The sequence below is a fragment of the Candoia aspera genome, chromosome 8, assembly GCF_035149785.1.
Source record: "Candoia aspera isolate rCanAsp1 chromosome 8, rCanAsp1.hap2, whole genome shotgun sequence".
In the NCBI taxonomy this organism is placed as follows: domain Eukaryota; kingdom Metazoa; phylum Chordata; class Lepidosauria; order Squamata; family Boidae; genus Candoia; species Candoia aspera.
This window is the reverse complement of record NC_086160.1, coordinates 61083858-61155946: the sequence shown is the minus strand read 5'-3', so window position 1 is coordinate 61155946 and position 72089 is coordinate 61083858. Positions and strand designations below refer to the sequence as shown.

General features: G+C 36.9%; 1 protein-coding gene across 3 annotated transcripts; it reads left to right on the top strand.

Moving 5' to 3' along the window:
* The first annotated feature begins 13705 nt into the window (after positions 1-13705).
* On the top strand, positions 13706-63621 carry SMARCAD1 (SWI/SNF-related, matrix-associated actin-dependent regulator of chromatin, subfamily a, containing DEAD/H box 1). Of its 3 annotated transcripts, XM_063309620.1 has the most exons (24): positions 13706-13804; positions 22687-23037; positions 28021-28192; positions 33099-33273; positions 34432-34495; positions 37046-37137; positions 38177-38260; positions 39247-39331; positions 41015-41409; positions 46461-46663; positions 48831-48921; positions 49611-49710; positions 51465-51524; positions 51689-51764; positions 53296-53431; positions 54482-54619; positions 55057-55152; positions 55292-55409; positions 55574-55695; positions 58523-58711; positions 60466-60584; positions 60763-60945; positions 61732-61841; positions 63083-63621. In XM_063309620.1, exons 2-24 carry the CDS (start codon positions 22776-22778, stop codon positions 63142-63144), a joined length of 3132 nt encoding a protein of 1043 aa, XP_063165690.1. In that variant the 5' UTR covers positions 13706-13804; positions 22687-22775; the 3' UTR covers positions 63145-63621. The 3 variants fall into 3 exon arrangements, 2 of the variants coding, with proteins under 2 accessions (XP_063165690.1, XP_063165691.1); XR_010068383.1 differs by lacking the exons at positions 60763-60945; positions 61732-61841; positions 63083-63621 and adding an exon at positions 58962-59047 and having other exon boundaries at positions 60466-60573; XM_063309621.1 differs by lacking the exons at positions 58523-58711; positions 60466-60584; positions 60763-60945; positions 61732-61841; positions 63083-63621 and adding an exon at positions 56978-57217.
* The last annotated feature ends 8468 nt before the right edge of the window (positions 63622-72089 follow it).

Genomic DNA, 72089 nt, shown 5'->3' with positions numbered 1-72089 from the left:
GTCTGAGAATAAAACCTCTATGCCTTTCTTTCTAATAGCTTGGAATGGTTAATATCTAACACCAATTCATATTTTCTGTGACATACAAGTTGTTTCACAGCAACTATGCTTCATTGATCACAGGGCTCTTCGTAAACCCAATACATTGAAAAGGATACCTATGTCTGTCAGTGGTTGACACAAGTCAAGGAGCTGTAGCAATTACTGTTCCACAGCATACATACATCCTGGATCTACATAGGTGTTGTATGAATTGTGCAGAGAAATCCTAAGTGGGGATGGCTGAGTGTAAGAAAGAGGACATACTTACTTATTTGCAGCCCTGAAAACTTACCTGTGTCATTATGACCCTCTTGCATAAATCGTAATTGAAGGAACCTAGCTAATGAGTGTAGACCATGGAGAAATCACCTGTTTCACTCCCTCTATCTTGGTTCACTGGAAACTGACCATTCAAAGCTACCAATAGTCCTAACAGGGCAACTATGTTACTTGGAATGGTCAGCATTTTGTGCTTCCCTTTGTGCTTCAAAAAGTAATTCTTGCTCACAGTAGAAGCAGCCCTATTCCCAAATTATTCTTTAAGGCTTTGGTCCTCAATGCGTATATTTCTTATTTGAATTTTAAGAGGATGCTCCACCATATCCCCAAAACAATTTCTAGTTTTACAACTGCTGTGTGTGTGTGAGTACACATACACATGAATGCAAATATGATACAAAATAACATTAGTGAAATCATTCAATCATTCAGTCCAAAGCCATCCACATAAAACCGATTCATGGATTTGTTCCCGATCTGAAAAGTCTGAAAAAGAAAATGCTCTCAGTTGTTTGCGTCTAGTGTACTGAAGATAAATTCTTCTGCATTTTTCTTATCAATTCTCAATCCAATTGATGAAAGAGAATTTATTTGTTACCTTTCTTTCAAAGGAGAAGAGGATTTAAACAATGGGGGCTGGTGGGTACAGTGCTGAGTTCTTGTACTTTGAAAAGAGAAAGGAACTCAGAACTAGTGGCTACCTGAAAATAAATTCTTTTCATTCTACTCATTTCAGCATAATCTTAAATTTGGGTTGGATTGGATAACACTTCACATGAAGAACTGTCATGTCTTAAGTAGGGCCTATGACCTACTGAAACCAAAAGGATTTACTTCTGCATCAACATGATTGGATTATACTGTACTGTTACTGCATTATCCTGACTGGCCAACAATGAGCCTGAGAACTTAAGCGTGTTCACAGGACTCTAAAGAGATAGTTCTGTATCCCAAAATGTAATGCAATTTCATCAAAATCTCGTGAAAGAGATTTGCAAATGATTTTGTTTGATTTTACTTGCTGATGTGCTGAGATTCTGGCCTCTGCTTCCCCTCTTGGTAGAGCAATCAGGGCCAGAAATGATTGCTGATTATATAGTTTGCTGATAATTTCAGATATGAGCAGGAAATCTTTAATCTTTCAATTACATATTCATATTTGTACACTTGCAATATAATTCTTGCTAAATATAAATATAACTAAGCTACAAACAATGTAATTAACAGAAGGTGTTATGACTCTTACAGTTCCTGTCCAAATAATCTATGTTTTTGTCTGATCTCAGGCAAATCATTCCTCTGAAGGTTCTGGAGGTCAAGACTATGATTTTAGATTATGTTGGAAAATTAAAAGAAAAGCAATCTGAAAACTGTAAATTTGAATTTTGGGTGTGCTAGGCAATTGTATATGTTTCCTTGGATGTAAATCATGCTATTGGGTTTACACGCAGGCATAACTGGGGCTATATCCCCAGGCAAGTGTGGGCAGATTTGCCAAGTTCTACTACATTCACACACACACACACACAAAATGATGTGGGAAAAATGAACACAGAGTAAGAAAGCTGTTAGCTGAAGAACAGCATTATTTTTATATTCTGGTGTTTTCTGAACCGATTTCAAAAAGCTAAGCAGAATTAGACTTGGTCTGTACTTGCATGAGAATTGGCCAGGAAATACAAGGGCAGTCAAAAGTCAAAAAACAGCCCAGAAGAAAATAAACTAATGGCAAACAACTTCCATATTGTTACAAAGAAAGCTACATGGAGATGTCCACGAAGTCATTTGGACTCAAGCACAATTAGAAGAAATGATATTTCACTTTCTATGTAACAAAGGTATTTTACAACAAATAAATAATTTGAGCACAATTATAAGCAGCAGCCCAATAATAGGACTAAAGTGAAACTAGATCCGATGAAACCAGATCTGTTTCCATCTTTGATAAAATTTACCTACATGTCTTAAAGGAAAACTTATGAATGTACTAAATAGTAAATATTCCATTAACCCTCACTGTTCATCTTTTGTTTGTATCTCTTTCTAAGGCCAGACTTCCTGGCTGTACCCCTACACGACTTCTGCTTATTTCTGCAAAGCTTATTCATTGTCACTTTTTTTTTTTTTAACCCATTCCCGATTTTCCTTTTGCTGGCCTGCTCTTTCCCTCCAATAACCATTTTTTTCTCTGGAAAGTTTCTCCTTATAAATTCTTTCCCCACCATCTTGGACTTACTTGTCTCTATTAATGTAGTATTAAAACCATTGGAAATAGAGATGCTGAAGGATTTCATTCAGTCCACATTTTATACTTCCTAGATTAATACATGGTTCAGGAATCAGCTTGTTTTCATACATCTTCATATTTTGGATTTTATCTCAGCTCAAAAATTGTATCGAAATGGATAGAAAATGTTATTTTAAGTTAATGTGTACATACAGTAGAAATGCATTTTATGTTAGGCATACTGGCAAAAATAGCACTGCATGAATTTTCATGAGGCTTTAAAGAAACCCAATTGTTGTGAAAATAGGACAGATGTAACATAAGAAAAAGTGTGTGCATAAGATTAAAGGACTATCTCAGTGGTAGGCAATGTGCCAGCAAATATCCTTCAGCTTATAACCCTCAGTTTCCCTGGCCCACATAGTTTTTAGAATTAATTAATTAATTAATTAATTAAAAGCAATAGTTATTAGTTATTATTACTAGCATAATGCAATACAAAGCTTCCACCTCCATGCCGCTTGTATTTTCAAGAATGTAGATTGGGAAAGGAGTATGGCAGGGCTGTATACTCTCACCCTACCTATTCAACTTGTACGCAGAACACATCATGCGACATGCTGGGCTTGAGGAATCCAAGGCTGGAGTTAAAATTGCTGAAAGAAACATTAACAATCTCAGATATGCAGATGATTCCACTTTGATGGCTGAAAGCGAAGAGGAACTGAGGAGCCTTATGATGAAGGTGAAAGAAGAAAGTGCAAAAGCTGGTTTGCAGCTAAACCTCAAAAAAACCAAGATTATGGCAACCAGCTTGATTGATAACTGGCAAATAGAGGGAGAAAATGTAGAAGCAGTGAAAGACTTTGTATTTCTAGGTTACTGCAGATGCTGACTGCAGTCAGGAAATCAGAAGACGTTTAATCCTTGGGAGAAGAGCAATGACAAATCTCAATAAAATAGTTAAGAGCAGAGACATCACGCTGACAACAGAGGTCTGCATAGTTAAAGCAATGGTGTTCCCTGTAGTAACATATGGCTGCGAGAGCTGGACCATAAGGAAGGCTGAGAGAAGGAAGATCGGTGCTTTTGAACTGTGGTGTTGGAGGAAAATTCTGAGAGTGCCTTGGACTGCAAGAAGATCAAACCAGTCCATCCTCCAGGAAATAAAGCCAGACTGCTCACTTGAGGGAATGATATTAAAGGCAAAACTGAAATACTTTGACCACATAATGAGAAGACAGGACACCCTGGAGAAGAAGATGATGCTAAGGAAAGTGGAAGGCAAATGGAAGAGGGGCCAACCAAGGGCAAGATGGATAGATGATATTCTAGAGGTGACAGACTCGTCCCTGGGAGAGCTGGGGGTGTTGACGACTGACAGGAAGCTCTGGCATGGGCTGGTCCATGAAGTCACGAAGAGTCAGAAGAGACTGAACGAATAAACAACAAAATCTGGCCTCACATTGCCTATATAGATATTCTTAGAAATAAAAATAATGGTTGACTGCATCCACAGCAAGAGATACTGGCTTCACATGTGACAGGACAATCAAAGTTCCGTTTTTCAGACAGGTTGTTGCATGCATTGCACATATATAAAAAGAGGCAAGGCTTCAGTAGCCCAATTGCGCCCACGATTTTGAAGCCAGCACTGTCACTATGGACACCCCTGGGAAGCTGAAGCCCAGTGCTATGTTTACAAGTATACCCACCTGGCCAGAAGGGGGGAAAAAAGTGGAAAAGGAAGCCGGGAGGGTAAAGGGAATGATGGGAGTAATTTCACTACTTCCCCTTTAGAAATTGGTGTACTGTGACAGGCCATGACTATCATGGCTGCCATTTTGTAAGAATGCCCCAGTGTGGTCTCAAAGTTCCACATGTGCTAACCAGCCTAACAGAGTTCATACTGAGGGCTGTATAATTTTCAGTTCTATTGCTACAGTTGCCAGACTCTTTCAGAACACAAATGTTCACATACTTCAACAGCTGGTATTGAGAGCCTTTTTCTGCCTGGATGCAGGAAAACCTCCCCCACCTCCAAAGCATGGAGTTGAAACACAATTCTAGGTATAAAGGCCTGCTTTAAAACCCTCTTGCATCAGTCAAAAGATGCTTTCCCTCCAAGATCTGCATAAAGTTCTCTAAAACCCTTGGGGCTCCCATTCTATGCAAAGGAAGCCTGGCATCTAGTGGACATTTAGCTGCTGTGTCAAACAGAAAATTACAGACAACTTGGACAGAATGAAAGGAAAGCAACATAACAAGGCTTGCAAACAGTTGTTTTCTGGCTACATGCTATACTGCTTCTGCAAAAAGAAGCAGTACATGAATAATGGTAGGCAAATAATGTTATTACACCTGAATGAGCAATTTTATGTATTAAAGTGTTCATGGCATGCTTTACTTACAGTATATAATCATAAGTAAGAGAATAAGCATCTCTGAACACAGTGTTGATAGAGATATCCTCTTTTTTATTTAAAAATATTTTTTAACAAAAGGCCTTTTTAAAACTCATATTAAGAATTCAAGGCTCTAGAGAGGATTGAAAGGTGAAAGGTCCCCTGTGCAAGCACCGAGTCATGTCTGACACTTTGGGGGGACACTGCTTTCGTGACATTTTCTTGGCAGACTATAGCGGGGTGGTTTGCCATTGCCTTCCCCAGTCGTCACCTTCCCCAGTAAGATGATTACCATTGACTAAATATAACTTTTGCATGCAAATCGTATAAACTTCATTGGAAGAAAGCAGTTCAACTAGGTTTAAGTCAGCAGTAGCTCCCAAAAATTAGTTATCTGAGTTATAAAAGACTAAAGTTTGTCACCACCAAATTTTAAAATAAACAAACAAATAAAACCCAATAATTGTTTTTAAGATTATGCAGTATTCCTTCACTTCTTAAATTACTTCATGTCTTGTTTAACTTCTCATATTCTTGAAATTAGTGAACATGATGCAAAAATCTATCTTACAAATTTTCAAGCACTTTCTTCCCCATCCTTTTCATTTTTTAAGCTTCTTTTTGACTGCTTGAGAATTTTTTTTAAATTTCCTGATAGTACTTTTGAGTATTTATCACTGGAGGTGGCAGGTGGCTTGCTTTATGTTAAACATCTTTCCATCATTCTAAAACCATTCTGGCTGTCCACACTTTTCAATCTGAAAAAGACACAGCAGAGGAGTTTTTAATGCTTTGCTTATTATTTACTTATTAGATCTGAATACTGCCTTTCAAGCTTGGAGAGATTTAAGGCTATGATGTCATGGAGTTTTCCCTTCAAATGGGAAGACCACTGATTGCTGGCAACAACTGTACAATGAAAAACCACCCAGAGTCGTTGCTACATGAGAGGGGCAGTGAAGAAATATGATAAATAAAAAAATAAAAACAATTACATTTGCAATTTTTAAAGTTATAACCTAATTCATGTCTTGAACAGACAGAATGTTCAGCATACAGTAATCATCGGTCAAATGGCAGTCTTCTGAGAATGCACATAGTAATTTAAGGAGAACGTCTGAAATAGGACTACATTAAAGTTTCTGCCATCCTGGAGAGCAGCAACTGCATATATTTAACACATCAGATGTAGCAATATGACTAAACAATATGTATTAGTGATTTACATGCCTCTCATTAATCAGTTCTTGTCCTGTTAATAATTCTGTGCCTATAGAAGTGACTAAAAGACTATTTGTGGACATGGTAACTACTGAACAAAGTATTCCTGTTGTGGGTATATTCAAGTAGTTGACATGATGGATTGAATTCCCAACTTCGAAGTACAGAGATGGGAATCAAATTGAAGGCTCATCAACCTGGCATCAGATTGGAGGGGAGCTTTCATGCAGATATATTCTTCAGTCAGGGAGAAAAAGCAGACCAACAATACATGGACTTAGAATAATTTCATTTTTTAAAAAAACTGTCTCAACAGTTGCTGGCCTAATTGCTCTAGAATCTAGGTACACCTAAAATAAAACAGCATTCAGTAGAAAATTGCATTGTATGATTCTAGATAATGAACTTGAACTGCAAACATTTCTCCCCCTAGTGGAGAAAAATGTGTATGGCTGGGGGTTGTTTCTGTTTTCAGTTTTTACATTTTACTGTAAATCCTTTCTATTCCAGAGATTGCACTCAAGAGAAGCCATTAAACCTCAGCAACCGATTATGATAAGGAAAAGCTACCTATTAGTTACTCCATATTTAAAGTGGTGATTTTTTTCAAAGGAGATTTAATGACATAAAACTTGCCAGTAAATAAATGAAAACTTTAACCCAGCAAGTCAAGGCTTTTAAATACTTTGGACCTACTTTTGATTCCTCTGGATCCTGGAGAGAACCAATTAGATCAAACTAATAGGTGTACAAAGGTTATACTTCTCTCTTCTGTTAATTAGGAGGCTATTATATACCAGTAGCTATTAAGTTCTTTGAAGTAGGAACAGCTCCCCAGATGCTATATGGTACTCAGGAGTATGGAAACTATCTAATCAAAATCTTAAGAGCCTTATTTCAAGTGTCTTGCTGTGTCTCTAACACATCTGCAGGAGTTGAATTGGGTTGGTCTCGCTTGCAACAGCTTATATTTGTCAATTTAATTATGGGCTGAAACTAAGCTTTGCTAGTTTTTTTTTTTTTAGCAGCTCTGATTTGTTATAATTTCAACTCAACAAAAAGATCTAGCCCCATAAGGATGTACATCAGTGAGGCTCTTTGATCCAAATTTGCTGGCATCAGGTCTTGTTTGGGCCAAAGCTGAAATTAAACACACATACCTAGGCTCAAGATACAGCCCTCCAAAAATAGCAGGGAGTTTTTATCAGACTTTGTGGGCTGAAGATTAATAGAAAACTATTCTAATCTAGGATTATTTGCCATCTGGATTTTATTCTTACCTATATTTATTGTTTATTTATATACTGTATTTGTATATATTGTAATTATATTGTATATTTATTGTTTTATTGATTATTTTATTATAAACCGCCCAGAGTCCCTCTGGTGGGAAGAGATGGACAGTGACAAATTTGATAGATAAATAAATAAATAAATAAATAAATAATAGATAAAAATAAATATAACCTTTCTTGAAATAATAATAATATAAAATAGTAAAATGAAATATAATCTTTTTCAAATCTCACAACCATATCCTAAATACATACACAGAGAAGCAAAGAGACTTGAATAAAATGTTAAGTTAAAATTGAAATCTTTACAGGTCATATGCTACAGATGTGAGAGTATTAACCAGATGTCAGTTGACTTCACCTAGGCTTCTTAAGTGGACTGCCTAATGGTCTAGATAGAATTTCTGAATTCATCCTATATATTCTTATACAGCATTAATCCTTTTTTTTTTTTTGAGGGTCTTAAGCAAGAGAATGTCCCAGTGGGTTGTGCCTCTCCTAACTGAAGCTCCAACAGATGTTCCATATGCTGGAAAAATTCTTCTGAGGAATAGACCTGGAGATATTTTTATGATAAATATTATTATTAAATCCTTTGGCACATACCACTGACTAAAAGTGGATTTTAAGAAGATAAGCATTTCATCAATCACTTTGGACTAGTTCGGGCTAGTAAACATTTATTTTATAGAAAATTAAGAAATAAAAAGAATGTTATTATCACAAGGTGTGGTTCACTGGGTAGATTAAAAGAAAGCACTGATCTCTGTTGGTACTTAAAACCTCACAAGTATCAACTCTAACTTTAAGTGGAAAGCAGCATTTAGTGCTTTTACTGGGCTAATTCCATTATTTAACAAGCTATTATTTTGCTACAGATTGTAAAATTGGTAAAAGCAGTCTTCTGGAGCAATTTCTTAAAGCACATTTATCTCTGAGAATGGAGAACTATAATATCAGGCAAGAATCTGAGAACTGACCCTGTAAAAACCAGACTTATTTGGCCCACAACACCCAAATATTTAAAAAAAACTGTGAAAACTGCAGTTTGCTTTGATGTTGGCATGATCTAACACTCCAACATGGCATCCTCTAAGTACACTGGGATTGCCAGGTTTGGAAGACTAACAATGTCATTCATAATTTTCTTAGTAGATTGTGGTAAAGTTGTAGCTGTAATGTATCTTGACTATACAAAGCATTGGACAAAGGGTCCATGACATTTTTATAAGCAAACTAAGGGTAGGCTGGGTAGCATGATGAAAAGGTATACAGCTAACCTCAACATTGTACTGAAATTGAGTATCAACTGGGTTGCCACAAGATTCAGTCTTGGGCTCCTCAACATTTTTATTAATGACTTGGATGAGAAAGTAGAGGGAATTCTTATCAAATTGGCAGATGACATAAGATTGGATAGGTCTCTAATACCCTAGAAGTCACAGCTAAAATTCAAAACAATCTTGATATCTATTTAAAATAGGTCAAAACCAAATAAACAAAAATGGAATGACATTTAACAAATAAATATACATTTTTTTAAAACTTAGGACAGAAATGAAAAGCATAGGCATAGTGTGGAAGACAACTAGTTTAGCAATAGGATTTGTGAAAAAGATTTTGAAATTGTAGTTGACTGCAAACTGAATATGAATCAGTAGTCTGATGTGGCTGCAAAAATGGCAAATGAAATTTTAGGCTGCAACCACAGAAAGAGGGTTTCCAAATTGCTGGATACATTAATTCCAGTTTATTTTTGCATTGGTCAGATCCCATCTCAAATATTGTATCAAATTCTGGGCACCATAATTAAGAATATTCAAGCCAATTGGATCAGGTTCAGATAAAGGCAGTGGAGAAGCCCTATGAAAATTAAAGAAATCTGGAATATTTAGTCTTAGGAAGTTTCAGCCCTTCAAGGTAGGCCAGGTCAAGACACAGCCATTACAAGAACCATTGGAGTTCTACTTTATTATTATAGGTTATATTAACAGAACCTTGATTTTTCTAAAGAGAATCAAGATGGGGCCATTTTGAATTTCTTTCTCATCTTAGTTCCAGGGTAACGTACTGTAGAAGCAGAACTACCGGAGTTCTGTCCCTAGCAGAAAACTGCTTTATAAAATTATCCACCATGGGTGCCCATAGAGGGACAAGGGGGACAAGCAGTGTGACAGGTGTCATGAAATCATAGTCCAAATGACACAAATTATGTAATTTGTGTTGATCACATTACACCATGCTATCTGCCAATACAAATTAGATTTACACACTGTTCTAAGCTACAGCTGCCAACTCTGATTATAATTGGCTGGAATCACACATCAAGCTCAACAGTTTACAAACCTGAATGTGTACAGGTGGTCCTCATTTAATGACAACTCATTCAGCCACTGTTCAAACTTATGACCGTGCTGAACAAGTGATAGTTATGACTGGACCTCATACTTACAGTTGTTGCACCATTCCCATGGTCAGGTGATCACAATTTGTGATCACTGGTGGCTTCCCACAAGCAAAGTCAATGGGGAAGCCAGCAGGGAGTTGGAAATCGTGGTCACGAGGTCCTTTCTTAATGATCCGCACTGTCCTCACTTAACAATGGCAACCAGGACAGCCAGACCTGCCATCGCTAAGCGGCACGGTCACGTGGTTTTTGACTTCCAACCATATTGTTTATCAACAGAGTTTCCAGTCCCAATTAGCATTGTTAAACAAGAACTACCTGTACACACAATAGGAAGACCAAACAAACCACCTTGTGGCTTAGCAAAAAGCTAAGCTAATCACAATGTTAACTGGCTAATGCCTTGTAATTGCCCAACACATGATTAAAATGGGCACACTGGGAACAAAATAGAGCATAAAACTCTGGGAAAGTTTCATTCTGAGACACTTGCTCAATGTTACCAGTGTAGTTCCTTCAAAATATGATTGGAATCTAAGTTTGAAGTATGCAGTTGCCACAGCAGCCTTATGTATAAACACAGTACATAGAATAACTTACCACTACACTACTCACAAGACAGCCAGTTTGGTGAAGTGGTTAAGGCATCAGGCTAGAAACCAGGAGACAGTAAGTTCTAGTTCTGCCTTAGACACAAAGCTAGCTGGGTGACCGTGGGCCAGCCATTTTCTCTTAGCCCTAGGAAGGAGGCAATGGCAAATCACTTCTGAAAAACCTTGCCAAGAAAACTGCAGGGACTTGTCCAGGTAGTTTCCAAGAATCAGACACAATTGAATGTGTATATATAACCACCATAGAAAGATGTGTGAGCAAATTTAAACATTTTTTTTAAAAAATTGGCACTCAAGTTCAATTCCATCTGTTGTTGACAGCTTGTCTTGTTGTTTATAATTTCTTACGTTAAAACTATTTCCCAGCAATTTTATGCAAGATTTGGAAGCAGACCTCAATATGTGTGTTGAGATTCAATACTGTAGAATCCTGTGCTGTAATTTCTTATCCTGCACAAGCTGTTTCTAAACCAATTGTAGTTCCTGTGTATCTGGGAGGCTTAAAAACAAATGGTACAATAATAGGGACAACAGAAGCTTTTCTATTTATTACCATGATGCAGGATTTTTAAAAAAAAATATTTTAGGAGCTACAGTTTGCCAATAGATATTTGGCATCACTTTACCAGTACTCCAAAATTGAATGCAGTGTTGTAAGATTCTTTATTAAAATCAGTTATTGATCTAAAGTGAAGAATATCAACTGATTTCCAGAAAGCATCTTATATCTTTAAATTCTATAAGCCTTTGTAGATCTAAAATTATATGAACTTAATAACAAATGTGGGAGAAGCAGTGTTATCCAAGAAAACTGACAGGTATCTTTATTAGCTTTCAGAAAAAAGGAACATTTTTCTAGAGTAGTGTGCAGGACAGTAAAGTACCTGCAGGAATTCCCTCCACTATGCAATATTATGTACAAGAGTGCTACCTTAAAGGCCATCTTCTCCCATATACATCTTTAAGTTCAACCCCTGTTCTAAGGCCTTACTTTATGCAATTTCCTTTCAGTTTGGGTTTTTTTGTTGCAGTTGTTCACTTTAGATTCAAAAGTTAAACGCCTTATAAATTGCCTGCCACAAGATTAAGATGGGAAAACTGGGAACAAAACAGAGCAGAATACAAGCTATTTGTTTTGAATACAAGCCAAATGTAGTCCCATTATAAAACAAAAATAGGCCCATCTGTCTTATCTATCTAATTGAAAAGTAACATGCCAGTTTTGTCTGATATGTTTTCAAATCAAATTAGAAATCTACCTTTACAAAAGACTAGATGACAGGTTGTGTTTTTTTAATAGTGGAATTCAAAATAATTTTTACAGGTGCAGTTTCTTTTGTAATTGTTATATTTTTTCTTCTTTCTTGACTATACTACAAGTTGAACAAATCAGGAACTCTTGTTGTAAGATCCAGCAACCAACCTAACAATTAACAGTTTATTTCCCACATTTTCTCAAGTCTGAACTGTCTTCCCTTGTTTGTTTTTAAATTGTTTCTTTAGTTTTTATTTTCACAATAAAGGACACACTAAAATGTACTTTCTGTTCAGGATATGTCCTAGCTTGCTGTTACTTTTTCCACTATTAGACAGTTTACCTTTAGAACAGAGTGATTCACAATCTCCTCCAATACAGTATTTGTACTTTATTTTTTCCCTTCCTCACTTTATTGTTCTATTTCTCTGCATCTGCTTTGGGTATAAACTTAGGTTTTTCAATAGCTTACAAAAGTACTTTTAATTTTTCAGCTGTCAGTTTTTCACATTTTCTGATTGTTTCCTTGTGCTTCACTGCCATTTTCTGAGGAATATATGCAATCCATACTGTTGATATCACACGGAATTCCTAACATGTGTTTTGTCCTGATCTTTGGAGCTGTAGTTCTGGCAACAGTATATGAATTCCCCTACCCCAGATAAGTGCCCTCAGATATGCCAGAAATCATCATGATCCCTTTGGGGCATGTTGGCTAGGAATCACAGAAGTCAAAGTCTAACACATCTGGAGGTGATCAAAATGGAGAAGGCTATTATTAACAATCTAGCGATGGTAAGAGCAGTAGCTTTTGTCCCAACTTTTCAAGGGTCTCTTTCTGTTCCTGAATCCCCCAAACAATGTAGAGAAGACATGCTAGTAGCTGAAAAATATCCATGAAGTCAACAGGCAGAACACTATAGGAGTATGAAAACATTTTGAACTTAATTTCCAGTTTGTTCCAACTCTACCAGAAATGTTCACATGTGCTTGGCTTGAAAGACCTGTTTCAAAATTGTTAGAGAATATAAAGTTGGTGCCAGTTAAGCTATCGCTAGATTTTTAAAAAAACCCATTAAGTTCATGACAGGGGGAAAATGTTACTTCTGGAGATTTCACCATAGAAACCACGATGCAGTTACACTGGCATGTTCTTCAGCATAGGAGTTTAGGTTTGGGGTGAGGCACATTTGATCGAATGTTTGTTGTTTTGCATTTGCAAAATAAAATACTGGTTGTTTTCCTACCATTATCTGGTTAACTGGGCAACGAACCAATACTTGGGAATTATTATTTCTATAACACAAACTCAAAACGAAGCTCAAACGAGCTGTTTCCAGCTCAAAACACTTCCAGAGTACTCGAACAGTTAGATCGGCTGTTTTGAGCTCGGAAGCACTGAGAACTCGACATGAAGCGCACATTTTGAGTTCAACCTATTTTGTACATAATTACTTGCAGTGGGTAGACAAAAGGTGATGCGCAGCAGTTCCAGCTCAGGAGTTTGCAGATACTGCCACAAACAACGCAAACGTAGTGGGAGGAACATGCTTCTGACTTATACTATCCAGCGCAGACGTCCGGCAACGTTAACTATCACAAAGGATTGCAATCCAAGAAATTACTCAAACCAGACAACTGCACCCAGGCGCGTTTATGAATTATTCTGTTACGTTCACTTGTCAAGGCAAGCGCAGAGAACTGCGCGTGCGCACTCCACTCCTGTTCGGCCGTCCATCACAATCAAATGTAAAGAAAAACCTCGTCAGCTATTGAGGAAAAAAAAACTGGACGAGAGGGATGCTGAGCACGAGGGGGGAAGGACACACCTCAGTGAGGTCATCAATAAGCGTCCTTTTGGGGTGGCAGGTTTTCTGGAAAGTCTAGGGCTACCCGCATCCTGCTTCGGAGCTCGGTGCGTCCTTTTATCGTCATCACCGTCGCCGTTGTTGTCGTCATCGCCGCCGCCGGGTTCCTTTCCCCCCCACGTCTCAGCCCGCAGCTCGTTCTGCCGCTGCTGCATGCGCCCCGAGGGCTCGCGCCTCATTGGAGCGGGCGCGCGGTAAGGAAGACGCGGGACTGGAGGCCGGGGGTGGCGGGGAAGTCGCTCGCTCGCCGGCCGGCCTGGTTGCCCGGCCGGTTTCCTCTCCTTCCCCCTCCCACTTCCCGTCTTTGTCTCCATCTCTTTCTCGCAGTTTGGCTCAGTTTGGGGGAAAGCGGGCCGGGAGGGGATGGCGTCTTCGTGAACGCGTTGCCAAAGAGCTCCCTGGCAGCGTGTGCGTGGTGGGCTTGAAACCCGGGTGGGGGCATGCAAGCAGTGAAGTGGCCCTCCCAAGGGAAGGCGGATGGGGAGGCTCGAGGAGATGCGGAAAGATGGTGGAAAGGAGAGGAAAAACGAAGAAAAGGGAATGGTGGTGGCCGGAAAGGCGGCGACGGGCTTTGAAGCGCTGAGGGGAACCTTAGAGATACGGTGGGGATTAAGGCCTGCTGGATTCTGGAGGGAAATCGCGCTGCAGCGGAGGGAGGGGACCTGTGTATTTACAAACGAGAGTAATGTGAAATACTCTCTTTGTTATGCGCGATTCCGCGGTGTGCGGTAAAAATCGCGTTTCGAGCAAATGATGAGCAGATCGAAATATTCTCTTCTATTGGAGGTCGAAAAAAATCATGCTAAAGGGGAGGGGAACCCGGAACGATCTGCCCAAAGGGGAGAAGGGAGATGCCGTTGATATAGGCTGAATATAACTCGCTCCTTTCCATCAGACAAGCTTGAGGAATTATTAGAATAATCTTTCTAACACCTGTGTATTAATACTACCCTGCAGATGCATTTAAAAAGCAACAGGAAAGTGATGACTCTAGTGAAATAATGGTGCATAGTTGTGGGCCAGAATTACTTATAATTAAATTCACTAACAAGCCTTGTAGCATCTTGATGAATACAAGTAGTCCTCTTTAGCGACTGCCTCATTTAGTGACCATCTGCAGTTATGAGGGTAATGAAAAAGTAACTTTGCAACCATCCCTTGCATTTATGACCTTCACAGGTTTGTAAAGCAAAGGAAAGCTGAATTAAGATCCTAAGCACAGCCAAGGTTTCACTTAGTGACTGCTTCACTTAACAACCAAGTTGCTGATCCCAATTGTGGTCGCTAAATGAAGATTATCTGTACATTTATTATATACAAATTTATGGAATACAGTGAACTTAGTTCTCTGCTGTAGCAGGATGTGCAGTCTTGGTTTAGTCATAGAGGTGATCTTAAATATTTTGATGAAATGTAATGATAAAAATGCACTTAGTACTGTATTTAGATATGGCATATGATAAAGTCAGTAGGTTTGAATTATGGAATGTTTTTGTACAAATACAGAGTTGAAGGTTGGTTGCTGGCTGTGGTAATAGTTGTATGTGGTAGAAACAAAATGTGTGAGAATAAATGCAATGGTTAACAAATGATTGAGCAGCATGTAAGACAATGTCCCCTGGCAAAAATTACAGCAAATAAATGGCTATGTGAATCTTGGTAGATTGTTCACTAAAAACAGAAAAATGGATGGAGGAATTTTAAGAAGTCCAATGTTGATAATATGATTGTGGGTAGTATATGGTCTGTTGCAAGGGATGAAAATTTATCAAAAGAATTGAAAATGGCTGTGTATAAAAGTGTGCTTCTGCCCACTTTGTTATACGAAAATAAGAATTGGTTATGTTGGGTTATATCATGAAAAATAGAAAAGGAACTTGAGTGCAGTGGGAATGTGGTACTAAAGATCTGTGTGATAAAACAAGTAAAGAGAGTCAAGAATGAATGGGTGATGAATGACTAGAATGAATATAAAAGTAAGTGACCAGTACAGAAAAGTACCTTGAAGTTGTTTAGTCATACAGAAAGAATGAATGAGATTCCAAGTGTAAAATAAATATATGAATGAAGAATAAATGGGTCTGCAGGAAGACTGAGAATGGTAATCAGAGGGAGATGATGACATCCTTAAACAAAGAGAGTGAGAAGTTTAAAGAGTGAAAGGCAATGTATAGATGCAGTGGAAGATGGTTTGTAAGGATAGAAACGTATGGAGTAGTACAGTTAATGATGGCATACTGTAAATTAGTTTTAATTAAGTAGCATTTCCATTTCTGCATTTAATTTATTTTGTCCACTATTTCACACTTTCTACATTTTGCATTACATTGTTTACCCTGAAAGGATAACCTAAAGCACCACAACAGTCTGCAAAGACTAATTGTGCAAGCCCAGCCTGCAAAAATTTATATTTGGGATAGGTGACATTCCCAGTCAAAGCAGATTCCTCCACAGAGCTTCTGTAACTAGATATCCTGAATATGGTAATAAATAAATAAGAATATGGGAAAAAAGAAATATCCTGAATATGGGATGAAAGAGCCAGTTGGGTCTAGTCGTGAAGGCAACAGGCTAGAAACCAGGAAACTGTGAGTTCTAGTCCCACCTTAGGCATGAAAGCTGGCTGGGTGACCTTGGGCCAGTCTCTCTCAGCCCAACTCACCTCACAGGGTTGTTGTTATAGGGAAAATAGGAGAAGGAAGGAGTATTAGGTATGTTCCCCACCTTGAGTTATTTATAAAAATCATAAAGGTGGGATAGAAAATGAATGAATGAATGAATAAAGAGTTCATGATGCTATTGAACTGCTGTTCTTGGAATCTCAGGACCTCAGCAAGATGAAAGAAAAAGAGTGACAGAATAAATCAATCTCTTCGCCCTCAAGTTCTCAGGTGTTTTCTAGCCATACAGACAGTCACTGTCATGAAAGTGAAGCTCTTCGTACATCAGCTCTGCTTTTTCTTAGGGCCCTACATGTAGGCTACTCACATTAGAAACATAACAAATCTATTTAAAGAACTTAAAGTGTTGATACTAATAGACAGCTCTATGAAGGGAGACGGTAAATTTACACAAAGACAAAAACTGCTGTGTGTTACGCAAAAGGTGCAGGTCCTTAAAATGTCCAGATGCTGGAACTAAATTATGCCACAACCTTCATAGTCTGTGTGGGAGTTGCAAACAAAAACTTTGTGAGGGCATCTGAATTTTACCGATAGGCAGATGGTTTTGGAGTTAGAACATTTGTTTATATATTTATCTGCTACACAAAGGAAAGATGGTTTATAATGAATTTCATATTTATACAGGAGGTACAAATAAATGGCATTGTCAGGGCTTTGATAGTCTCTAATAGATTTTAGGATTGATTGTGTCTATTGAGTTTGTATGGATTATTGTACTTTTAATAAATTTAAATAGTAAGCAAAACTGTATTTCTCACAAACCAAAGAAATATATAAAGCACAATGACATCCAAGTCATCCAAATTTCATTTAGCTGTCATTAAAAAGGAGAAGTTGTCTTGGCAGGATAATAGTCAACCATTACAGAAAACATAATATTTTATAAAACCAATCTAAACAGAGGAAACAACATTCAATTTATTTCTATATGACATTCATTCTGCTTATTTTATCTGTTATTGGTTTATTCCACAGGACATAAGCTTCGATGAGTATATACCTAGGGTGGCTGTAAGGAAATATGCATATGGAAGGAACAGCTGTGAGGATCATAATTTAGTTGCAGGCTAGATGCAATCTGAATCATGATTGTTTTGTTTAAAAGGTTGATGTAATTCTTCCCAGGAAAATCTATTTGCAATCGATATGATATATCAACATGATAATAATTGTGTCTGAGTTGTACACTTGTTTCTGTGTGATGTCTTTGTCTGGATCCTATTGTACAACTGCTTCTAAAGGGAGTAGGCAGACACATTTGTTCAAATTGAATTTTGAACATCTTCTGTATTCTGTCACAGTAGGTGTATCTCTATCCAACTCCTCCTAGAGCCTGTAGAAGCAGATACATGTAAAAGCAAATGTCTCCAGAGTTTGTTGAGAAATTGCATGCTTAATAAGTGCTAAACATGTAATTTCCCTTCCCAATCCAACAGCTGTGTCTGCATACTTTATACAGCAAAATTCAAATTCTTTTTATTGGATGTTTGGGAGCTAGAGACAGAAATTTATTCAGTGCTTATTTCTCCTATTTATGACAACTCAGATTAGGATAATGTTGGCATTTTCTATAAATTTTCTACAGAATCTATCTCAAAATCTATGGAGTAACTCAACTAGTATCTACAGATAATTATGCTATTTAGGAAGAATAATTACGTTGATATTTCAGATAAGACAATTCTTTTCAGTAGTGAGGGAAAAAGCCAATAGTTGTTTGGTCATCCTTTAACTGTATTGCACTTGTTACATCAACTTAGCCCTTTCCTTGACCACATACGTTTCATGGAGTAACGTATAGTGAAATTCCCCTGTAGTGGTTTCTGGATGTTACTTTCTCTCTTTATTTGCTGACATCCTTCTTTTTACTGATGTAATGTTTTGGCCCCGTAATATTGTTGTCTGAACAGACTGGCATTGGCTCAAGACAATGTAGTACAGTACTGTACATCTATTTGATGATCCATTGTTGCTGCCAGATACCTGTTTGAACTGAATAGCTGTGCAAATCCTTCAAATGAAGTGCTTTGTAATGTGCAGGAACATGTGCTTTCTCTCTGAATCACAAAAGCAGCCAAGACTTTCTCCAGGCTTGCATGGATACTTCATAAGTTTCTCCTGTTAGGGTATGGGAATACGATGGGTATGTATCATATTCTCTTGTCAGAGTATGGGAATATGATGGAGCATGATGGGTGTGTGTATGCAGTGCTATTGGTGGAATGCCTTCCTAGTGACCCAAATACCAGATTTCACAATATTTGTCTCCATTTTATACCTCAAACATTTGCAATGGAAACCTGTAGAATGCATTTGTTGTGTTCATTTGTTTTTCTTTGTTTTAGAGTGAACTCTGAATCATGATTAGGGTTTATAACTGATGGCTAATGGCTTAGTATGGTATGTAAACTAAGTAGATTATACCTTATTCAACGAACAATTAGTTAAACAAATCTTGGCTTACTGTGACATGTGAACTTAAGAATGGCAGAAACTGGAAGAAAAAGGTAATATTGACTCATGGGGACTCAATAGTGGTGTCTGTGTGGTTTTATTTAACAGCATAGAAGTGGTTTGCCATTGCCACTTTTTTTCTGCCCAGACTAACTTGTATCTGTAGGATTGCCTATTGTTTCTCATCCAGTTAGTAACAGTCTACTGTCTGCTTAAGTGTGTGGGTTGTTTTATTTTTTTTTGAGGGGGGAGATTCACCCAGATTAGCTAGATGTTTCAATTAGAAACTACCTAGTAGGGATAATACTGGGATAAGGGATAAGAGACCTACACAGTTTACACCACAATAAATACACTGTGTGTCCAATTATTAAGCAAGTGGGTATTTTGACCATATCATCATTTTTATGCATATTTTCCACCTCCAAGTTGTATAAACCTGAATGCTTATTGGATATAAGCATATCAGGTGATGTGTATTTGTGTAATGAGGGAGGGTGTGGCCTAAGGAGATCAATACCCTATATCAAGGTGTGCATAATTATTAGGCAGCTTCTTTTCCTCAGGCAAAATGGGCTAAAAAAAGAGATTTAACTGACTGAAAAGCCAAAAGTTGTAAAAAGTCTTTCAGAGGGATGCAGCACTCTTGAAATTGCTAAGATATTGGGGCGTGACCACAAAACCATCAAACATTTTGTTGCAAATAGTCAACAGGGTCGCAAGAAACGTGTTGAGAAAAAAAGACGCAAATTAACTGCCAAAGATTTGAGAAGAATCAAACGTGAAGCTACCAGGAACCCATTATCCTCCAGTGCTGTCATTTTCCAGAACTGCAACCTACCCGGAGTGCCCAGAAGTGCAAGGTGTTCAGTGCTCAGAGACATGGCCAAGGTAAGGAAGGCTGAAACTTGACCACCACTGAACAAGACACACAAGTTGAAACGGCAAGACTGGGCCAAGAAATATCTGAAGACAGATTTTTCAAAGGTTTTATGGACTGATGAGATGAGAGTGACTCTTGACGGACCAGATGGATGGGCCCTTGGCTGGATCAGCAAAGGGCTCAGAGCTCCACTTCGACTCAGATGCCAGCAGGGTGGAGGTGGGGTACTGGTATGGGCTGGTATGATTAAAGATGAGCTAGTTGGACCTATTCAGGTTGAAGATGGACTCAAAATCAACTCCCAAACCTACTACCAGTTTTTAGAAGACACTTCCTTCAAGCAGTGGTACAGGAAAAAGTCTGCATCTTTCAAGAAGACCATGATGTTTATGCAGGACAATGCTCCATTGCATGCATCAAAGTACTCCACTGTGTGGTTAGCCAGTAAAGTCCTCAAAGATGAAAGAATAATGACATGGCCCCCTTCCTCACCTGACCTAAAGCCTATTGGGAACTTGTGGACCCTTCTCAAATGGGAGATTTACGGTGAAGGAAGACAGTGCACCTCTCTGAACAGTGTCTAGGAGACTGTGGTTGCTGCTGCACAAAAAGTTGATCGTCAACAGATCAAGAAACTGACAGACTCCATGAATGGAAGGCTTATGACTGTTATTGCAAAGAAGGGTGGCTATATTGGTCACTGATTTTTTGTTTGAAATGTCAGAAATGTTTATTTGTAAATTTTGAGTTGTTTGTTTGTTATTCTCACTTTAACAGATGAAAATAAATGAGTGAGATGGGGGAATTTTCGTTTTTCATTTAGTTGCATAATAATTCTGCACACTAATAGTTGCCCAGTAATTGTGCACACATAGATAAGCTCCTAAGAAAGCCAAAACCTCACTTTGACTTTCTTAAATATCCAGGTTTATTAACGTTTTGGATTGACCAAGAGCACTGTAGTTGTTCAATAATGAAATTCATCCTCAAAAATACAACTTGCCTCATAATTGTGCATGCAGCGTATGTTACTACTTAAAGTTTATCTGGAATCCTAACATTTTTACCATTTGAAAGTTGTTATTCAATTCCTTCTGGCAATCTATAGTATTGCTTTGTTCTCATTGAATTATGAGATCCAGGTAAAGCAAAACCTTGTTTTAATAGATCCCCATTAAACTGGGAATTTTGGATGCAGTGCATATTTTGTTCTAAACTTCCAAATAATGAGCAAGTCCACTGCATCCAAAGTAGTCTGGACGAAGCAGTTAAATTTACATTGATTTTGTGTCAAGGATTTTCATCTTTGTTCACATAACATAAATCACTGCAAATGACATAAATTGCAATTTAATAGACCTTTGGGAGTAATGGACACCACTTCACCCCAATTGGCCCATTAAATCAAAGTTTCACTTTATATTATTATTCCCTTACTATATTCAATTTCAGTCAGATTTTTTCCACATCAACCTATGCCAGGTGAAGTACTGAGACTCAGGAATTTAGATTGCTAAGAATATCATCAGCATGTGATACATGTCTCTAAATTCTCTGTAGCAACCATTCTCAACTTTTTGACCCTGGAGGAACCCTTGGAATATTTTCCAGGTCTTGGGGAACCCCTGCCCATTCAGGCTCCAATATAATCCAGAAATTACAAAATTACTATATTCATTTCATGTATAGGCCTGTTTATATGCACTAACAGTGTTCTTAAACTAAAAATAAATAATGAAACCTGTTTAATGTGAAGTTGCCCAAATTTGAAATAATTTTTTTAAATAAATTGTGATCTCCCAGGGAACCCCTTGTGACCTCTTGCAGAACCCTGGTCGAGAAACCCTGCTCTACAGTCTTGCAAAATGATTTATATATATTTCTAACGGGAGGGGGGTATAATCATAACATAAGTATATAAGCCATGCCTTACTGGATTAGACCCCTGGCCCATCAATTTCTTGCAGTCTGTTCTTATAGTGCACAAGGAAGCCCGCTAGTCTTCCAGCAGATAGCCTTCAGAGGCAGTCACAGTACCATCAAGGCTAATAGTCATTGATCCCCATGACTTCCATGAATAGGTCCAACCTGTTTTTGAAGCCAACCAAGCTGGTAGCCAGCACCACATCTCGTGGTAGCAAATTCCAAAGTTTAATTACGTGTTGTGGTTAAAAAATATTTCCTTTTGTCTGTCTTGATTCTTCCAGGATTCCATTTCATTGGGTGGACTCCAGTTCTAGTATTTTGGAAAATAGCTTCTCCTTATTCATTGTATATACACCAAAGCAAACAGGCATACCTTATATACCAGCTGTTAGAAAGCAAGGAAGGTTGTAAGTTTCCTAAATGCATCTAGTTGGTGCATTGTGACACAAAATGCTTGACACTCTTATTGTGAGACATTATTGTTTTCTTGGATTGTTTTCCTCAAGGGATGAGCAGAGACACTAACGTCAGAGAAAACAATAAAATAGTCAAGTGATAGAGATTCAAATGATCATTATTATACAAAGGCATATGTTAAAATGTTCAAAAAATTATTGGTATATTATTTACGATTTCTAAAATCATTTCTAACTTGGCTTTTGTATCATGAATACTCCAAACGTGTCATGTTTCTTTAGCTGAAATACATCTATGCTGCTTTTTCAGGGCACAAGCTTTAAAGGATCTTATCCTAAAAATAAGATTGCATGGAATAAAAATCATGGATTAATAAAAAGGAAACATTGGTAATGTTTGGAACCCTAGTAGTTAAAGCAATCAGATTAAGAATTAAGATACTGTTGCAGCCTAAATGGTCCCATATAGTATATCCTAGGAATGTCTGAAGAGAAATAAATGTTCAGGGCTTTCCTAAAATCTTGCAGTGATGGGGCTTGTTTTGGAATGTACAATATTAAAACAATTTGGAAATAAACATCTGAAAATGCTAGACATGAATAGAGCAGTGCCGACGGATAACTCTAACTACCGCTTGATAAGATAAGTGCCTTACACTATATTATATATTTGCATCATCTTCATTAATAACCTGCCTTTTTTTTTCCTCCAGTTACTCTTGACTTATGTGGGGCTGTTATCATTCCCAGAGATTTTAAAGTTGAACTTCATAAACTGTGGCAGAAGTAAAGGACAAAGATCATGAGTTTGTTTAATCTGGACCGCTTTCGCTTTGAAAAGAAAACAAAAATTGAAGGACAGAATGCTACAGCTTCAGATTCTCCTGCAGATCCAAAAGCTTCAGATTCTCCTGCAGATCCAAAAGCACCTCCTGCGTTCAATACTGTAAAGAATTCTACACTTCCTTCTCCTTCAGAAGACCATGCTGCAATTGTTGGTGGAGAAGATAATGATCATAGTAGTGGACCAACCTCTCCAGCATCTGATGTATCTGAGAAAACCGGTAAATCCTGTTTGTTTGTTTTTTTACTGTTTTATAATTGAATAGAGAGCCTTTGTACATCATATTACTGCTCTAGAGATCAGCTCAAAATAAATTATTCCAAAACAAAAGTACTGGTATTCTCTAGGAAACACTTTAAGGCCCCAATTAGATGGATGATCAACAGCAGCTTCATCGAGCAGATAAAATACTTTAAATATCCAGGTCTCTATTTTCAATCTTCTAACTGCTGGTATACTCAAACAAGGAAGCTTCTAGTAAAAACCCCCAAAGCACCCCTTGCAATTGCTAAATCTGCAGGTCAGTTTGGTAACAGTTATGCTCTAGCAGCTATTAAACTATTTAAAGCCAAATTTCTGGGAGTGATGCTATTGTGGTGCTTAGTTAAGTATTTATAAGGAGCCTCCTACTTTAGAAGCAATCCAGTCAAAATTCTTGAAAATCTTAGTACAAGTTCCTTATTCAACTTCAGTGCTCTTACATGACTAGGATTAGGGGCCTGATTAAGACTTTATTGTCTTAGATTCTGAATGAAGCACATCTATTGGGGAATTTCCTTAGGAAATTCATCTGACCTTGCTGAATAGGTTCTCTTACAATCTAAGAAGATAAATTAATGACAGTTTGGCATATTGCTGTCTTATCCTGTCAGCACTACCTGCTCTGGGACTTGATAAAACCCTGGCTGAGCTAAAGCAGAGGATTTGCGATCTAGATATCCAAAATGACAGAGCCAAAATCTCCAATCCCTTTTATAGCACAATCATCCCTCCTCCCTGGGCTATCCGTAGATATTTCTTTAACATCTTATATGGTCCACGTAGAAGACCATTTACTTTGCCCCAGATTGGGTTGCTACCTATTAGGGCAACAACTGGTATATATATAAGCCTCCTATATGAAAGCTGAACTTGTTTCTGATTAGACCCAGAGGTAGAATCTATCTCATATGTGCTATTAAAATGTTCATTGTACACCAATGGCGATGAAGCTTATTACTTCCAATTCTTAATAACTAATTGCCATTGCAACCAGGAGGGTATTACTCTTCCCTGGGTGACCACTCTTTAGAAACATCTAAGAAAGTGGCAGAATTCTTCTCTATAGCTATGGCTGTTAGAAACCGTCTGGTTCCTCCCTCATGCTATTAATTAAATAGCTGCTAATTGTTTTACAATTTTCTTGCAATCATTAAAATTTCTTTTTATAGTTATTGTATTGTATGCTGGTCTCTTATTATGTTTGGTCTTGGACCATAAATAGTTTGTTTTGTACATCCACTTTTCTGTAATAAGTAAATCTTAAATTTAATACAGCTTTCATAAAGATATCCATTATTTATTCACCTTTTTAAAATACCAAACTGCTATGTTGTATACACTATATGTAATTTAGAGTCTCCAAACATGTGGAACTAAAATTTCCACAGTTCCTTCCCTCTGGGCCAGACTGGTAGGAACATTCAGTGCAAAATGTCTGATGAACATCTGATTGCCTATCTATGATTTCAGAACTTGTCCAGTGTAACCTGTGGTGTCAATAATATAAATTCTTTAACATGTTTGCTAAGTTGATTTCTTGTGAATGTTTATGCATATGTAAATAACTTAAAGAAAAGGTTAGACAATGTGGCATTATTTAAAGAGGCTACTAATATCATTAACTACTGATACATGTAATACTGCCTCCAGGATCAAACACAGCATATCTCTGAATACCATTTGAGATACAATATACGAGAAGAGCTATGTACTCATTTTTCAAATTTCTATTACTGCCCATCTTTCCCAAAAGGGGGACTCTGGGTGGTTAAAATGTTAAGCTGACATAAAACTTGGTTGATGCTAGTCAAGTCTCATTGACAGAGAGATCCCAACTCAGGATGCCACCACAGAAAAGACCCTTTCCTTTGTAAATCCATGTTCCTGCTGAAGAGCCTCTACAAACTAACTTAAACAACCATGTAAAGTTAGAGGTGCTGTTTCAGACATATTTGGGTTTTATGCTGTTGTGGCAGGGTGTTGTCATCCTTTTTAAAGGAATGTAGAGCTGCCACTTTCTGTCATACTGCAGGATTCATAAAAAGAAACTTGAGTGGGAAACATATTTCTACTTTTTTTCTCTTAAGGTGCCAGCCAGAATCAGATTATTTCCAGCAACAGTACATTGGCTTGCAAGGTAGTCTCTTGATTAGAGATCTCGCATGCAGAGAATAGCATGAGTGCACTTGGATTAAATGGGGGTTGGTTGTGATCGTGGTTGTTGGCCAAACTGTTCAGAATTCCTGATCCTGTCCTTACCATTAGCAGGGGGTGATACAGCTGTGAGTAAGGTTTGTAACCTAGACCACACATTCTTTTACTATATTCTGTGGAAGCCTTTATTGGCCAATGTTATAATGGGTGCCAGTGGGCATCTCTGGTGATAACCTGGATTTGGAGCCCTGGATTGACCACACTATGCATATTTTGGTCCAGATACAGACTGAAATGGGTATCCCAAGCAGAAGGGGTGAGGGTGGAGATGGGGGGAACAGGAAAAAGCCAAGGAAATTGCAACACACAGTGGCTAAAGGGAAGTGGGGAAAGAAAGGCACTGGGAAGCAGCAGCAGAGTAGTCTGGTTGTATATGCTGCACTTGAAATCAAGGACTTATAAGGTATTTATGGGGAGATTGAGAAAGGAAGGCACTGGGAAGATTGTCAGCCAGGCCAGATAAAGGGGAAAGAGAGGCAATGCATCCCAAAAGGGAACAGTGCAAGGAGGATGTATGTGTATTGCGTAACGTTTTGTGTATCAAAATCTGCTTTATCAGATTTTACGTATCAGAATTATGTAGTACTCAAAAAGTTGTTTTATCATATATCTGCCTAGTTTTTAAACCACAATTTCACCAGAATTTTGAGTCGCTGTAGCTGGTTTGTCACAAAGATGCCTTAATGAAATCTTAATAGCACATTTTCCAAAAACCTTTTTGTAAAGAGAAATAGGTAATCTAAAGTCCTTATTAGTAGTTACTGTTAAATCTGACTGCCTGCTATAATCAAGGTGCAGATAGCTTGCAAGTATTGAAGGGTGCTGCAATTATCTATGATGTAAAATACAGTTTTGCTGAGGTGCATTGAAGCGGTCTGATTCTTAAAATGAATTTGTAAGGGGCTTCCATAAACATGTGGGGTAACAAAACCTATGAAATAGTTTGATGGTGATAAGGAAAATAATTTGTGCATCATGAGATTTGTCATCTAAATTGGTTACATCAAACCCTAGATCTTGGAAATGAGCAGTGCTTCCTTGATGAATGACCATTTATCAGTCTCTTTAAAGACTATGAACTTGACTCTGACAAAGTAACAGTTGGCCCCAGAGGTTGTTAATAATAATCGGCTGAGAGAAAGCCACAGGGAATATACTCCTCCTCCTCATTCATTCAACAATTTTCTTTGCTATAGTATCTTTCCAAGGAAGTTGCCTGAGTTGGGAATAGGAGATACAAAGTTTCAAATCTGTGTGCACACCCAGTTCCAGAAGGTGATGCTGGGAGACAGCTATTGTGTCCCATGTATTCTGTTTTGGGATCTTTCATGGCTCTATTCTGACCCCCATAGTTTTTGTTTAAATCTAAATGCTGGAAGAGGTTACTTGAAGGCCTGTGGTAAAGTGGCATTAGTGTAAAGGTGTCACTTTGTCATACAGTTAACCACTTTGTTAACCACTTCTCCCTTGCACTGTATGACAAATTAATGTTTAGTCTTAGTTATTGATTGGATAAGAGACAATAAAATGAGCCTTAATCCAGGTATAATGGAGCTTTTGTTAGTGGGTGATTTTGCCAAATTGAGTGGCATTCAATCTACTCTAAATGGAGTTTGTCTTGTGTATTGATTTCAGAAAATAAGATTTCCATTTCCTTGGGCTCTGCACTTGTAGATTACATTACTATGGTTAAAATAATTAGATTAGTTTTGTTTATAAGTTTTCTTGATCTTAAAAAAATGTTATATTTTTTGTTCTGGTTCGGTGTGATGTCTGTTTATACTGTAGTTCATTCTGGATTTATTGAATGCATCAGTGCAGATCTTCCGAACTTGAGAATATAAAATTCTTTAATCTGTCTTGGTGATGGTTATATAAATCATGAAATACTGGGAAAATGGAGAAGCACATATTTCATTGTCATAATAATGAAACTCTTTTAATAAGTAGAGCAGATATCATCAAGCTCTTTTTCTGAGTCTAATGCACTACAAATTGCAAGGTCTTTCTTGACTTCCATCTTGCTATTTCAGTAAATCTCTCTAGCCTTATGTTCGTATTACAGTTTGGCAAAAAAACTTTGACTACTTCAGGGGGAATGTCAAACTTGCCACTTTCAAAGCTCACACTGTATGTAGCCTGTTTCAAGTGTCAGTAAGTTACTTTGGGTTATAAAAGGTTAAACTTGATTGAAATTTCCATCAGGCATCTCTCAAGGAGTTTTGATTTTTAAATTTCCATCCCATAAACCTTTGTCAGGTGGCAATCCTATTCTGCATCTGTTGTTTCCTTATTTGTATTGCTGTCTTTCCTATTTGGGAATGTCTTGCATGCCTCCGGGGTCAGAATTGTTGTAGTCTTGAAAAGAACCATAGACTGCTCTTGATTTTTGTTTATGGTTTATCATTATTACCATCTCACTGTGTACCATCTAATCTTTTCCCTTTTCTTCTTTTTCCCCTTTCCACTGCTAGCCTTTCAAAGCAGCAGAAAGTCAGGGGACAGGAACTCCTTCCCTCTGACAGAAGATCTGAACGGGCATAGTTCAGTTTATAAGGTTACCTATTTCTGTGTTTCCTCTGCCATCCTTGAGTTTAGAATCCACTATTAAGAACAAATTTTTATTCACCATTGTTGTAGACTGCTTCACAAAATATTAGTTACAGTAAGCATTTTAATTCTGTTTATGAATAATGTATACTTTTTATCCTTCATTCTGCTTCCAAAGATGACTCCAGTATTCCAGAAACTCCTGAATCAAAGAGGACAGTGCAATCAACGTATTTTAAATATCGGAAAGATGTTATTGAATTGTCATCCGAAAGTGAAGGCGAGGAAGTACCCAACAAATACAACGATGCAAAGCAACCCACAGTTTCTAGAAAGGATGTCATTGTGATGTAAGCCCTTATAACTCCTTTCAGATTACCTGCTTATTTTAAAATTAACAATCAGTCTCGAATCTTCAGGATATTATGTTCAGGTTTCTTATGATACAGTACAGAATTTTTAGTATAAAGGCAACAAGGTAGTAAACCAGGAGTCTTGTTGAACTTAATAGATATAGTTCTGAATAAACATACAGACATTCATCATAAAGCTCTTTTTAATAAGTAACGTTGCGAACATTCCATAGAGAATGGAAGTGGCCACTTGCTCAGCCATAAATGCAAATGTAAATGGGGAAATTTAACCCTTAAATTCACAGGAATCTGTTCTTGCCTCTGTAACTTCACAAGGAAGGAAGGAAAATGAAGAACAATTTCCTGGTGTAACTGTCTAGGAGACGTGATATGAAACATTATATAGAGCACTGTCATTAATCCATACCAGATCTTTCTACAAAGTTTCTATTATTAAAGTTCAAATATTCTTTCAATAAGTTAACAATCCACTTTTCTGATATATTGGACTTAGATATTTAATTTTTGATTTCTGCTTGTTTTTCTGAGGAGGTGGGCTTCACATGGCATAGCGAATTAGAAATGATTGGTGGTGGAAGCAAAAAATATTAATTAGAATAAATATTGCCAGGTGTTCATATTTTCATACTTTTTCTCACAAACTATTATAACTACTAGTTTTGTGAAAATTGGAATGTTTAAAGACAGTGAGTAAATAGAAAATGTAGAAAACAGAGATCAACAAATAAATTCAAGTCTGTTTCTAATAATTTTATTTTAGTATGTAGTTTTATATGTTTTATTTATCAGCTCTTTCTCCATTGTTTTGAGAAAAAAAAAGTAAAGGATAGCAAATTACCCTATTTGCTATCCTAAGAGGCAGAAGATTGCCAGGTGTCCAGCAAATGTGTATCTTAATTTTTACATCTCAGCTTGGATCCAATGTCAGCAAAATATGAATTGTATCAGTTACAGACCCTTGTCTTTGGACCTTTTCCTTGCAGATGTTGCAGGGTACATTTGACCAGAATTCTAGAATAGCTGCAGAGTTAGTTGCAGGAAGTTTGTTATGTGTGCTCATATTTTCCTCCATACCCATTATCTCCAGGAAACAAGAAAATAGAACGAAACTTATAACCACCTCTGGGAATTCAGGGTTAGTACATCAGAAGCAAAAATTGCCTTTAACTCCCTACAAATAGGCAAGTACAGTAAACGTTGTCCAGTACTGCCTGCTTGGGATTTGAATCAGCTCAAATCAGAAGTAAGAAAGAAACAGGCACTGTATTCAGACTGGGAAAGAGGTTACAAAGCCTGCAGCATACAATACACACTGGGCTTGTCAAGCCATCAATGGAGAACTCTGAGTATAAATTTCTAGGGCTCCTCTTTTGCATTAATTGCTGGACAAATGTAGCTAGTCTGCCTCTTACAACTGTTAGACTTGTATAGAAGGGCATGATGTAAATATGGTTAAACAAATGCTTCATTTTCACAACATTTCTAATTTTATGGAGTCCTTGGTGCCCTCTGAGCTGGGTTGTTTGCTTGCAGATGTTTCATTACCTGACTAAGTAACATCATCACTGCTAGTGATGTGGGATTTGCTCCCTTTTTATATACAGTGGCTTGCTCTGCCAGTGTTGGGGGGGGGTTCTCCTTGGTAGTTCCTTGATTACGGTATTGTTTTCTGCTTTATTATTTGCCTGTTTCCTTGCTTATCTGGGTGTTGACTTCTGGAGAGGATGTGTTCTGGTCTTTTTGCTTCCTTCTTAGCTTTTTTATTGTCTCTTTTGAATGGTGTTTAAATATGGTTTATTTCTATGTGTCTATTGATGGCTGATTTGTCTGAATACCAAGCTTCCAGGAAGTGCCTTGAGTTTTTGGATTTAGCTTGGTCTAGGATGCTCACAGTTTCACAATTGAAACTGGTTGAGGCTGTCCATGTGTTGTGAGATTAAGGAGTTTTTATCTATCATGTCTTCTGACTACTAGTTGGTGTTTCTGGATGCACTCTGCTAGTCTTCTGACTGTGTGTCCTACATAGTGGCTGTTATAGTCCTTACACTGCATGTTGTAGATGACTCCTGTTTTTTCTTCTTGGGCTACTTGGTCTTTTGGTTTACTTAAGATGTTTTGGAGAGCTTTAGTTGCTTTGTGTGGTTGTTAATAGTCTGTTGATTTCTCAGCTGTTTTTGATGTACTGTATGGTAGTGTTACCCTTTTCATAGCTTGTGTTGGTTGTGCTGTAGTGGGTTGAATGGTCAGGCACACACTCCCACCAACACTGGCAGGGCAAGCTACTGTATATAAACAGGGAGCGAATCCCACACTCGCTCGCACTGATGATGTCACCTAGGTGGGTAATAAAATGGCTGCAAGCAAGCAACCAAGCTCAGAGACTACCAAGGACTCCAGAGTTGAACCCTGAGCTACATATACGCTCTTCTATTGGAATTTCTTAAATTTTTTTAGCCATAGACATTAGAACAAAATGCATTACTATAAATCCATGATTGTTTTGTGATATTTCCACAATACTGTTCTTAATCATAGCCACATTGCCATATATCATGTCTACTGTTGAAAGCAAAATGATAAATTTAAAATATTTAGACTTATTGGAATAATCTTATTCCATTAAAAAAGCTATCCTAATTGCTATTATGTATTTTTATAACCTGATCTAAATTGGTTTTATGAGCTAATTAAAATTATTAGTAAAAGTATAACATTCTTAAATGAGAACTTGATGGACTTATTATTATTTACTATTTTCAGAAAGCTTTGTTTTGTGTGTGCTAATGCTTCTTATGTTCCTTAATTAGACAATATCTCCAAGAAAGATTATAAATGCAAGCTTGATAATTAGATGTATATTTTAACATGCCCTCAGGTTAACATGCCCTCACATTCTGTAAGAGATTTAGATGATAAAGCACAAGTTAATTTTTTTTGAGAAAATGAATTTTCTTATCCAGGCAATTAACACAAGTGTTTAAGCATTTTTTGAAACAAATTTAATACTTTTTAATAAATTTCTGCATTTTACTTTATTCTCCGGTTGCAATGAACAGTCCCTTGATTAAATATGTTAACTATATAGCTTTGGGAATTAAGGATGTTTGGGTGTATTTTGATTTTCGATATTTAACGTGATCATGAGAGAAAGAGGAAAAAAATTTCAATCCATATTTATTCAGCTTTTTAAAAAATTAATAAAAGGAACCTGTAATGGATGCAAGGTTTTCTACTCCTGATAATGTTTAAATGGCACCTCTCACAGAAGATAAAATAATTTATTAAACTTGTATAATCATAGACATCATTTACCATGACAAAGTATATTATTAGAAACTTGTTTTCATTGTTTACAGAATTAGGCTAGGCTTACCTAAAAGTTTTCTTTAGGTCCAGTGTCAATCTCATTCTTGAATAATATTTATTTACATATATTTATACTTCATTTTTTGATCAAAATAGTCTCCACAAATAGTGTACTTTAAAAAACACACAACTGATGGCATAAACCAACTCTTCTTTACAGACAGAAGGACATAAGGAGCTTCAGGCTGGCTCATTAAAAGGCTGTGTTGGGTGGCTGGGGAAGACCACTTACAAGCAGTTCCTCTACTGATTTACCAGTTTTTTTCGCTACATACAGTATAAATAGCTATATCCTATCATTGTACAGCTAATATAGTTTGTATAACTGTGAAGTTTTAGACAAGTGGCTTGTGATCAAATTTGCTCTTAAAGCTAACCTATCTTGAATGTACAATGTGAGCAGAGATGGGGAATGTATAGCCTGCACATTGCTTCAGGTCGCCTTTTAAAGTCCCTGTAGTATGTTCAAATTGTATCATAAAAGCTCTGATTTTCAATAATACAATTTTTGTAGAGATATTTTTTGTGCAAAAAATAAGAGGCAAAAAAAGTATATTACATTTGCATAATTGAGGTATATTTCCCTTTCCTTAAAACCATAAAACAATCACCCCAACATAATCCACCCTAAAATTCAGCATGACCCATTTTGTCCTATCATTACTTAAGTAAGCCTATCACTAATTCAGAATTATTTAGAGTCCAATTTTATGAGTTTTGACATCAGTTTTGAAATTTGAGTTTTAAAATGGGAGGCCATACAAATATTTTAAATAGATAGATAAATAAGTAGAGTAACTTGGCTTTTTAGCAAATAAATGCCTAGATTTTCCCTAAAACAGAGTAATTGGTGAATGGTTGACCTTAGAAATCAATATATAAATAAGATATGTGGCAATTTCAAAGAAGGATTCCTTGCTTTTTTTTTCTACTTTCAGAGTTTTTTTCAAGGAAAAGTACAGAGTAGTACGTGATTTTGCATGAAACAGCTTTGGAACTGAAAACTCTTGATCTTGTAAAGGGATAATTCAAGGAATTAGGTTTCATCTAAAAAACTACTCCATTAGCCAAAACATAGTAAAAAGAATACAAAGAAATTTCCTAGATAGAAAAATAGTAAATAAATTATTCCTGTTTTTAGTAAGATTTTATAATAGGGCTAGAATTGTTGATATCCAGTGAATTTACCATAGGCTTCTAAAAGTAACATTGTTACCTGATGATGCAGTTTTTTAGTTCTACAGTAAAATTATCTTGAGAGCTAGTTTGGTGTAGTGATTAAGGCATCAGGCCAAAAACCGGGAAACCGTGAGTTCTAGTCCTGCCTTAGGCCCAAAGCCAGCTGGGTGACCTTGGGCCAGGCACTTTCTCTCAGCCCTAGGAAGGAGGCAATGGCAAACCACTTCTGAAAAACCTTACCAAGAACACTGCAGGGACTTGACCAGGCAGTTTCCGAGAATCCGGCACAGTTGAACAGATTAAAAAAAATCTTAATATTTTATCTCCATATTTACAGTTCTGAACCTTCTGATGAAGAAAGTGAGAATGAATCATCACAATCTCTCCATAGAAATGGTCCAGCTGAAATGTCAGATGCCACAGAGGAAGAGGAGGAGGAAGATCTGAACTACTGTAAACTCCAAACACTAAAAGAACTTTTTCCACAAAAAAGTGACCAAGAATTATTAGAGGTACAGTACTATAATCTAATAACCAGAGAATATCCATATTTTTCTTGAATGTTTGAAGATAAATCTCTTTCAGAGATTTCTTGTCTTCTCTTTCCCTTGCCTTTCAACAACCTTGATCAGAATATTAGGAAGAGGAGAACAAGGAGAACAGTGATGTTTCACATATGCACGCATATGCACTTTCTCTCTCATTCATTCATATATATAGTATGTATGTGTGTGTGTGTATGTATACACACACACACACACACCTTCAGCAATGCCATTTGGAGATTATTGCGTTTCTGCTGTGAGAATTTGTTGTATGGCTACTAGAAAAGGGTGGGAAACTAAGATAATTTGTTGGGCAACAGATCAGGAAGCCAAGAAATTCCTTCTTCACAGCAGCCCAAAGCAGAATTACTTGCTAGAAGAGGAAAGTGGCAGGGCTCCTTCTCTAGTAAACTTGGTTGCACACTCCTGAAAACCCAGTAGCAGAATCCAATGTTTTGTTATTACTGGGTTTGGGGTAGATAGGAAACCCAGGCTACTCTTCTCAGCAGATCATGCTATAAGGATTGCTGGGTGGAAGAGGGAAACCATAAGGTTCTGGTAAGATCACTAGGAAGCAGGAAAAACCCAGGAGTTTTTCTCTTTCCTTGCAGCATATCATTTCTAATCAAAGCACAACCCACCCCCATAAGATAAACATAGGTTTTCATGAGTCTAGTGACCTCTTGTCTTGCAGCCAATTAATGGGGTCTATGCATTGTTTTCCCAGGGTTATTTAATCCAGTTTAGCTAGGTTAATATACAATGGATTAATGTTACACATAATGCTGTGTCTGACCAAGATAGTTGTAATGTTTCAAAATAAGTCCTGATCAGGTAAATCCCATTTCAGATACTATGTTTAGCTTAAATGGACTAGATGATTATGGGTAAGCTGCCCATATTTGTCCATAGCAGGTTAGGAACTCAAGAAGTTACCCAATCTATTTTTCATGGTTTATGGATTAGTTAAAATATTTATGCCATATTATGTTTTTCCACAAATTCTATTCTATGATGGCTCATTGCACTTCCAAATAAAGATGCATAGGATTTCACAGCAAAATTTTAAAATAATAATAATAATTTAATTTATAAAAGAAATATTTTCTCATTTTCTTCCCGTAGCTGATAGAATCAACGGATACAATGGATGAAGCTATAGCTGCTGGTCTAAAATTGTTTGAGGAAGGTATACAGCTATTCTTTTTTTTTCTCATATTTTTTGTAATTGACATGCTTGATATAACTCCTATTATAAATAATACCATCTTATTTACTATTCTTCAAATATTATTTAAATGTAGGGCTTACATAAAATACTGAAACTTGTATAGAAAGAAATAGAGCTCTGTTGTTGCACACAGATGCATCTGATGTCACGTATTCTTAAAATATTTTTCCAGTGTTGTGAGAATCATGCTGCACATGTTTTACATTTCAAATTAAGTGTCAGTAGTGTTTAAGTGACTTGTTGCTGAACACATACAAATGGGTATTGGTTCCCACTGTAATTTTTTCAGAAACCAAATGAATTAACGTCATTTTATGCATATACTTAGCATTAAACTAAAATACACTGTCATAATACACTGCGTGTTCAGAAATCTATTAAAATTGTTTGATTTTGAGACCTTATAGATTTATAAGGTTTTGATAAAACGCTGTTTCAACTGCACATTGCTTAAATACTTCACAAGGGGTTTTTTGTTTTGTTTTGTTATTCTTCATTTATTTCTGCTTTGACCTCAGCTGCTGCTTTTTTTAGCAATGATTTAACATAACACTAAAATTTCAGGTCTTTTTAATAGCAATTGAAAAAGACATTGTAGTGGGTGTTCTTGTGTGCAAAGAATCAGGCAAGAATAAACAGGCCTGTAAATAATGGGCAAGTTTTAAGATCAATTATTGAACACCTGTTTGTTGGGGGGGAGTTTCTTCATTTTTTTCTAAAAGACTGCAGTTGATTACATAGTGAAAATAAAAAGACAGCTTGTTAAAATTTAATTAATTTGTTTGATTAATTTGAAGTAACAGTACTATTAGTATGCAATATTCCCCATATTAAGTATCAGGTTAACTGATCCTTATAATTTATTATTATTATTATTATTATTATTATTATTGATAACATGAAATCACAGCTCCCAGTTCTTTAGCTGGTGTTGGCCTTCATTCACATCAAGTTCTTCCCAAGAATCTAGGATGTCATAATATACCAGCATAGTATATGTGTGGATCCAAGCAGAGTGGCCTTTTGTAATTGACAGGTGGAAATTTTGTCAATGTGCAGATTTTTTTAAGTGCCGTCCAAGGCTTTTTGGTATGGCGCCCAGGTGCTGATAGCCCCTGGGACCACCACTGCCGATTTATGCCCTAATCTTTCAGCTTCGATTTTCAGATCTTGATACTTTGTGATCTTCTCCAATTCTTTGCCTTCTATTCTACTATCCCCTGATATTGCCACATCAATTATCTATGTACACTTCCTTCTTTTCAACCAAAGTTAAATCTGGTTTGTTATGCACCAAGACTTTATCAGTTTGTATTTGGAAATCCCACAATATTTTAACCTCCTCATTTTGGGCTACTTTTTCAACTATACGTTCCCACTAATTTTTCATTACTGGCAAATGATAAGTGTTACAGATGTTCCAGTCAATTATTTTGGCGACTGTTTTGTTATTGTTTATAGTCAGCTTGTGCAAGATCACACAAACTGAGTATATCATCTACTGTTTCTTCTGCTTCTTTGCACAATCTGCACTTCGAATCATTTGATGATATTTTAATTCTGGCCTTGGTTTGAATAGCTTGCTCTTCTGCAGCTAAAATCAAGCCTTCAGTTCCTTTTTTAAATGTTCCAGTTGTAAGCCATTGCCAGGTTTTTTTTTTAATTATTATTACCATTATTATTGTAATTATTATTTTAATTCACTTACTGTGTGATAAGTATGTGAATGAGACAGCCTAATTTTGTTACTGAGCATTGGGCTGTGGCTGAGTTCCAGCAAGACTATTTATACATACTGGAATTTATACAATTGTAATTTAAACTTATGGGTTAGGATCACCACCAGTATTTTGGGAATGTGTAAATTAATGTTTATGATGAACTGTTAGGAAATGACCAAAAACAATGGGGGGGGGGTTGATGAATTAACACACAACCTTCTATATGCAAGATACTAAGATCATGTAATCATCTGGATTGTAGTTTGTGTTTTACTCTACAATAATAGAAATGATGATATGATGACAGAACAATAGAAATAATAGTATCTGAGGCAAGCAAAATTTCAATATTAGGATAGTATAATGCTTTTTGTGTATTTATATACCATTTTATATATTTATATACCATTAGAGAAGTTATTTTTGTGCATAGATTTACCATTTAATGATATATATCTCTTTACGTATACTGTACAAGTAAAGTATATAATGTGGGAGGATAAACAGAACTCGAAATACTGTCTGGAACATGTATAGGAAATAAATATTACAAAACATGGAGATGGGGCAGCTAATCTTAATCTTTCTAAAGTATTATTCATTTTGATGAGAGAGTTAAGATTGTGAGTATACTTTAATTTCTCAGTAAGACTGCCCTACCTAAGTTTATTATATTAATTAACTATTTTTTGATTTCCTGAAATAATATAAACAACCTGAATCACTCAGATATTGGACTGACACTTCTTTTCAAATATTAATTTAATACCCCTTTTTATTTCAAAAGGAGGCTCTCGAAAGAGAAAGCTTGAAGAAGGTGGGATGGACAGTCCTGAAGATAAGGGTGACCAAAGTGCAAAAAAGAAAAGACTTGATCCTGTGAGTATTTGGTCATATTTTCTATAAACACAAGAACCCAAAGTAAGGGTGAAACTCAGTAGTAAAAGTAGTAGAATGCAAACTTCACTTTTGGTCCCTGATAGCTCTGCACCGAAGTAGAACAATTCCTCACTGAGACTGTAAATCTTTATTGACAATACTGGCTTAATGTATTAAGGATCTCGCTCTGCTTCCTAAATAGATTTTTCATCCATTTCATTTTCTCAGTTAATGGTGATGTGGCAACTTGGGCTATGCCATTAAATGCTAAACATTGTCTTGAGCCAGGATGCACAACTTCTCTGCACCATGTTTTTTATTTGATCCTTTAGTGATAGGCATGGGCTGCAGTGGCTGAATAAAGAAGTAGGTGGAGCCAGGACAAAAAAGTAATTTAAAATTAATTAAATTAAATAACTGCAGGTAATATGATTACTCCATAGCTATTTAAGAATTCCCTCCATCTGTTACATTCTAAAATACAGTTTGGTATCAACTTTTGGAGCTCTCTGGAGGGTTCCAAAAGACCTGGGGCCATGAACTATGCACACCTGTCTTAGACTAAAACCTTTTTTCACTTGAGTCTTTGCTATTTGTAACTTGGAAATTACACCTCCAAGTAGAGAGACAGATGGATATGGATATAGATATTGATGATAAAAAAACACATAGACATACATCTCTGATTAAGCTACAGCTTTTGGGTATGGTCACAGTGCTTTGTGTGCGTGTGTGTGTATGTGAGAGAGTGGGGGGGATCGTGTTAAAGATGGACTTTCACATCATCTGAAATGCTAGTTTCGTTTTGAGGAAGAGAATGTTTAGATCCAACCACAAAAAACTTAAGCAGTGCCAGTTTACTCAACTGTGTTTTCTGTTCATTGATTTTTTTATTAAAGGATGATAAATATGTAATATTTGTAGGACTATTTTAATACTTTTATAAAATGTATAAATTTGTATGTATCTATTTAGTAATTTAATTAGTACAATAAGCTGAACTGAAAAATAAAATCAATCTTTTTTTTTTCAACCATAGTTGCAAAGTCCTGAAAACCAGTGGGAAAAGCGTGAAAATTTAGTAAGCAAACTTCACAAAGAATTTCCTAGTTTGGATAAAGAGGTATGGTTGTACTTGACACTATGTATGTTTTATGCAGATATTATAAATAGATCCATATTAACTGCCACATCTGTTGAATAAGGTTTGGAATTGCATAAAATACATATAATAACTCAGTTCCCTGTGTAAGTTCTTTTGCATTGAAACTCTTCTGTGACACCACTAAAGACCTTGCATGTCTCTCTATCTGTCACTTATAACTATAGGAACTTGGGAGCACTTTAAATGTAATTATGGGCTTTTGGCCCTTCCCCTTGCCTAACCAAGTTTGCAATCTGACATAAAGGCTGGTGAATTGAAAGCCTTACTGAAATTGAACTGAATAAACATCCATAGGAATTAAGACTTTTCTCAAGATATAGTGCTTTTTTACATTATTTTGGCTTTTAGGGCATTTTACATTTTAATGGTAAACAGTGATTAGAAGGCAAATAGTTGCAACAAAATGTGTAGAGTATTCCAAGCTATGTTATTTTCAAGCGTGCTCTTGTTCCATTTTACTCTCACTTTGGATCTGTCTGTCTATCCATCTATCTGCTTTCTGTGTATTTTTGAAGTTCCTCCAAACCTGCGAATAACCTTTTTTCTGTGTGCCACAAGATTGGCACTTGGACTTTGCTTGAATACTAAATATATTAACTGTAATCTAGCAAAATTGGTGACTAATATTTAAAAGTTGAATAAAATGTTATCATTGGAAGGTAGACATGCAAAATTGTTGACAAATTTGAATTAGTTTGTTGTTTTTTTTGTTTTGCCTATAGCAATCTCAGCGTTAATTACTGAGTAAAATATAAAGGTTCTTACAGATTTAGTATTCTGTACATTGCCATTATAGTTCTAAATGCTGAGATTCTTTCTTGAAGTGCTTCTTATACAAGACTATATGTATGTGTGCAATTCTGATAACAGAGTCCCTGTGTGTGTATTATATAGTTTATTAATTCTACGGTCATACAGGATTTGTTTTTTATTTTGTGAATTAGGAACTGAGAGATGTACTTAATGAACACAACTGGATATATCAAGAAGCTCTGGATTCTTTAAAAGCATTTATGGAAGATCAAGAGGGTAAAGATATCTTTCTTTTAATTAGTATATACCATTAACTGAGGAAGCATGCATCTTTCTTACTGCCCAGATATTCAAAGAGTTGCATAACTTATTTTTAATAAAAGGTCTGAAAGAGGTTTAAAGAATGATTCTTTATGGATTTTGTTTAACTTAGTGAATCAGGACTTAATGTAAGAGGCATAAAAAGCAACAGATATCACAATATAATGTAATAAAAATATAAGACATCATAGTAAAAATATCAATACAATATCAAAATAAATGAAGGAAGTAAAATTCTTCTGTGAATAAGTTTTAATCGTACTTAAAACAACAGTACCAAAACCATTTCATGAGACAGTTACTAGTGAGAAAGTAGCTATCAGTGTCATTGTGGAGAAAGTCCTCTGTCTTGTTCTTACAAAATCAGCAAAAGAATTTGGGGCAATGTATATTCTGAAAATCTTTAGAAGTTGTGTAAGAAGAATTGGTATTTTAGGTATTGTGTCCCAAGCCATTTAGGACTTTAAAGGTAAGCTCCAGCATCTTGAAGTGGGCTTGGAAGCAGATACACAGCTATTTTATCACTTTAACATGCTCTCCTGTGGTTTAAGTTTCATTGCCCCTTTCTGATATATTTAAAACAACCAAGCATAGGGTGAACATACATACCGACATTACAGTCAGGAGGTGTGAGTCCCTGTAATGAAACCATCCTTGCCTCAGAAAGCTAAGCTGGGTCTTAATTGAGAAGTTAGGTACTTTGTATGCTTTTTCAGAAGTGTGGTAACCCATCTAGAACGGAATATTCATCTGATTCCTAGATATGATAACCATTTATATTCTTCATCTTTCTGAATTCTGAATTCAGCTTATGTTTGTCATCTAGCCCAGCACTGACTCCAAGCAGTCAGCAGCTTTACAGCTTTGCTTGTATTTGATAACATAGAATAGATACGTTCACTATAATGATAGAATGATATGACATGACCTCACAGCTGTGTATAGATGGTGAAAAGTATGGCAAATGATGCTTTGTGAGTCCCCAACAGGCTGTGTAGTTGAAGATTTTTTATCAGAATAGATAATTGTGACTGGGAGATAATTGAAGAGGACTTCTCAAGAAGAAATAGTCCAGATTCCTCCATGTGTTCTGCCCACATCCTTGGGCCACGATTGAAATTGATTTGTAGACACAGAAGATGCTCTGTACATTCTGCTACCTCAGAAATTGTTCATAGCAGCCTTTTCTAGTGTTCCACAGGGACTATTTTAACAGCTCATTCACCAGTCAGGAAATCTCTACTAAGCAGTTACTTAATGAAGTAATGTGGTGAAGTAAGAATATTTTGACTTTATTGCTGCAGAGCAGATAAGTAACATGTTCTCCCCAGTATCCATTCATTGCCAGTGTGATACTTACAATACAAGAAGTGCCTTCATAAATTAGTGCTGCTTCTTGCAGTGCCTTGTCAAATAACTCATCAATACTGCTCTGAAATGTTCTCTGACTGCTTCAGATCATCTTAACAGGAGTGAAATTGGGAAAGACAGCTGCACTGAGTCTAAAAGGTTGTTACATTTGAACAGAAGGAACTTTATTGTGCTTCTTTAGGCTCCTGCTAGCTTTATAGGGTTTTGTTTGTTTTTGCTTGTCCTCACTTCCCAAATTGTCTGTATCCTCTTATGTTATATATACAGATGCACAATATCCTTCCAAAAGTGAAGTTTCAAATGGAAAGAGAATCTCAGTTAATAATACCCATTGCTACCAGAATGACACTAATGTGAGCCTCAAAGAGAAATGGTCCAAAACTTCTGAGAATGGCTTCAGGAGAAAAGAAAAAAAGAAAAAAATTTGGAGCACTAAAAAGGATTCACAGGAGCTGGAGTATGAATCTGCTTCAGAAGCTGGTAGCTCCCTAGATGAGGACTATAGCAGTGGTGACGAAGTGATGGAGGATGGTTATAGAGCTAAAATTCTTAGTTTTCTTCAAGAAGCTTCTCTTGGTGAACTCACTTTGATTCCACAGTGTTCTCAGAAAAAGGCTCAGAGAATACTGGAACTCCGTCCCTTTAATAGTTGGGAAGCTTTGGTAAGTCTGTATTCTTTTCTTTAAAAAAATACCAACAGCATGTAATATATTCAAGGGATGTCTTCATTCTAAGAAGGCATACATGGGTGGCTTTACCTAACTAGGCTAAAACACTATGCTTGTTCTAAGCCAGTAGCATTTCAAACAGTGTCAGATGACCTAATTTTGAATGTCTTAAGGGATGATTTTCTTGAAAAATACAAGCTGATTGGCTGGCCACACTGTCATTCATTCTTGAGTTCCGAAACTTGGTTCACTTTACAGCAGAAGAAGAATTTAGAGCTTTCATTTGTGAAGCTGCTGTTTGCTAGTCTGTTCTGATCTGCTGCAGCTGAGAAACCATACAGAAATGAAGAATGTGGCAATTTTTTACTGCAATTACCTCAGAGAATCGGCAGCCAATTTGCAGGGTTTCTCCATGATTGAGATGCCAGGATGAGTGTATTAAGCATTACTGTTCGAAGAAATTTTTGTTATTTGTGATTTTTTTTTCTTTTTAAGTCATTATCACTGACTTTTTAATTTTGGTATTATAAATGAAGCAATATAGTAATTTTCTTGAGTACTGTAGGCTTTTTTTTTTAACTTTGAAAAACAAAGTAGAAAAGTCTCAGCATGGAAATGAAAGAAAGAAAACATTCCTGTTGGTGAGTACTTTTTACACAGACCCAAACTTTGTAATCTTTAAAAAAATGTTTTCACTAATTCTGTATTTCATGTTATTCCTCAAAAATGAGCAGTCTCTAGTTTTAGCAGTGTGGCTTTGTGATTGGAATGGATAATTATTCAAAGGAAAAGTTGTGAAATTTTGGTATTTTGTCTCTATGAGTTTTACATTGTTTTAGAGACATTAGTAAGCTATTTCATCTAATTCTTCTGATTTTTGTTCCTTAAAACAGTGTATCTAGGAGGTGAGGCCAAAAATGAGTTATTTTTTTATATCCACTGCATTTAAACATTTTTTTAAAAACCTACTTCTATACATGCTGCATTGTTGTGAATTAGGTATTTAATCTTATTGGACCCTGAATTGTTTGGGTCAGGTTTTTGAATGAAAGAAATAATACTCATGCATATTTTAAAGTGCATACATGAAAAGTACATGCATATTGCTTTATGGCAACGCTGCCTCTGAAGTTGCTTTGCCTGAAGTCTTATACCTTGAATAGAACATCTGTCCCTTTAGAAACATGTTGAGCTTTGCCTAAACAGCTTCTTTGCAAAAGTAATTGCTAAAGGGCTGCCATTCTCTGAAATATTTCCACAGAATTAAGTTGTGTGGGCCTGTTTTAATTCAAAACCTCTTTCATAAAAGATGCATTTATCAGCACCAAAATATTTGCTTAGTTTCTGTAATGACATGCCCTAATATTAATGAAATTCAGCCAATTATATTCTTGGAAGCTTTCAAAAAGAAATAACTTTTTAAAATGCTGGCAGCAGACTATTCAGCAGTCCAGCTTTTCTGTTACTAAATAATAAGGCAATGTTTTTTTGGGGGGGGAAAGCCTTTGAAGCAAAATATAAATTAATAAGGAAAGTATTTCAGTCTCTCTTTAACAAAGACATGCTATACACCTTTAATTTTATATGTGATGTCTAAGAGCTGACACTGACTTGATGGTTCATAATTAATTTTATATGTGGTTTCTTAATTTGGATAATGCATAGCATCTTATAAACTTATAATTTCCATATGCTAGTTTTGCTTTATAAATTGTTCAGTTACCAAGTAAAAGCTGCTTGCAATATTTCCTTTAAAAATATCTGATAAAAGAATCACAGTGTGTTTATGGCACAACAGGAATTTGGATTGTATAGGTTATTGGATTGTTGTTACGGTCAGCAAGCTTAATCAGAGGTAAGCTATAGGTAAGGATTGGATTTAGGGAAAATACCTTTCTATAAAGTTTCTGTATTAGTTATTGTAATTGGCCACACATGTCTTTTCAATAATTAGAATGCCTTAGAATAGTCTAGTAATGAGTAGGCAAGAAATAATTTTTGTAAGTTTGGAATGAATGTTAACATACGCCTTGGAACGAAATGGGTGCCATTTGTAATAGCTCCATTGGGTCATTATTTAAAGTTACATTTGAAATTTGAATGGAACTGATGAGATCTTCAAGAAGAGGTATGTGATAAGTTTGAGGAACAAAAGGCAATGTGTCAAGCAGTATATGGAACTGGAGAAAATGAAGATAGAGAGGTATGGAGGGGTGTAATAAATGGTGTTGATGGAAAGTAGATTTAGTTGTTGTTATTACCTCATGTCTTAATACCTTTCACTTTGTATATCATACTCCTTTTCTGCACTTTGCATAGCATTGCTTACCTTGAAAAGGAATAGCATGATGGATATGTATGTCCATTATAGCCATTGAAATGGTTTTAGTTAATAGTTTAAAACAACATTTAACAAAACAGTTCATAACAAAACAAACATTTCCTTGAGAAATATTAGCTTAAGAAATTTAAGATAATTTGTGCAGTTAAAAAATTAACAGCACTAGAAATGAAAAAGCAGCCTGAAATTTTTAAAGGGTTGATTAAGAGCTTGAATCAAAGTGGGCTATATGTAGGTCTATTAGAAGGTTGTTCATCAGTTGGCACTCTCCACCGAAATGGAGATGGAAGAAATTGGGCCTAACAAAGTTCCCTGGTCCCAGCCTACAAACAGATCCTAAAACACAGGCAAGGATAAATGAATGTGCTCCTTTAGGTAACCAGACCCCAACCATTTGGACATACAAATGCTCTGATTCCAGCTAGGGCCTCTTCATGCTTCAAATGTCTAAATCAATTAAACATCTTTATAGCTATATTGCACTAGTTGGAATTTCAGAAACTTAATTTGTTATAAGACAGCTTCAGGTGCTTGTACTTAGAAACTTTGTATTTACCAATATATGATCACTTTCATTTAAGTCAGTGGAATGTTTGAATGCTTAATGCTTAATTTTAATTTTGACTTGGATTGTGTGCATACTTAACAAATGGAATTGTGTTTAAATCTGACTTAACTATGTACAAGCTGAATGCATTCCATTATTCATAAGATTTATTTGGAAAAATTGCTAAAGGTGTTTCTTGTTTTGACTCAGACTTGGAAACAGATGGTAATAATTCAATGTGAAACAAACTGGGTGGTTTTTATAACAGATGGTTTCACTTTAGGTGTAATATTTAAAGATTACAAGTCTTATTTTCACACTAATCTGACCTTTAGGCATTTAAAATAATTATTTAAAGTGTTAATTATCTTATTAAAATGTCTTTATAGTTAAAATAATTCACTTTTGGTGGTTCAGACCTGCTTAAATTAAACATACTTCATAAAAATTTAATCTTGTCTTCATAAAGGGTTCATCAGAATTGCCAAATAAAAGCCACAGAGTTCTAGGAAGAGCTGAAATGCTGTCCTAACAGCCAGGAACCATGCTGAGACAAGGAATAGGTCTCTAGTGTTTATTACTGCTACATAACAGAAAATCCTAACAAACTGAAGAAGCGTGGGAAAAACCCAGACATATAAGCCCCAAAGGCTAAGGCGGGCCCGATCTGTGTCTCTTTGAATGGTTACCTAATTCCTCAGTACTACGCATGCGCTTTACAGCCTGGATGGGAGCCCCTTGCTCGCCATCCTTACTCATGACAGATGCATTTCACAATGTTACTTAATAATGGATATTATCATTATAAATTAAATAATTAACATTTTACAGGATTAAGTGGTGTAAATCCCATTGTTCTGGTATTTTGTTATAGCAGCCCATAAAATAAGTTGTTTTGCTGTAACTCATACGCTTTGTCTAAGGCAGTGTTTCTCAATCTTGGAAACTAAGATGTGTGGACTTCAACTCCCAGAATTCCCCAGCCAGCTGAAACAAGCTTCAAGTTTGTAAGAAAGTATATGTGTGGTCCCCTAAACTTTCCATAGCACCTGCCAAGCTTCCTGTCCCACCTGATTTTTAACAGATTTTAGAATATTTTAATTTTTAAAAAATAAGGAACAGGCATGCTGAAAACCAGAAACCTTATAGTATCAGCTTTATTTCCAAGAATGCTGTTGGAAACAGATGAACTTGTTAAAGTCTTGATGTTTCAATAAGATGCATTTAAATTGTGTTCTTATTATGAATCTATATAATAAGACAAAAATAAAAGGATTCCTGTTTAGCCTGTACGTTATGAAGGAGATTACATTCTTTAGAAACGAGTAATAGATGCTATTTTTTACTGATTTGCAGTCATGGATTCAACAAAAGATCTTCATAACTTTAGGATTAGGAAAATAACATCTTATTTTTCATTCTGTTGCATATAACAAGTTACTTCCCTGTTTAGACAAGCATGGAGGGTGTTTCTTAGTGCTAGAGGCAATCATAAAACTGCAGATAGATCTCTGACAAGTATTGTCCATGTTGATTATCTTGACTTTAAAAGGTGGGTGGTGAAGAACATGCAGACTTTAGCTGATGTGTCTCTTTTAGACTTTGTATAGAGCAACCTTCTGCCACAGTAGTTTATCATTGTAAGCGGTGGATGTAGCCCTGACAGTTCACAAATAATTCCTGTGAATGCTTTGCTCTTTATTTTTGATGCTCTTTATTTTGTTAACTTTGATTTTGACCGGCAGAATAAATAAAAGCACACAATAAATAAAAGCACATCACTGAACAAAGAAGTACAAGATTATTTATATAGGATCTAACAAATCTTCAGCTTCATATCAATAGTGCCTTCTGTTGTTGAAACATGGTTTTACAGTTTTCATATTATGATCAAATGTAACAGCTAACAATTTGAAAAATACTGGTTTTGGTTCATGATGTGAGCTAATTCATAGTAAAAATACATGAGAACATTAATTACTTTATATGTGTTACTATGGGTAGGCCAGAAAACTCTGATCATATGCTATTCCAATATTTAATGAATAATTAAGCTGGAATAAAACTGATGGATTCTCCATGCTGTTTTATTTTTATTTTGTATTTAAGTTTAGTGATTTCTCTCTCTCTCTCTCTCTCTCTCTCTCTCACACACAGTTCACAAAAATGTGCAGGACCAATGGCTTGTCAGAAGATATTATTTGGAATTGCAAAACGTTGCTAAGAGAAAGAGATGTTGTGTTAAAACTTATGAACAAATGTGAAGAGATCTCAAATAAACTGACCAAACAAGTAACAAGGATCACTGGAGATGGAGGTAGTGGATGGAACATTGACCAACCATCCATCCTGAATCCAAGGTTAGCAAGATTGCTTATTAATAAATGTTACATGTACAGAAAACAACGTCAGTGAGGTATAGTGGTTAAGGTGCTGGACTAGGATCAGGGAAACTCGGATTTTTGTATTCCATTAGCTGAGGAAGCCAGCTTAGTGATCTTGGGCCAGTCTGTTCTGCCAAGTGTCCAGGTGCCCAGACAATTGGTTCCTTTAGATCCAGAGACAATAAGCACACCAGTGAAAAAAGAGATTTTAAGCTGTATTATTAACTTAAGCAAACAGATTTAAACAGAAACATAGTTTAGGCAGATTAAACAGAAGCATAAACAGCATAACAGAAAGAAAAATCATAACCTACCAAGCACGATGGTACCCAATCTCCCAAGGGCTGTCAGGAGCCCCTTAATAATGACAGCAGAGATACCCCAGGGCAGCTCAATTTCCACAGCACCCAGCACTCAGGTCTTTGCAGAAACTCCCAAACTCAAGAGGCAATCCTAAGGTTTTTATCAAAGTATGGCCCTAAAATCTCATGACCCTGTTTCCATGGTACAGAGACTGCAGGATCTGAGCTTGACTGGATAGTTCCCAGGGTCTGGCACCTGTTTATGACATGATCCAAGAGCCTGGGAAGCTATACAGATACGCTAGTGCTGACATAAAAAATCTTGGGGTTTTCTCTTCTCCCACTTTTCAGGCAAGAGTGAAAAACAAGCAGGTTAAACATACTGTAGCTCAGAATGAACTCTAAACTTCTATAATATTAATATGAAGGAGAAATTAAAAAATGTCACATAAACTCCTTGAAATACAATGGTCTTCTGCATTGCTACTACACAGTCACCCCTCTCAGCTATCATCCGCATCAGGCTTTGAGACAATCCACCTGACAAACAAAATCCCTTGTTGCATTGATAGCTTCACAAGAGTAAAGAGGACAAGAATGACAAAACTGTATGGGGGGGATAAAAAACCTACACAGTCTAAAGGAGACTTCAGTCATCCTCACCAAAGGCCTGGGAGAAGAGCCAGGTCTCCAAGCCCCTTTGAAACGCCAGTAGGGTAGGGGCCGTTCGAATCTTGCAGGTGGGAAACCTCATTCCAGAGAGCAGATGCTGCTACAGTGAAGATGCACTTCTGGGGTCCTGATAGATGACATTATTTAACTGAAGGAACCTGGAGTGCGCCAACCCTGCCAGATCAAATTGGCCAGGCTGAGACTATGGGAGACAGGTCCCTCAAGTAACCACGCCCTGTGCTTGTAATATACCTGATTTAAGATGGATACTGTATCAAATAGAAATGCTATATTTTCAAACATGATCAGCTTTTTATTTTGTAAACACATTTCTAAAATATACTGAAGCATTATCAGGAAATAGGGTAATGAGCAAGCGTAGCTCAGACTATTTACAAATAATTGCAGTCATGTTTAAATGTATTCCATTAGAATTAAAAGGACTAGTTTATCAACGGAGCAAGTTGTGAGCTTTGTACACTAAGACTTGTTATAATTACTGTATATTGCTTTGAAGCATTTAAAATCTTTACATGTTCTAAGTCATACAAAAACTATAATGTACATAATTATTATTTCCCATATAACAGTGGGACAGTCAAGGGTAGCACAATTTTGCAGTACAAATTGCATGTTGCGGACCCTGTCCATGAGAGATTGTCGATTGGCAGGGTCCAGAAGGAGGGCCTTTTTGCCGTGGCACCCGGCAAATAAGTTAGCCCCGGAGGTGAAGCAGGCCCCCTCTCTCCTGGCCTTCCGGAAGGGAGTTAAGACCTGGTTATGCCACCTCGCTTGGGGTGGGAGGGAGGATAGCCAATCATGGGAGTGGTTGGCACCTTGATGGGGCCAATGATGAGATCGTTATTCACCATTTTGGACTTTATATTTTATATTTTATATTTTGCATTTTATATTTTTATGTGCATTTATATTTATATTGTATGGTTTTAACTATATTTTAATCTTTTACATTTAATTGTTTGTAAACTGCCCAGAGTTGTCATAATATGAGATGGGTGGTAAAGAAATACAATAAATAAATAAATGCAAGTTTTGAATAAGGAACCTGTGTCTTTTAAGCCACTATATTACGTATTTGGTAAACTGTGCAGGTCAGGAGGTTTGAATTCACACAATAGTAACTTGCGTACTTCTTTTTCTATTGTCAGCATGGAACTTAAACCATATCAGAAGATTGGTTTAAATTGGCTAGCACTTTTGCATAAGCACTCACTGAATGGTATTTTAGCTGATGAAATGGTAAGTTGAAAACATAGTAGCTTTTATTTGTACTGAAATAATTCATAATACATGTAACTGACCCAAAGTCACCAATGAATGTCTGTGGCCTTGAACATGGGTTTTTCCCAGCCTTAGTCCAACCCCTTAACCATCATATCACACTAGCTCTCAAGCTGATATAACCTTAGGCTTTTATGCATGAGACAGGGTGACATATCTGAATGAGCTAGCATGAAGACCTGGGACTAAATCACACTTAGGTGGTATGTGGACTGGGGCATTCCAGACTGTAAATAGAGTTTTGGAGAAGAGTAAAATGGCTGTCTTGCAACTTCAGAAAGGTGGCACTGATAGAATCAGTATCTGCAAAATATCAAAAGCTAAAAAAACTTGAGAGTGAGTTTTATGGACAAAGAAGCAGCACTTGCCAGGAAGGACCTGAGTGTCGAGACATACTGAAAGAGTGAAAGACGGGTTTATTGGTTGTACTGTATAGGTAAGAGATTCCATTATGTCTACAGAAAAGGAAATGCCTTTAAATGTTCAAAAGTACTTAAAGGGTTGCAAATTATTTGAAGGAGGCAATATTATTTGTGACACTAAAAAGTTTATCACTTACTTCTAAATATGCCTCTATATTTTACATTTAATACACAACATCATGCTGTAAAAATAATTGTTTCTATTTTAAATTACTTTTTATCTAGGGTTTAGGAAAAACCATTCAAGCAATTGCTTTTCTGGCATACCTTTATCAAGTGGGTGATGTAGGTCCACATTTGATTGTAGTGCCAGCATCAACATTAGGTAAGTAAAATCTTGGACCAATGTGTTGGAAGAAATACTAAGGGAAGTTAAATGTTTGTTGTTGTTGTTTTATGAATTTTGAAGAATCTGATTTGTTAAAGCTGAGAAGAAGCCTCACAAAGTTAAGAGTGTAATCAACAGATTTCAGAGTAGATAATCTAACATTCAACATCTGCCTTCAATTGTGTTTAACCCTAGGGATCCATTAGCCCTATGGGGTAGATCAGCCTAACAATCCAGTACCATATACTGTATGCATAAAGCTACTTTTATGAGAGCAGATATTGTAATAGAATCTTGCAAGTCAGAATGTACTTCCCTCACTTAGGGAGGGCCCTGAGATGTTTTTCTCAAGTTAGTTTCTTGGAATGGACTTAAGCTATGCTTGTCTAATCATTGCCTTGGTAACAGGTCTTCCCATGGTTCTTCAAGGCCATTATATATTCCCTCTACAGGATGGAAGTCTAGCATAGTCTAGATCCCTTGCATGTTTAGAACACTTGGTATGCTTGTAGCATCGTGCGGTAATCCTGGAAATCACTGGAGTATTCCTCAAAGAGTATTAAAACAGGCATTTCCCAGAGACTGACTCGGAAAGAAGGCCAAAGGCATCCCAATTTTTTAAAAGTGGAAAAGCAACAAGGTGACTTTGGAACACCTAGATTAATTTATGTCCTCATTTATCTTGGAGTCAATATATTGCCTCATTTGAGTATAGGTAGTCCTTGCTTATTGACCACTTATTCAGCAACCATTCAAAGTTGTGATGGCGCTAAACGAGTGGTACTTAACAACCGTTCCTCGAAGGTCCAGCCACTGCACCACCCCGCAGTCATGTGATTGCAGTGCAGGTGCTTCGCAAGCGGCTCTCATGACAGTTGCAGCGCCCTGCAGTCACATGATCGCCATTGGTGACCTTCCCTGCCAACTTCCCACAAGCAAAGTCAATGGGGAAGCCGGCAGGGAAGGTCTCAAGTCACTCCAGTAAATCCCTCCCCGGCCTCCCTGCGCTTACACCAACCGGCACCGTGCTTCCCCCAGCCCCCCTGCGCTTGGCCTGTGTTGAGCATCTCAGGGCCTCCCCCGCCCCTCCGCAGCACACACATGGTCCTTCCCTTGGACTCTTGCTGCTTTCAACTTAACAACCTATGTGTCTTGGGGACGGCAACCAGGACTGCTGAGAATGTTGTTGCTAAACAATGCGGTCACGTGATATCACGCTTTACGACTGCATTGCTTAGTGATGGCGATCCCAGTTCCAATTGCCGTCGTAACCTGAAGACTACCTGTTATATGGACTAAAGTTCCAATTAGGGAGATTCTCTGAAGGGTTTATTTCCAGGGAGGTCCTTTATCTTCTGAGGATAATACAGTAAATAAGAGGTTGCATAAATAATTTTAAGACTGCAGCGGTAAACAACTGAAAAAAAAAAAAAAAGCCCAGTTTCAGTATCTTTTAAAATTATGTCTACGTTTGCCCTTCCTCCAAAAAGTGTAGGGATCTTTCCACTAATAGTGCAATCCTATACATATTCACTCCAAGGAAACCTGAAGAATTCAATGAAATTTACTCTGAGGTAGAAGTGATACAATTGTAGCCTAAATATAAGCTTCGTAATGAACAGAATCAAGCACAGCCAGTTACAACTATTGTGGTTTTGTACTTTAGGGTAAGCAAGTTTAGAATTAATGTTCACTTGTGGGTAGATTGATAAAATGCTTTTTAACAATTTCATGTATTTTTTTAAAAATAGATAACTGGATAAGAGAAGTTAACCTGTGGTGTCCTGAACTCCAGGTCTTATTTTATTATGGTAAGAATGTGTGTTTCAAAGTAGTTAAAATGAAGTAAGTATGCCTTTTTTTTAGGCATAACGTAGTAAATTGAATTTGTGAATTGCAATCAAATTCAGAAGAATGTTTTAAAGAATTATCTAGAGTTACTGAAAAGTCTAACTCATTTTGCATTTTTGCCTAGGATCCCAAGAAGACAGGAGGCATCTCAGAATGGATATCCATAATAAAGTAACAGATTTCAATGTGATTGTGACAACGTAAGTAGAAGTCAATATAAAATGTAGTCATTGGTTATAATCTAAGAAAGTACTTCTTTTCAGATTTTTCACCTGAGCATGACATTTTTGTTATAATAATAATTTCAAAAAGAGATGTACAAACCTCATATGCATTAATATTTCAAAGATTATTTTGTAAAATCCAGAATTAAGCTATACAAAGAAGAGTAAGACTGATTCTCAGTATTTAAACTGAGAGGAGTGAGTACATTTTTTTCTCCCATGATCATTGTTATTCATTGCAACAAAATGAAATTGGAAAGAAAATATGTTTGGGAAGATAACTACAGTGGAAGCAAACACTGATTTTGTAACACACTGTGAATGAAACCCTCCCCTGTCACAAGGATCTCATCGCCTTTCCGGTGTGTCAGTATATTCAGAGCAAACATTTAATTACTAACACCCTTCCCCAAAAAGAGAATTTGTGTAGTATAAAAGATCTTCCACATAATTCAGTCAGCTATAAGTCATAACATTGGGTAATTTGTAGGACTGAATAATTATCAGTACCAGATCTTTTATTGGAGAAGGAAGAAAGTCTATTGATTGTGATATAAATGAATATATCTTTGCAAGCATACCAAATGTAATAATTGCATGCAAAATGCAAGTATGTAATTAAATTTAGAAATTTGTACATAATGCTAATGATTAAATTAGCCTGTTCCCCCAAAACACTAATGTTACAGTTTATTAAAACCTCTAAAAAAATAATAAAACCTCAATAGATGTGTTCAAATCCTCACCTCATTGTAATTTTCAGTAACCTTTGCTCAGAATATTGAGTGTTGCTATAAATATGTGGCATAATCCAAGATTCATTATTGGTTACACTTTTCTAGTAAGAGGTTAGCTTTAGAGATTCTGTTCTGTAGGTTGAATATATAGTATACTGCAGATAGTCCTTATTTAGCAACCCAGTTGGGACCAGCAACTCAGCCTTTAAGTGAAGTGGTTGCTAAGTGAAAAATCATAACTGTGACTGCTTATGATTTTACACAGGACAATGCATACTAATTGACTGTAATGGTGAACACATGACTGAGAGAGACACCACAAAGGTCATAAATGTGGGCATTGGTTGCAAAGTTACTATTTCATCACCATCGTAACTTGAGCAGTTGCTGTCTGAGGCAGTCACTAAGCGAGGACTACCTGTAATGGAAAAGCTGTTGTGCATATTGTGCCACAGTATTACCCCAAAAATGCAACCAAAGGCAAATATGATCTTGAAATCATAACAACTGTTCTAGATCCTAGATATACTTTGTACTTACGCTAGCAATTGCTAAATGCTACTAGCAATTATTTTTCTTCTGGTAATGGTTCTTCAGACTCTAGCCAGGATTAAATAGCTCTTTCATTTAAAGGTCTAAAGTGAAAAATGCATTATTATACTATCAGAGCTGACTTAATGAATGCTAGAAAATATTTATACACACACACACACAATGAATTTATGCATGTTTGTGAAGCAACATATGCTCATAGTTTGTTCTCTTGATAGGTATAACTGCGCAATTAGCAGTCCAGAAGATCGTGGTCTGTTTCGCCGGATGAAACTTAATTATGCAATCTTTGATGAAGGTCATATGCTTAAAAATATGGGTTCTGTACGCTATCAACACCTGATGACAATTAATGTAAGTCACCAATTGTTTCTTTACTCTTGGCCCTTTTTCTCAATTATGACTTACATGTTCAAGGGTTACTAAATGTTAAATCATAAATAAAATGTTTTAATATATACTTTGTTTCTTGTTTTATAACATTAAATTGCAATCCTGTAAACAGTTACTGACTGAACTCTGTTAGTGGCCAGTTCTGTTAATATACAATATAATATTCAATATAATTCTGTTAATATACAGTTCTGAATTCTGTTAATATACAAGAGGATTTAGGACTAAATATATGAACTATAAAGCCATACATGGCACAGGACTGGCTTTCTCGCAGGACCATCTCTTCTTGTCATCTCTTCCTGCCCCACAAGGTTGCATAGAATAGACATACTCCAAGTTCCCTTTTTGAAACAATGCCACCTAATGTGACCTAAGAGGCATGCCTTCTCTGTTGCTGTACCTGCCCTTTGGAACAAACTCTCCCAGTGATGTGCCTGCATGTTTTTATCACCAGCCTCTGTTGTGCATTGATCGTTTTTTTTTTTTATTTTGTTGGGGTTTTGTTTGTTAGTTTTTACAACTTTTATTTAGTAAATGTTACTAAATGGTATTTATTGTTTTTAAACCTGTTTTCTCTTTTGTATGCATCCCAGAGTTACAAACTGTGAGATAGGTGGCTTTATGATATTTTTAAATAAAAAAATAACCATGCATACATAAGATTGTGATTAATTGGATAGTGAACTGTAGTAGCTATTATTTGTCAGATAACCAAAACAGTTGAGAATTTCATTGTATCGTTTTACTTCATTGACAGTTCAGTCAGTTGGTCATTTGTTTGTTTATTTATTTATTTAATTTCTATAGCCACCCATCTCAACAAGTGACTTTTATTTGCAACTTCCTGATCATTGTAAACATTGTAGGCCATTTTTAAAATGTGTAACTCTGTGATAATATTAAATTTCTCAACAGTGAGATGAAGCTCATACTACAATATTTTGGCAAAATGTTGGTGATTTCATTTTTCATCTACTAATCACTGCTTATTTATTTTTATGAAAACAGGCAAAAAATCGTTTGCTGCTAACTGGAACTCCTGTTCAAAATAATCTTTTAGAACTTATGTCCCTGTTGAATTTTGTAATGCCACATATGTTTAGTAGCAGCACCAGTGAAATTCGGAGGATATTTTCTTCTAAAGCAGTAAGCGTATTTTGTGTGTGTTTTTATTGTTCTGAAATGGAGATAAAATTATATGATTTTAATAATTGTATTGTGTTATTTTAATTTTGCATTGTAATTTAAAGATAATTCTAAAACATAATTCAGAAAAAATCATCATGCAATCTGCAAATTTGAAACTCTAGATATTGTTCTGTACATTTGAGTAATTATACTCATAACCACAATGAAGCTTGACATGCACATACTTTGGTTTAACAATGCTTTGTTTAACAAAAGATAATGGCTGGGTTCAAACATTGTATTAAATTTTATTGCTTAGCATGGAATTTGAACCAGGCTTTATTTTGGATCAAGGTATTCACATTAAGAAGAAATATATACCATTTCTGTTCATGTTAAAATAACTTGATTGACAGAATGAAATGCTCTTTAAGTTTTTGATTTTTTTTTCTTAGAAAGCATCTGAGGAGCATAGTGTGTATGAAAAGGAGAGAATTGCACATGCAAAGCAGATAATAAAACCGTTCATCTTGAGAAGAGTAAAAGAAGAGGTATGCCTTTATTCTGCAGTGAAAAATAGTTATTTGATATCAGGTTACCATAAATAAGCGTAACTTGCAGATTTGTATCTGTGGATCTGCATGTAAGCTTATCCTCCTAATACATAGAATTCTGGTCTTGGTCTGCCAGGTGCTGAAACAACTACCTCCCAAAAAGGATATTGTTGAGTGGTGTGAAATGTCTGAGAAACAGGAACAACTATACCAAGATCTTTTTAGCTGCCTGAAGAAATCTATTGATAGTCAAGGTATGAATGTATATAAATACTTCTCAGTTACTTATCTTCTGTAGTACAGAGCAAAACCACTGAGGTCTGTCTTTCTGGTTATCTCTGTAAAAAAGAGAGCACTTTTTACTGAACATGCTTGAAGCATGTGGATATGTTTCCTGATATACTGTTTCTGTTCACAGAAAAAAATTCTGAAATGGGCAATGTCATGATGCAGCTAAGAAAAATGGCTAATCATCCTCTCTTACATCGCCAATATTATACCTCTGAAAAACTTAAAGTTATGTCAAAGCTCATGCTCAAGGTAAGAAGTAGAATGAAATCTTTTTGATGCATTTTAGTTTTGTCATGAGGGGTGCGTGTGTGTGTGTTTTGTGCTTTTGAGTCAGTGTTGACTCCTGGTGACTGCCTGAACAAAACCCTGCAGTTTTTTTGGCAAGATTTCGTAAGGGGTTTTCCATTGCCTCCTTCCTAGGGCTGAGAGAGAGTGACTGGCCCAGGGTCACCCAGTTGCCTTAGGGGGGACTAGAAGTCAGTCTTCCAGTTTCTAACCACTACACCAATCTGGCTCTCTTGTCATGAGTAATTTTATATTTTTAGACAAATTGTCATAATTTCAAAATCAACTGAACAAGATTGGGAATACGTTTTAGAATGGAAGGTGGTTTTATATGATAAAATAAAAGTGTTCTGGTTTTCTAATTTGCCCAAAGTTATGACTGGATGAGAAACTGGAAAATGATCACACAAGATACATTTATCATGTTTGCTCACAATTTTAAGCCTGGCTTCAGTGCAATAGGCAGACACTGGTGGTAATGTCTCTCTCCCTGCATGAGCAAGAGAAATTCAGAAGGTTATTTATTTCGCTTTGCGTGGGCACCAATCTCACCAATGTGACTCTAGGCAGCTAACAAAAATTAAACTATAATATAAATGCAACGTATATTTAAAAAAAAATTAAAACACAATTTCCAGCTGACTGAAATATAGTGGCTGCCAAACACCATTCACCAATGGCATGGGCTCAATTGCTCTTCTGGCCATGATGCTTGTGAAATCAGCCAGATTTTCAAGGCTTTCAGTAAGGTGAGCAGAGCTGAAGCAGGTGATCCTCAGGAGGTAGTCTTCTAGAATGTAGGCACAACTGTGGAAAGGGCATGCTTCCTGGGTCCTGCTAGATGACAATCCCTAATAGATGGTATGGGAGAAAACATGGAGAAGGAAATCCCTCAAATACTCTGGTCTCATGCCACGCAGGGCTTTGTAGGTAATTACAAGCACCTTGAACTGCACCCATAAACAAACTGGAAGCCAGTGAAGCTCACAGAGCAAAGATGTAATGTGGGCAAAGTGAGACATCCATAATTGTCTGCACTGCTGCATTCTGGACCAATTGAAGCTTCCAAATGTTCTTCAAGGGCAGCACCATATAGAGCACATTACAGTAATCTACTCATTAGTTGACAAAAGCATGAGTAAACCCAGCACGGTGCCTCCTGATCCAGGAACGGGCTTAATTGGTACACAACACAAAGCAGTGCAAAGGCCCCCCTGGTCACAGCTGCCATCTGCTCTTCAAACAGGAGCCGTGAGTCCAGGAGGATCCCCAAATTGCATACCTGTTCTGTCTGGAGTAGTGGAACCCCATCCAGAACTAAGGATGGAAAATCACCAGATTCAGAAGGCCCAAACATCCAAAGCCACTCCATCTTGCTAGAGTTGAGCCGAAGCCTGTTCATCCCCATCCAGACCCCTGCTGCTTCCAGGCACTGAGACAGAGCCTCCACAGCATCACTTGGCCAGGCCATGCCATGGCAGAGATACACAGCTGAGTATTGATGACTATTGATGATACCATTGAATAACCTCACCCAGCAGCTTCACATAGATATACAACAGGAGTGGGAGAGAGTTGAGCCCTGAGGCACCCCATATAAGAGAGGCTGTGGGTTAGACCTCTCCCGTCCATCAAGAGCGACTGGAACCAACCCCAGAGAAACACTGTATAACACTGTACCCCCAACATCTAAACCCCAGAGCTGGCCCAGAAAGATACTATGCTTGATTGTATTGAAAGTCATTGAGAGATCAAGGATGGATGCACTATCCCCATCCCCATCCCTCCAGAGGTCATCCACAAGTGTGGCTAATGTGGTTTCAGTCCCATACCCTGGCCTGAAGCGTGACTTGAAGGGGTCAAGATACAGGTAGTCCTTGCTTAATGGCCACAAGTGGGACTGGCAACTCACTAAGCAACACAGTCATTGAGCAAGACATCATGTGGCTATGATGGACTTATGACCTCACTTCTGCTGTGGTCGTTAAGTGAATCACCCATGGTCTAAGCGAGATGTTACATGACCACAACTTGCAGTTTTACTGCTGGCTTCTCTATTGACTCTGCTTGTCGGAAGCCAGCTTTGAAGCACACAAATGACAATCACGTGACCGCGGGATGCTGCGACAGTTGTAAACGCCTGCCGGTTGTGATGTGCCCCAATCTCAATCACATGATTGAGGGGATGGTGTGAGTCTTAAGTGCGAGGGCTGGTCTTAAACTCACTTTTTCAGTGCCGTTGTAACTTTGAATGGTCACTAAACAGGGCAGTTATTAAGGTTTACCTGTAATCCACTTCAGCCAGGGCCCTCTGAAGCTGCAAGGCAACCATCTTCTCAACAATCTTCCCAAAAAGGGGGATGTTGGAAACAGTGTGAAAGTTACCTAAAATGATCGGGTCTAGGGAACTGCCTCCTCTCTTAAGGATGCCTCCTCTCTCACGCATAGTACTTTCACTGCATGGCTTGCATTGTTCTGAGATGTTTACATTTTGATTTTCGTATTAATCTATAGAATAACAGAAAGTTGTCTCAACCTTTCGCTTCTCATCAGTAATCCCAATGAAAATCTTCTGTGAATGTAATTGGCAATTAAAAGAGAAAAGTTAATTGATGCCAGATATGAGAAATAATTCTGGAAAAGTTAACAGTGTTAACATTTAAGATTGCACAAAACAGTTTTATAATAAATGGGAGTGTGGGATAAAATAAATTACAGGACAGTAGGTGTATATTGCATGTTAATACTATTCATTTTTAAATAACTGTAAGGTTTTTTGTTGTTATTTTAGGAGCCTACACACTGTGAAGCAAACCCAGATCTTATTTTCGAAGATATGTGTGTGATGACTGATTATGAACTGCATTTGCTTTGTAAACAGTATGCAAATATTCAGGACTTCAAACTTGAAATGGATCTAATTTTGGATTCTGGAAAATTTAGGACGCTTGCACGCATTTTATCGGATTTTAGAGAAAAGGTTTGCCCTACATACCAATATCTTTCAGTATACTCACTGTATAAATAAATGAGCTGATTTCAGTTGTGAACCATACTGACAGAAACACCTTTTAGAAAACCATAGGCATATTGGGCTAAAAATGTGGGAAGCTCTCTTCAAATTCCTGACAGTAAGGTCCTTTGAAAACAAAATAGATACAACATTAGCCAGGGCTAAAAGTCAGCAGTTGCTTATGAACTCATCTCCCCTCTCAATACCCTTTATCTAGGTTTGTCATTAACCATGGCTAAAATTCCTGCCTGCTCACAATTTACCCGTGGGTAGTGTAACATGTGCATAGGGACTCTTCACCAGGTAGGTCCCTCAAATGTTTGTGTGAAAAATAGTATATTTGGTAGAAGGGTATAATGTGATTAACCCCTAAGTGAGTTTTTATTACAAACTTTATAATGTAAACAAATAGGCCTGTTACAGCTGCCTTAGTTAGGAGAGAGAGGCTTCTCATGACATTAAAAAAAATAAAATAGAGGGAGATCATTTGGAGACAGCTAATTGTTGGTTATAGAACTGATGGCCAAGGGAAATGAGGTTCAGAGCTAAGGTGGAAGGTAGTTTTCTAATCTTTATGATAACCTTTTTGAAGAAGACTTAAATACTGGCTTTAGTCACTGGGGAGAGAAGGAAATCATAATTTGAGTTAGTGGGAAGGCTTCAAGCAGGTAGCAGTGACCAGAGTTTGAAAGCTTCAAATAGAGGCCTAATCAGAGGAAGTTCAGTGAGCAGTCCTTAAAACAACTAGATTGTTTTTGAAGCCTAAAGCAGTTGGGTGCTGTACAGTGTATATTCAAAAGTGGAGATGAAGGTAATCTAATTTCAGGAAAGGCTACTGAGAATTTACTTTACTTGGAAAGAATCTATTGAAAGTTAGGAACTAAGTGTTTTTATTCCTGTAGAAAAACATTTTAATTTTGTTTTCCTAATGAGTTGTCTCTCACAGCAGTGTCAAACCCATGCCAGTACCATGGGATTTGCTGCTGAGTTTCTGTATGATAACAATGTATTTATAGTGTTTGAGAATTTATAGCTCTTCACAAAATAACATGAGGGGGAGTTCAATGGACCAAACTCCAAAGTTTTAAAGAGAAAGCAGATGTATCATTCTTTTGAAGAAAAGACAGCATGCATATGTGACAAAAATGGAGATACCTGTTCAAGTAACTTGTAGTAATTTGCTACTTGAGTACTCCCAATATGGAAACATAAAATCTTGTGAAAATATGGAACTGGGCTTACATATATCCACTTAAGTTTGGTATTTATATTCAGATCTTTTTCTAGTTTACGTAGCAGAATCAACTTGATCCTAAGATATTAGACTGTTCCTTTGTTTTATTAGCAGTGTATTATGGTTGCTTCCCATAGTTTTGCTTATGTCCTAATATATTACAACTCTGTAGTAATTAATTCTTATTAGCCACTGCTTATACATAGATTACAGCCAACAAAGACAGATACACTGTTCATTTTGTGATTAAGTGAAGCTATCACATGGGCTTTTTTGTCTCCTTGGAAACAATAGACTACTCTAGTTTGGCTTTCAGCTTAATATACATGTTGGAACACCACAGATGTTTGAATCCTGGCTTTTAAGTGCATAGCTTAATTATAAAATCAGCCTATAGGCCTAAACCAACTTTTTATATTTGTGTACTTCTCTTTCTGATGTAAGCAGGAGCTTTTCCTTAAATTAACTATGCTCCTTTGTCCATTAGGGTGACAGAGTTGTCTTGTTTAGCCAATTTACCATGATGCTGGACATCTTAGAAGTTCTCTTGAAACATGAGCAACATCGCTATCTTAGACTGGATGGAAAGACACAGATCTCTGATAGGTAAGAACATATGTGCTTTATGAGATTTCCTTTATATATGCCTTGATGCTGTACTCAACAACTGAGCAGGTGTGTGCACCAACCTATTGAATATAGTATGACCAATTTGTAAGGTACAGAATTTAAAAAAAGAGTTGCATGCCGATGAATGCTTTGGTTTTTCTTTCTTTTTTAATAGGATACATCTGATAGATGAATTCAATTCAGATATGGGTATATTTGTTTTCTTGCTTTCAACTAAAGCTGGGGGACTTGGGATTAATTTGACCTCAGCCAACGTAGTCATTCTCCATGATATTGACTGCAATCCTTACAATGACAAACAGGCTGAAGACAGATGCCACAGAGTTGGACAAACTAGGTATGGATTGATGAGACAACTTTCACAACTTTATAAAGTGCTGATTTTATTATGGCAAATTTGGTATGCTGGCATGGATACCTTGGTGGGAGATAAAACTTTAAGCAGCTCTAAAATATTCATTCTCTCTCCTTCCTTTTTTAACACTGACCATAGTTACAAGAAGTATTTGTCCATACATCCAGGTTATCTTCACACTGTTGCCTAGCAACAACACTCATGTATCTCACAGAAGCTAAAATTGATTTTATATTTCTAGTGTCAGCCAGTACAACAGCTTGTTGTTTTTGCTGCTGTTACTGCTTAACTGTTTGAGGCCAAACCAAAGTTTCACTTCATTGAAATTAGAGATAGCTCCCACACAAGAACAGATACAAAGGCAGACTTCAGGCCACTGGTTAAAATAATTCCTTATTTGGTGAAACATTTTTAGTGGTCCACATGTGAATGTAGGAATTGCCAGTCTTAAAATTGTTTTGCAATTTTCGTCTGATATTCTGCATGTATGGTGCATGCATATGAGAGATGGGACTGCATGTATGATACATGCATGCATCACGGTTCTAATCCCCAGTTGCTACTGTCACTTTGTGTGTGTGTGTGTGTGTGTGTGTGTGAGATGAGTCATTCATACATTTCTGAAAAAATAAACAAGCTTTGTTTTCTATAAAACTATGCCAGATGAAAAATAATACACTAAAAATAATATGTGATTAAATTACAAATGCTGTTTTACATAATTATATGAATAAATATTTGATGCGGTTTGGTTTTTGTTTTGTTTAGAGAAGTGAAAGTTATCAGGCTTATAAGTAAAGGGACCATAGAAGAATCCATGCTCAAAATCAGCCAGCAGAAATTAAAATTAGAGCAAGACATGACAGCAGCAGATACAGGTGAGTACTTGCAGTATACTTTTGAGTATGCTAAAAATATAGAGTCCACAATTACGTGAGGTAGAAAAAAAATAGTATTTTTAAAACTAAAGGAATATGGACATAATAAGCATATCGTCAGATCTACTGTTGCTTTTGTATCGTCAGCTAAGTCATATAACAAACTGCAGTTGGACAAAAAATTAATTTAACAATTTTTCAGTACAAACCGCTGTTATAATGGCTACTAAAACCTGGTACCTGGTGAAGTCCCTATATACTTCTCCTACGTAGGTACTTTTTAAAAAAAATATTCTGAAAAATGTCTCCTAAAAATAATGTATGAAGAAATACATTAGCATAATCAAACAAATAGCATACAACTATTTAGAATAAATGTTCAGACCTGTGAAATCAGTCTAAGGTCAGCTCAATGTGTATTGCATTATACTATATATTCAGAATATGGAGTCCTATATTTTGTAGATAAAAGTGTTTGTTCCAGCATGTATATTTTTTCTTTTAAAAAGAAAGACATTTAGGGACCATGTGGGCTGAAAAGCTAGAATGTAGCATTTACTGTTTTTATGTTTTATACAATTTCTTGGCAAGTTTCTTCTTTTGACCAAGTGGCTAAGATTCTCTACTCCTTGATCAAAATCCAGTTTTACTCTTATATGTTTGTTTACAATGTAAAGAATCATACAACTTTTTATGATCCAAGTTAGCAGTTCTTTTTCATAGACCTCATTGTTATGCTGCCTACTGAACTATTTAATAGACTTCGAAAAGCAGTTTGTAAAGCAGGACGCAAAGGCATATATCAAAGTAAAAATTGGTTATGCACAGTACTTAATGTGCCCAAAGTAACTTTGGGATACGAGCTTTGGCTTTGTTGGCTTGCTCAAACACTTGCAGAAGAACCTGGGTTCCAGTTTATCAACCTATGCTAGTTACTGATTGGCTCACAGCTAATTCAATCAGAATAGTAACTGTTCTGATTAATCAGAATAGTAACTGTTGTGCAAAACCTAGAGTCTCAGTTGGAAAACATAGATTAAATTGTACCAGTGCTTTGCAAATAAACGTCCAAGGAAATTTTGCATTCCATTGTTTTAAAATTAAAATATTCCATTGGGATATTTCTTATGTTCAGTTAGGAGGTTGCAGAAAGAATATTTTAATTGCATTGATTGTAACTATTAAGTTGAATGAAATACTCTTTGCACATGAAAATCTGACATATTCCTTTAATTCTACAGGAGAAGAGGGAGCCATTCCAGCAGATATAGCAACACTATTAAAAACATCATTAGGACTCTAATACTAATATAAAGAAAAGTGATGTAGATTTTTTTTTTTATTTGAGGGAAAAAATGTGGTGCTTCAAGAACTTTTTGTTATTAAATACATTTGTATGAACATTTATAGCTTTTTAAAAAATTCTTGTTGTATTGGTCATGGCATAGCATTTTTCCCACTACCGGTACTCAAATTAAAAATGTACAGCTGCCACAAAAATGTAGTGCATAAAATGCCATCCGAACTATCTTACCAAGGCAGTTTTTAATAGGGACCCTAGTTTTAACAGACCTGCTAATGCTTAAAATTGTTGCATATTTTTGTAATTATTTCTACCTCCAAATATATATATAGAATCTGTCTATTTCACTGGATATGTGGTTTTTTTACATGTGCCTTATTTGAAATGCCCATATTTGTTGTCTCTTGGCTTGTTTTCATTTGAAGTACTGTAATGTTTTATATCAGATTGTTCACATAATAAAAAAATTAACCTTAATGAATTATGTTTTGTTAAATGGTTATTTTAACTACAGAAGAGGGAAAGAGAAATTCAAGCTCTTCACATTTGTTTTCTTTTAACTATGATAGCTTTACATTAAGGCCTTCTTAGTAGTGACCATGATGTTTTAGAATTTTTCTCCAAACTTTACTGGCCTTTGTGTGGAACAAAAGCTTTTGTTTTTCGTTTTTCCCCTCCACAAATAGAACATTAAGTTTTGGGTTTTTTTAAAAAAAATCCTATACCATTGTGCATTTGCTTGATTCCTTTTTAATTGTCATATTAGTTAAGAGATTTTTGTTTATTTAATTTACAGAATCCCTGTTAAGGTATATTTCTGTGTTTTTGGATAAAAGTTCTCTTAAATTTATAGGAATAGACGAAGTGGTAACTGTGAAGTGTTTAAGCTACCTGATGCGGCTCAGAATGCATCAAAGGGATGGTCAGCGTCCAGTGGGCTTGCAATCTGTTTATCAGTCTAATAAAGTGATACCTATCCTATCACTGTGCTGGAGTGATTTATCTTTCTTTGATATTCTTTGCCTTCATCCAGTAGTGTAATATGGGAACACAAGATCTCCACAACTCAGCTGCTTAGGGGATGGTTAGTAAACTAAACTGGGAAAATTGTGTGGTTAGATTGTTTAAATATGCTTTAACCTAGCCTTTTGTATTTTTGATGGAACAATTTATGTGGAATGTACTTCATTAAGCTAGGATTAACTAGCTTTGAGAACAAGATATTGTTTGCCCTGCAGAAGTATTATAGTGTATTTTGCATTTCGTCAAGCACACACGTTGGGCTGTCTAGACAAAAGAGTTCATCCCCTAAGTGCCTGAAAATTATAAATAGATGCAAAGTAATAAAAGGAGAGTTGAATTTTGCTCTAAGGGTCAGAGGATGAAAGGAGAGTTTTTAGGTTGATTATGAAGAATGTGCAGATTTTACTTTTAACCCTATTAGTCATTATTACATTATTTTACATTATGTCATTTGTGCATTTCTTCTTTTACTTGCATATTAAAAAGGATTGATTTTTCAATAAAGCTCTAAACGATTTGTTAAAATACCATGTGATTGTCAGTGTTAAAGACCACTGTCAGTTAAAATGTTCAGTATTTTGTCAACCCCAAAAAGAGGGAAACCTTTGAACCTTTGTTCAAGGATCTAGTACATCCAGGATTATAGTGTATATTCACTCCAGTATAAATTGTGCAGAGAGCCAGTTTGGTCTAGGCACCAGGCTAAAAACCGGGAGTTCTAGTCCTGCCTTAGCTCAAAGCCAGCTGGGTGACCTTGGGCCAGTCACTATCTCTCAGCCCTAGGAAGCAGACAATAGCAAACCACTTCTGAAATCTTGCTGAGAAAACTGCAGGGACTAGTCCAGGCAATCACCAGGAGTCAACACTGGCTCAAAGGAGCACACATACATAAATTGCATAGGGCAGGAATGGGATACATATTCACAGCAAGAGGCAGATGAAGAACAGAAGAGTCGAGGAAGGCAGGGTGAGGGACTCCCAACAAATATTACAGGATACAGTATGCTGATTTTACTCTCTCAGAAGGTGACAGAATTGAAAGAAAAAAGAAGCCAATGAGAAAAAAACAGCCAGGGTGGAATAATTATGGTGCTAGAATGAAAGTTCTGTCTCAACCATGGAAGTTCTGAGGCACTCTCTCTCCATGCAGCCTATTTCACAGAGCTGTGGGAAGCATTGGTAAAGAGAAAGCCACCTGCTTTACGCTCCTGAAGGAAAGTCAGGATATAAATCAGTCAATAAATATATGGCAGTTATTTAATATGAGGAAGTTCGTCAGAAGGAGACTGAACTAGATTTCTTATCCGCTCTGCAGAAATCCTGTTTTCTGTTGCTACCTGAAGTGCGGTATGCAGGTACACAGGATTACATGTATATTCAATTTGTCAGAGGTAGTTCTGACCTCCAATACAATAAATACCATTATATTTCAACAGGCTTCTAACTCTCAAGTAATGTTTTCAAATGGAATTCTTTTTATTGGTTTCTGGTTTATATTTTCCTGTTTTCTATTATGATTCGTGGGGGGGGGGGTTAGTTGAGAACACCAGAATAGCCAATGGGGTTAAGTAGTAGGTTAAGATTTGGAAAATCTCGCTTGAGTACAGGGAGTCCTCACCAACTACCTCGCTCAGCGACCTTCAGAGTTAATGAGGTGCTGTCTCATGACCACCATTACAGTCAGTACTCATTGTCCTGTACCCGACTTCTTGTTTTCCTTTTCTCCCCCCGCCCCTGCAGAGCAGAGATATCAGAGATGAAAGGATTATAACAGAGTAAACAGGCACACAACGGAGAATACACATTGAAAGCAATGCGCTGGCGCCAGCAGCCACAAGCACACTGTGTAAACAGCCTGGTGATGTATTCCCCATTGTGTGCCTGCTTGCTTGCTTGCTTGTTATCCCTTCCTCTTCAATCTCTCTGCTCTACAAGGGGGGTAAAGAAAAAACATGCAATTTCTGTGCCTGACCCAGCAATCTCCTGTGCCTGCCCTATCCCCCCCACACACACAGAGTGAAGAGATTGGAGAGGAAGGGATTACAAGAGAGTAAGGCACACAATGGGGAATACATCAGCCAGTTTGCATAGCACTATTGTGGCTTCCAGCACCACATTGCTTTTGATGTGTATTTCCCATTGTGCACCTGCTTACTCTCTTGTAATCTCTTCCTTTCCAACAAATGTAAATACAAACATTATTTCCCTTCTTGCTAATTATCCCTGCATCTAGGTGGCCATTCCAAAGGGCAGGGGAATGGTTAGGAGGCAAACAAAAGCGGAAGGTGTGAAACTGATTAGGTTTGTCAGTTTCAAGCCAGCTATCCCAGCATCCCTGGGGTGAGCATTCCTAATGGTGGGGGAATGGGGAAAAGGAAAGCACAGTCATGGTCATGTGATTTCCCACTTAGCAACTGCTTTGCTTAACAACAGAGCTGCTGGTCCCAACTGTGGTCGCTAAAAAGGACTACCTGTATAAAATGCTGAATTACCCTGGGCCACTTAATTTCATTCAGTCCATCTTAGTTCCCACCTCGTATAAAGATTGAGGATGAAAGTCTAAAATTTAAAATTATAGGCTTACCATGGGCTTTTATCATCCTTTTCTCATAATTGCTTAACAAAATACATGCTTACTGAAGTGTTATCTTTTGTTGTATATTAGATTTTCATTTATGTTTCTTTTTTTACAGGAGCTCAATGCAGCACATAAACTCCCTTCCTCACCCCACCCCTCATCAGCTCTATTAAGTAGTTTGGGCTTTGAGATTGTAACTGGCCTAGATTTTCCAAGCAGTTTTGTACCAATTGTTATTACCACTTTACAGAATTACAGTTAAAATGGATAAATAAGATTTAAGTTAAGTGCTGTTGGGCAAACTTTTCCTATGAAATTGATTTTCTAGCATACTCTATTATGAGTTCTTGAAATAGGGTAGGATACAGTTGTATGTATGGCAGAGTTGTATACTCTCACCCTACCTATTCAACTTGTATGCAGAACACATCAGGCAACGTGCTGGGCTTGAGGAATCCAAGGCTGGGGTTAAAATCGCTGGAAGAAACATTAACAATCTCAGATATGCAGATGATACCACTTTGATGGCTGAAAGCGAAGAGGAACTGAGGAGCCTTATGATGAAGGTGAAAGAAGAAAGTACAAAAGCTGGCTTGCAGCTAAACCTCAAAAAAAACAAAATTGTGGCAACCAGCTTGATTGATAACTGGCAAACGGAGAAAACATAGAGGCAGTGACAGACTTTGTATTTCTATGTGCAAAGATTAGTGCAGATGCTGACTGCAGCCAGGAAATCAGAAGATGTTTAATTCTTGGGAGGAGAGCAATGACAAATCTCGATAAAATAATTAAGAGCAGAGACATCACACTGACAGCAAAGGTCTGCATAGTTAAAGCAGTGGTGTTCCCTGTAGTTACATATGGCTGCAAGAGCTGGACCATAAGGAAGGCTGAGCGAAGGAAGATCGATGCTTTTGAACTGTGGTGTTGGAGGAAAATTCTGAGAGTGCCTTGGACTGCAAGAAGATCAAACCAGTCCATCCTCCAGGAAATCAAGCCAGATTGCTCACTTGAGGGAATGATATTAAAGGCAAAACTGAAATACTTTGGCCACATAATGAGAAGACAAGACACCCTGGAGAAGATGCTGATGCTAGGGAGAGTGGAAGGCAAAAGGAAGAGGGGCCGACCAAGGGCAAGATGGATAGATGATATTCTAGAGGTGATGGACTCGTCCCTGGGGGAACTGGGGGTGTTGACGACTGACAGGAAGCTCTGGCGTGGGCTGGTCCATGAAGTCACGAAGAGTCGGAAGCAACTGAACAAATAAACAACAACAAACAGTTGTATGTAACCCCTGCTTGGTGTTCTGAGGCTTAGTAGAATCACATGCAGCATAAAAGTTACATCCCAATAATCAGGTGGTGATTTTATAAATAGACATCTGCAAGCCATCTATTGTTACTAAAAACAATTCGCAGAAAAGCCATTAGGAAAGAAATAAAAGATTCTGTCCTAACAGTGAGAATCACACTGAGACAAGGAGTAGTTCTCTAGTGTTTATTACTGCTACATAAACAGAACCCTAACAAACTGAATAAGCATGAGAAAAACCCAGACATATAAACCCCAAAAGCTAAGGCGGGTCTGATCTGTGTCTCTTTGAATGGCTGCTTAACTCCTCAGTACTATGCATGCGTTTTCCACCCTGGATGGGAGCCCCTTCCTGCTCGCCATCATTACTTATGACAGATTCCACCATAATACCCTAGGGGATAAATTGATTCTAAACGGGAAATAGTTCTTTAGCTGAAATTCTTGTAATGCATCCCTTGTTAAGACTCTGATTTGCACCTGGGGAAAAGATTTGCTTTTGGATTGAGTTGACTGCCCAAGAGCGTGACGCTTAGGGTTAAGGTCTATGAGTTATCATCATCATCTTTGGTATCCCAACGTACTGTTTTTCTTCCCTTTCAATTTGCTCATAATTCTGACATGCCTTCTTCCTGACATGAATGGCTGCGGTTGTCATGTATATATTAAAGTTGTTCAACAGTGTAGGTGGAAGTTAAGCTAGCAGAGGTCATACCAATGACAAAGCACTCAGCTGAGTCCCAAAGCCTTAGTCACCAATGTCGCAATCCCACCAGACCAGAAACTGGGAAAGAAACTGTGTTCCTAAATAATAATTGCTTTTCCTTCACCCTGTGTACATGTGCTGAAAGGCCACTGGTGACTACCAGTTTTAGTTTGTTTGATGCCATGTGTTCAGTGGTGGAGAAGAAAACATAACGGCCATAACTAGAAAGAGCCTGTATGTATATCTAATACTGTGACAATTTATACTCTGCATTACTACAAAGCTCTTAAGTTTTGTTATACTTGAGGAGAATGCACTGTTTACATCCCTCTAATGCACTATTGTGGAAGCAATTCTGGAGTTTTAAGTGGAAGCATTTCCTACAACCTGCAATCAGATCCTTTTAACTGGAGATTCCAAGTACTGAACATGAGACTATCTACATGCAGGGCCTGTGCACCGTTATGCTCTCTCCTTGCTGGCCATTTGTACATGAAAGAAATGCATATTCCCCCTCACCCAAAAAGGGGGTTGATAATACAGCAACATTTAGCCCTTTAGTAAAATGTTACTGGTAAAGATAATTAATAAATGGTTCATTTTGCTCTGTGTCAAAGGAAGTAGTCTTATGCTGAATCAAACCATGCAGATCAGTATTGCCTTCACTGATTAGCAATAGTTCTTTCTCAGCCCTGTTTGAAGATGCCACAGACTGAACCTGATACCTTTTGCATGCTCAGAATGTTGTCCCCAAGCAACAGTCTTTCAATCAATTCTATGCCCTTCCTTCAGTGTACACTATAAAGTGGACCATTGTAGGAGAAGTTCTGTAATGGTGAGAGGTTGCTTTGAGAAACTAATAAGGGGAATGACCTGTGGAAAGCCATATTAAGTTATTTATCCATGGGTTATGCTACATTTCTTCAGACAGTTAAAATATTTCATATTGCATTAATGAAAAATGGGCCATCAATGTTTCTGCAACAGAAGAGGGACAAACCCAATTTGATTTGTTTTTAAGTCATTGGCAAGTAGGGCTATAATGCTTTAAATAAGTTTACTGTCAATCAAATTTTGCATTTGTGTTACTGCAAAAGGAATCTGAACAGACTAAAATTGCAAAATGGTAGTATACGTGTGTACAGTCTCTGCTGAAGAAACAGTTAAGAGTATAGCTAAGATGCACATGAGTTATTTGCAAAAACTGAAATAAAGAGACGGAATATTTCATATTAACAGACTTAGGGTAAAGGTAAAGGTTTCCCTTGACATTAAGTCCAGTCGTGTCCGACTCTAGGGGGCGGTGCTCATCTCCGTTTCAAAGCCGAAGAGCCTGCGTTTGTCCGTAGATGCTTCCGTGGTCATGTGGCCGGCATGACTACACGGAACGCCGTTACCTGCCCACCGAAGCGGTACCTATTAATCTACTCACATTTGCATGTTTTCGAACTGCTGGGTTGGCAGGAGCTGGGACTAGCAACGGGAGCTCACCCCGTCACGTGGATTCAAACCCCTGACCTTCCGATCAGCAAGCTCAGCAGCTCAGCGGTTTAACCCGCAGTGCCACCGCATCCCCTTATTAACAGACTTACAGAACATTATATACCCATATACACATATACAGTATATATAAAGGTCTTACAGAACATTATATACCCATATACCCATATATGTTTTTTGTTTCTTGCAATCCTAAAATTAGATTAATTCAGGAAAACATTTCCTTTCACCTGTATTAAATACCCTAGAGAACATTTTAAAAGGTCTGGCTGTCAACCTTGCTGTAATGGAAAGTTAGATGGGGACACAAATGATATGGGCTTGTCCCACTAGTGCCCCATTTTGGTTAATGACCTTAAGTTTGTCAATATGTTGATAACATATCAATATGGTTTAAATACATGGTTATTAGTTTTAATAATAAACCCAAACTTTGGAACATATATTATGAAATAATGATTTTTTAGCCAAGATGGCAGCAAAAATTCTTCAATGTCGGAAAGGCGGTGCAACACCAGATTTCCAATCTTGAATAGTCAATGTGTTTTGCTTTCTGTTTATGAACTGCCTATTGATCACTATAATGAAAAAAATGCTCAGTATGTTTCTATGTGGTCAAGGATAAATGACTCATTTAAAAATTAGGCTGAGTTATTAATATAAAGAGTTGCCATTTGAGTGAGATGGGCAGGGACGAAATTTGAAATATAAATAAATATAAATAAATAAATAATAATATTTTTTGTTTCTTTTGTAATGGGTTTTTTTTCCTTTCAAACTCAGGAAAATGTTGGAGAGAAAGTATATAAAAAGGCTTCAGACTCTTGGTAAGCAGGATAAACCAGTTTGGTCTAGTGGTTAAGGCACCAGGCTAGAAAACAGGAGACTGAGAGTTCTAGTCCCGCCTTAGGCATGAAAGCCGGCTGGGTGACTTTGGGCCAGTCACGCTCTCTCAGCCCAACTCACCTCACAGGGTGATGGTTGTGGGGAAAAGAGGAGGAGGAAGGAGTATTAGGTACATTCGCCACCTTGAGTTATAATAAAAGCAGTGAATAATAAAAGTGGGATTAAAAAAAATCTAAAAAAAAACCTCGCTGAAAACAGAATAGAATGGGACAAAGGTGGTGGTAGGGGAGAAGCCAGCAAAAGAAAATCTGAGTTAAAAAATGAGCAAGATCAGGGCAGGGACTGCAGAGAAAAAAAAAACGAAAAAAAATCCTAATACATGTCTATATGAGAGGCAACAGGTAGAGGCTCAAAATGTTGCCCGTTCCTCCATTGTAAGCCCCTTCTCCCTCCTGGTCATGTGATCCATAGCATAGTTATTACGAGGCTCAGAAAGAATTCCAGAAGCCACGATCTGCTTATTTATCTCCCTCCCACCTGTCTTTTTCAGTGTGAATGTAAAAAGTGATCAAACAAAACCCTTGTTCTATGCAATTGGTCTCCTTTTGGCACACTGTGCTGCTCTTTTGCATTTCCAGAAAAGGTCTAATCAGCATTTGTAGCCCAAGTCTCTCACAAAGGCAAGGGCAACAAAACAGATCTTGGATCCAGCTTTTAAAATGGGAATTATTGGGAATACGGTTGATCCTCTTTTCTCTCATGGCCTTGCTGATATATCAACCTAAAAGCTACAAATAGCAGTCACTTCAGAGGATGCAGGTCTCCCTTATTTCCTCAGGAGAGGCCCATATTGCTTTCACCATGAAATATGCTCTATCCATTTTCATTTCTCTGGGGATCCACTTGCCTGATATATGATTGCCTTTGTATCATTTTGTGTCTGCTTATCTCTTCCTCTAGTCTACTGGGATTCCAAGG

Excerpts from the sequence above, each read along its gene's own strand:
- SMARCAD1 (XM_063309620.1), top strand. The coding sequence starts at position 22,776 with ATGAGTTTGTTTAATCTGGACCGCTTTCGCTTTGAAAAGAAAACAAAA. Across the intron at positions 38,261-39,246 it reads TTCCTAGTTTGGATAAAGAG|GAACTGAGAGATGTACTTAA; the intron begins GTATGGTTGTAC and ends TTTGTGAATTAG. Across the intron at positions 39,332-41,014 it reads ATTTATGGAAGATCAAGAGG|ATGCACAATATCCTTCCAAA; the intron begins GTAAAGATATCT and ends TTATATATACAG.